We start from the raw sequence: 72089 nt of genomic DNA on the forward strand, positions 1-72089 counted from the left end.
CAGGTCACACTGAATACATGCAAGTAGAATGTAAATAGCACGAGTCTAGCAGGTGAGACACAAGTGCGAAATTTGCAGACATTCTTTTTGACGCGGAAAGTTCTCCTCCGTGCTTGAAACCCTCCTTGCAACAAGCCCGTGCCGGAAAGGTGTGACATGGCCTTTAATAGCGGCAGTACCTCCCAGGTAACTTCCACGTAGGTACTTCGAAGTCCCCGTATACGGCCAAGATAATGACATTCTGTAGTACTTCTATCATTCGTTCTTTGGAATTCCATTACTGACTTGTAACCCCCCAAGCGCCTGGCACAAAATATCAATGTCACACAGTATACCCGTAATTAGGCCATAACTAGAACGCGTCCAGCAAGTAGAACACATGCACTGATTTGCCCAAATCCTTGTACGCCCTCAGTCATTAATATCCGGTATAATGAAAAATTCCTACACGCAACAAGCCCGAGTAGCTTGCCCGGGAAGTTGTGACAGGGATTAAACACGGTTGTTGGTAAAAAGATTTTCGTGCGCACCTCCAGGAGACCACGGGTAATTACGTGCTAGGTACTGTCATGTTCGGGTCATCTGCGGGGACCCGCGCATGGCTAGTAAAAACTAGTCTTTGGAAGTCGCACGCAAAGCTTGCCCGGAAAGGTGTGATGCAGCGTTCACGGTATAACATGCGGTATTTTCTTCATTAAATGCAAGTATTGAAATTCATAATTGCAACCGCCTCCGGTTTATAGCGGCCACTTTTGTTGTTTCCTTGGATAGCCGCTTAATTAACACAGGTTTAACCGTATATGAATTGTGTATCCGTTCTACGCACAAACACCTGGTACCTAAAATGGTGCACGCTATATGCACAACCGGAAACCGCTAAAAGAAAGCTTTGGCAGCTCGGAAATATACATACGACTTAAACGGTACTGTGTATGATGCCCTAGAAAACTTTTAGATAAACGCATTAGATAGGACTAAATGGAAATCCTTAGCATTAACGCACATACAGGAACCAGATGAATAAGATTTCCCCATCTTAAAAACAAAACAAACGAAAAAGTAAAAGAGCGAAATATGTGCAGTCTAATCCTTATTCTACGTTTATTTCTTAATATCAGACCAAAGAAATAAATCATTTTTCCTAAAAGACTAGGGTTTGTTTTGCCTTATTTTAGGTTTATTTTTGTGTTTGTGTTTGTTTTTTTGTTGTTCTTCTTTTCTATAGCAACATGTGGATGCATTTTTGTCCAACTGTAGTGTGCTAGTTTGCATTAAAACTCTTATGCAAGCGTACAAAGCAAGCGAGGCTGAGTTAACTAGATGTCGACTTTTTCTAACCTTATGGGGTATACCCATAGGCGTATAATAGGCCCAGTCCACACTTCTCATTCTCTCGTGTTCGATCGATATTTTCCTTGTTCGCAGCCATCATTGCAACTGACCGTGAAAATGGCATACCTAACTAGTACATAATTATATCTGATTTCTATGCAGGCGGATCCTAAATACAATTCCATTTCCAATATCTTCTCAGATATCGTAGTATTTATGATTTGGTCAGAATGATGCCTTGCTTCTGCCCAACTCTGAAATGAAATATCTTGCAATCTACAGTACCACACTTCTGCCAAACATAATATATAAACAGTTACTCATATATTTTACAACCGTAACTTATTAAGTGTGTCCATTTCATTTTAACAGAAGTATATTAGTTACTGTGTGATATTTATATCACAACAAGGAAAACACCACATATTCCTAGGTGTGCGCCTTCCTAGGTAGCCCCTGAACTTTTGAGCTCTGTATATGTTTGGGATTGTGTTTGATTTTGTGCAGTGATTTTTGTATTTTGACTGTAAGTGATGATTAATGGTGTCTTTGTGCCTCGATTGGACACATTCCAAGGGAAGATATCAAGCCGCTCCCTTGTATTTTTACGTTTTGGAAATCACTTGGCTAATATTGAAAGGACCCTATCATTACCTGCACTCTTGCATCCCATGTATAGGCCTACAGTGACAATGTTTACAGCATTACAGACTGCAATCTTTTGTGAGAGGTTTAGCGTCTTCCTCTGCAAGAATGAGGGGATCAAACTGTGGTCTTTGTGCTTTTTAGTGACTATAGTCAATGTATCTTTGACCTGTGGACTTGAATGCAAGTATCCTACTGATGCCGATGCATGGAGAAGAGCAACATGCATTGAGAGTATTATCCAAACGCTACCGTGTAAAACTCTATTGACAGCCATTACCATACTATAGCAACTCTACAGCATGTTTTCAACTAGCCATCCAGATGGCTGGAGACGTCCAACTAAATCCAGGCCCATAAAGCGACGAGCGCCACAACGATCTTCAGAACCGCCGTGACATGAAATTGCCCTCCCACAGTCAGGCGAGCATAAGGTATGATGTTCCCACACTTCATCGTCTAAACATCAAACGCCAGCAGTCGATGCTATCACAGGATTTATTGCACAGGATCTGTGAGCTGGGTATCGGACGTAGAAGACGTACTCATTGTGGTCGAAGAGCCACCAAGACTCACTCTGAGATGACTACTACCATCAGGGGCCACCACTCTTCAGACCAGAATGAAGAGACAACCGTTTGTAATTTTCTTCAAGGCGATGACGACAATGAACTCACTGAGCGTTTGACGGAATTTTACAGTTTCTCTGTTAATACATTCTAGAGGATTTAAACTAACACACGTAAACATTTGCAGTCTGTTTCCAAAATGTGATCAAATAAGGAAGAAATTTGTGATTAATCCCGTTGATGTTTCGGGTTACAGCTCGTTATTCCGAAGGTTCTTGGTCCGAAGGTTCGTTATTCCGAAGATTCGTTATTCCGAAGGTATGTTAATCCAAAAATGTGATGAGGTATGTTATTCAGAAGGTTCGTTACAGTAATCCGAAAGTGAAATAAGATTCGTTATTATTAAGGCTCGTTAATCCGAAAAGGAAACAAAAACTCATTATTCCGAAGGTTCGTTACGGACCCTGTATCATTTCGGATCAATGACCCTTCGGAATAGCGAACCCTATTTCATTTTCAGATAAACCAACCTTCGGAATAACGAACACTTTTTCATTTTCGGATAAACGAGCCTTCAGAATTGCGAACCCTGTATCATTTTCGGATTAACGAACCTTCAGTATAACGCACCTTTGGAATAACGCCACAAACGTTCGGATTAACGCACCCTTTATTATCATTTTCGGATTAACGAACCTCTATGTATAGGAAATTTGTTTGTTTCGGAATGACAAACCTTCGGAATAACGAACAGCATCCAATGTTTTGTCTTTCTCTGAAACCTATCGGGATAGCACTATCAAAGACGCAGAAATACAACTTGAATGATTTTTAATCGAACAGATGGACCGGACCTGTTGCATGATTATCTGGCTGACCTTAACCTGTTAACACCACAACAATCAGGTTTAATGAAATGAAAAACTAATACAGTTTTAACGTTTCGTCAGCGATTATGTATTCAGGAATGTGGACAGCGAGAAAATGACAGGGTTTGTATTCTTAGACAAACGGAAGGCTTTCGACTCCTTGGATACATAAACTACGTACAATGTACATATGGTATATGTGATAACGCGCTATTATGGTTTAAATCATATTTGATAGGTCCGGAGCACACTTGCTCTCAAATCAGGAGTACCGCAGGGTTCTACTTTAGGATCCCTGTTCTTCATTCTTTTTATTAATGACCTGTCCTCTATTGTCAAGAACAGTTGAATCATTCTGTATGCAGATGACACTATTGTTATTTATAGTGCTTCGAGTCCAAAATAATTACACACTGTATTGAATGATGATATGGTTGAATTCAAATTGTTTAACACTCAACACAGAAAAAAAAATTGTTAGTCGCCATCCTACAGAAAGTAAACGGTATCAGGGGAGACATTAATATTCAAGTTGAAAATGTGTTGATAGAACATGTGAAGATGGTAAAATATCTTGGTGTTTGGTTGAATCAACACCTTACATGGATTGAACATATTGCCAAGGTATCTGCCAAAATTGCTTCCACGCAGGCTAGCGATGCTCCGGAGAGTAAGAAAGTACTTGACTGTTGAAAAAGCTAAGCTTTAAGCAAATGCTCTGATATTACCTTATTTTTATTTTTGTTCAAGTGTTCGGCAAAATTTGAGCCAAGGAGTAAAGGATATTCTCATCAAGCAACAAAAACAAATAACAAGAATAGTATCACAGACAAACACTCGCACATCAACAAATGGAATGTTCACACGTCTAAACTGGGTAGATAATATATGGAGAAGAGATGGCAGTTTCAGAAAGGCAAACTTAAGTATGACATTCTGAATGGTTCTGTTCCTGTATATCTGCAGAGTAGGTTTACATCTGCCATGGGTGTACATCGATACAGTACAAGAAATGCTCAAAGTAGAGGTTTAATTGTGCCCAGAGTAAAACCTGAAAGTGGTAGAAAGGCACTTTATTTTGATCCTGCAATACTTTGGAAGAGTTTTCCTAGTGAAGTGAGAAAATGTTAATGCTCAAATGAAGCAAACATTTTGTAATCGGTTTCAAAACAGTCGGCAATATTAAAATGCTGTAATGGTGATTATATATATTTAGTATTTTGGTATATGTTTTTCTTTTTAAAAGCTACAGTTGATTTGGTACTGATTATTCTTTTAAAGATTATTCCCAAAAAAATGTATTTTTCTTTTCCAGGCTCCCCGCTGTTTTGAGCGTTTGACTTAACCCTAACTAGGCAGGGGGGGGGGGGGGGGGGGGGGGGGGCTCTGAGGCCCCCCCCCCCCCTCGACGTTTCGCGCGATGTATCGCTATCGCGAGAAGCTATCGCCGCGACGTTTCATGACTTTTTTCTTTCGAGTCTCCCGCATCTTTTGACACAAAAATTTGCGATGCCCGGGCACGCGGTTCCGAAGTTGCGCATAAATATGCACGTGCATGTCAGACCAAAAATTGTTCAAAAACGTGAATTAGTGTACAATTTCAATGCAAACTCTGTTTACAGGCAAATTTCATAAAAGCATGATTATTTTGGGGTTTTATTGATTAAACTCAATTAATAACGTGTTTTCTTGTTCGGAACAATGTCGTGGACAAATTTAATCGAAAAAAACAATGAAAAACATAAAGTCGAAAAAACAAAGAAATACATAAAAAATTCAAAAAACAAAAAAATACTCAATAATTTTTTTCTGATTGCGCAATCTTTTTCTCTTACATTTGCTAAGGACACTAAAAAGAATATTTACACAAAAATGTGCCTGTTTTGAGTTTATTTTAGGGATTTATAGCAAATTGTCTGATTTCATGCATCATTATGCATAAATTAGCATAATTTAGTGTAAATTATGATTTTGAAATAAATAACTTCATGGTACTTTAGATTACGTCATAGGCAATGTGCCAATTTTCGTCGCAATCGTGCTGTCGACGGCCGAGATCTGGAAGGGGGCCGGGGGGGGGGGGGGGGGGGGGGGGGGGCTGGGAGCCCCCCCCCCCCCCCCCCCCCTCCGGCTCTATCATCTACCTAAATAGCCTGGCATAGTTAGGGTTAAAGTTTACACACATGTGATTACTATGACATGTAGGAGTGCAGACCAACTTTTTGTAGGAGTCGGATGGTACGAGTTGTAGTGACAGGTTTTTTTTTTCTTGTTTTTTTTTTTTTTTGAAGGTCATTTAAAGTGCCAGTGGATGTGGTAGGCCTTTAAGTTAATTGTGCTGACATGGTAACAGTATATAATTTTGAATGAAAAATTATATTAAAAACATTATGGAATAAGTTAACTCATTGTATGAATATTGAGTTTTTGGTTTTGAATTTGGCAAATGTAATCATTTTATGATGTGGATGCATAAAATTTATTTTTGCATCTTTTATTATTAGTATGCGGCCATGGTAATGATATAGTTTGAATGAAAATTGTATAATAATATCGTGAATAACTTTTTTTTTAGTATTTGATTTGAAATCTGGGATTTATGATGTTTATGATATCATAGTTTATATTAGATATTGTGTTGTTATATTAAAAGAATTTTCTATTGACAATAACAAAGCGCATCTGACGCTGCATATAATTGATAATAACAGTGATGATAGTCTTTTACTATCCTCAATTCTTAATAAGGTCTTAGGAACGTCCTTGTCCGTAAATTTTATCGTCATCAAATTTGAATAGCCTTTTAAGTGCGAGAGTAACACATGGTTATTGTTATCATTATTATTATTTGTTATTACTACTATTAGAGATTTGCCTGATATGAAGAAGAACTTTGTGTACCACATACAATATGAAATTTACGATATCACAGCTATAATGCATCCAAAACCACTGAAAGCAAGAAATGCACAAACCAGCATTTTAATGTACCTGAGACAGTACGCTCCATAATCATTACTCGTTTCAGAAGGCACTGGTAGTTATTGCACAAGACGAATTTCGCTAGTGTAACAAAAATAACTTAGTATAGTAGCCGTCAACATAAGAAATATTTAAATGGATGCGCTTATCATGTAAATGGGTCACATTGTTATACACTTTACAGGCTTTCATCTTCTTTATATCTTCCTAACTAGATATTGTGGTGTCTTTCAAAATTGAAAATATAGACAAATTCTAATTCAATATTTTACAATAATATCATTTCCCCTTTAGCAATGGCATCTAAACATTCAATCGAGGAATGCGTCGATATAACTCAGTCCCGTCAGAGTCGGTGTACATACCAAACTCCTAACACTCCCACTTTTGACCTGACTTGTGTTGTGAGTGGATTCAAGCCTAACATTTCCATGCTATGGACTGAAGAATCTGGAAAGAGACTGAATTCAGTGGTTTCTAGACAGAAAATGTTATCTGACAGCACATACGAGAGGAGTGAAACGATAACTGTTTCAGCTGAACATGGGAGAGAGCAAACCTTCATATGCATGGCTACCGGAGACTCGCTGAATGGAACGTCCGTCGAGGAAATCACTCTTCTACCCATATCAGGTTGTTTACAAAGTTGTCATATGTTTATCTATTTGTTTGCTCGTTTGTTTTTGTTTTTCGTAACAATATAAGATAAGAACATTATGGCTTTCGTCCGCACTAGCAAAACGTTCACGGAAAAGAGATAAAATACTGACAAAAACTGGATTTTGATTTGTCATATGATTATATCCGAGTCGATAATTTAGAGCTGTGAAATGATTTCAGGAAAGAGCTTAAACATATTTCCTTCAATAAAGATATTGTTCCTTAATCATTAACATTACGCCTATCAAATCAGTTTTTCTCAACGATGTATTACTTAGATTATGATTGTATAATGACCCTAACCTAGTATTGAAATGCTTCGGCACTACCCATAAACTTAACCCGTTCCGTACGGGAACCTGGTGGTTTGTGTATAAAGTCTATGGGGATTTCAGAATTCAGTATGGAACGGGTTAATATAATGCGTTGCAGTGTCATTTATCATGATGTTAATTACTATTATTTTTCATTTTTAATATTTCTGATGAAACAAAGTAAATGAAAATATGACGTTCTTTATTCTTTTAAAAAATATCATTCTCCAGGAAAACGTAAAAATGTCGGTTTCATCATCGGACTAGTCATTGGTGTATCAGTTGCTGTACTTGTCCTTTTTGTCCTTGTTGGAAAGTTTCTGCAGAAGTATCATCCGCACTTCCTACCAAGAAAAGGTGGCGATATTTTCTTTTTGCGTTAATCATTTCATTCGTCTTTTTGTTTTTTGTTTTACTTTGTCTTCAATACCTTCAGATAGCTTTGTGTATATATATCTTATATACATCAGGAATTATCATTTCGTACTTTCGCGTAAATCTATGTTTTATTACAAACTCGGAATTCTAGTACCATTGTATGATAACAAATTCTAGCAATGTCAGATGACACCGATAAAAAGAGATCGCGGAATTCATGTATGTGCTTATCATCGCTGGGGCGACAAGACCTCGTATCTACAAAATGTTGAATGTTCAGGAGAGCCAAAAAAAAAAAAAAAAGATGGCGGCCAAAGCACTGTGGCGAATGGGATAGCCTTTAATTTGACGTGCAGTGGTGGCTTCATTTTTTGAGAAAGACCGTTAGAATTCGGACAGGACATCAGTTAACCCATTATTTGACCATTAATCAAAAAAAAACCAAATCATCTTCCCCCAAATTGCAGATACCAGGTCTTGTCACCCCAGCGACGTTATGCATTTTAGTATATTACTAAATGTGAACTTGCATCACAAACCAACAGAAAGTCGCACCACCCAATTTCATGTAGGACTTAAGATATTGTCCTCTTCCGTCTTTGGGATCCTTTTGTTTGAACAGGTCACACACACACGCACACACACACAGACACAAACACAAAATGTATGTATATATATATATATATGAAGGGTTTGTTTGCAAAAACCGATAAGTCGATTTTTGAAGATTTTGAAGTATGATCTCTATCATAAAGTACAAAATCATACCTTTAAATGATATATTGGTCACTAAATATAAAGATATGTTTTTGAAGTTATGGTCAAAAGAAGCAAATTTTGTCTTACTCTTCTCTTTATTTTTCTTGACCTTTAATCGCAAATATTTCTATTTGGCAAATATGGACTTATCGTTTTTGCAAACAAACTCTTCATATATATATATATATATATATATATATACATACACATGTATAATGTATATATGTGACAGTGCACCTCAAAACGAACATAAAGTCGCACACACTGATTTTGCGTCAGGACTGAAAATAAGTGAAATTGCTCAGCCTAGCCGAACTTGACTTTTTCATATTTTCTGAAAGAGCGGGTCTTCTTTTACATTATGCTAAAATTTGGTATCATAAAACAGGCAGGAAAGTGTGTTTTTTAGCAGTTTATCTCGAACATTTTTGGTAGAACAGTGTGAATAGGTGTGTCTTTAGAATCCCTTTGTCATTTCTGAAAAACCTTTTCGACACTCTTCACTTTCAACTCTAATAACTTTTGAAAGAATAATGCTACTGCTTTGAGGGTTGGCATTAATTATAAACAGAGTGTGTTAATGAGGCATGCTTAATTTCAGTTTAATCTGATAATCCCTTCATTGTTGTTACTCTGGTGGTTTACTTCCTGTTTTTTGTCCCATTCATCGCACAGCCAGCACGGTTTGGTACAGATTAAGCGCTTGAATAGACACTGTACTTCAGAGCCTCTTTTCTCAGTTTACACTTTTACTGAGTTTGTGCTTTCTTTCCAATATTTAGATAGATTAGGAGAGTCCATTTGATTTGAGTTATACATCATTTTAAAGCTTAAAGTCTGCTCTTTCAGAATATGGTATTAACTAAAAATTCATGTCTGGCGACTTTTTGTTTGTTTTGAGGTGCAGGGTCACATATATGTGACCGTGCACCTCAAAACGAACATAAAGTCGCACACACTGATTTTGCGTGAGGACTGAAAATAAGTGAAATGGGTCAACCTAGCCGAACTTGACTTTTTCATATTTTCTGAAAGAGCGGGTCTTCTTTTACATTATGCTAAAATTTGGGATCATAAAACGGGCAGGAAAGTGTGTTTTTTTAGCAGTTTATCTCCAACATTTTTTGTAGAGTAGTGTGATTAGGTGTGTCTTTAGAATCCCTTTTTCATTTCTGAGAAAACCTTGTCCACACTCTTCACCTTCGACTGTAATAACATTTAAAAGGATAGTGCTACTGCTTTGAAAGTTGGCATTAATTATGGACAGAATGTGTTAATGAGGCATGCCTAATTTCAGTTTAATCTGATAATCCCTTCATTGTTGTTACTCTGGTGGTTTATTTCCTGTTTTTTGTCCCATTCATTGCACAGCCAGCACGGTTTGGTAAAGATTAAGCGCTTGAATAGACACTGTACTTCAGAGCCTCTTTTCTCGGTTCACACTTTTCCTGAGTTTGTGCATTCTTTCCAATATTTAGATAGGTTAGGAGAGCCCATTTGATTTGAGTTATACATCATTTTAAAGCTTAAAGTCTGCTCTTTCAGAATATGGTCTTAACTAAAAATTCATGTCTGGCGACTTTTTGTTTGTTTTGAGGTGCAGTGTCACATATAGGTTTTCATGTATTTTATATATATATATATATATATATATATATATATATATATATGTACTCTTAAAAAATATTCCCTCTTAAAAGAGCCAATAAAAACAGTGAATTTCAAGTGAAAATGCTCATTTTCACTCGCTTTAGAGTGACCTCAGGGATCACTCCATAATCTTCGAGTGATCCCTGACGTTACTCCAAAATGAGTGAAAATGAACATTTTTCACTGAAAATTCACTCCAATTTCACATTAAATTCACTCTTTTAATAGTAAATATTTTCACTCGATTTTTTAGAGAGTATATATATGTATATACATGGAAACTTGAATATAAGAACGACGCAAGTCCCTTTTTGGCCCAATTTAGTTTGACATGGGAAATTGTAACTTATGCATGGACTCATCTTGTGTATAAATGATAACTCCTAATTACTCCCTGGAGTGCCTGAAATAATGAATGAATTCTTATATATATGTAAAAATGAAGGACTCGGGCCATTCTTACATTCATATTATAGCGCCCTCTCTCATCCTTCTCTCATCTCTATGGCAGAATATCTTGTAAATAATTCAAAGAACGACCCAAGTCCATCACACAAAATGGCCTCTCCACAATTAATACAAATATTAATTGTCATAATAATATATGTTCTAGTTTGTATATACAATTTTACCTTCCCATCACAGTTAAATAAAATATTATTGGACAAATAAAAAAGATTGGAAGGTTTCTTTTGAAGTTTACTCGAAATGTGACCCTGCACCTCAAAACAAACAAAAAGTCGCCAGACATGAATTTTTAGTTAAGACCATATTCTGAAAGAGCAAACTTTAAGCTTTAAAATGATGTATAACTCAAATCAAATGGACTCTCCTAGCCTATCTAAATATTGGAAAGAAAGCACAAACTTAGGAAAAGTTTGAACTGAGAAAAGAGGCTCTGAAGTACAGTGTCTATTCAAGCGCTTAATCTTTACCAAACCGTGCTGGCTGTGTGATGAATGGGACAAAAAACAGGAAGTAAACCACTAGAGTAACAACAATGAAATTAAGCATGCCTCATTAACACATTCTGTCCATAATTAATGCCAACTTTCAAAGCAGTAGCGCTATCCCTTCAAAAGTTATTAGAGTTGAAAGTGAAGAATGTGAACAAGGTTTCTCAGAAATGAAAAAGGGATTCTAAAGACACACCTAATCACACTATTCTACCAAAAATGTTCGAGATAAACTGCTTAAAAACACACTTTCCTGTCCGTTTTATGACACCAAATTTTAGCATAATTCAAAAGAAGACCCACTCTTTTAGAAACTATGAAAAAGTCAAGTTCGGCTAGGTTGACCCATTTCACTTATTTTCAGTCCTCACGCAAATTCAGTATGTGCGACTTTATGTTCGTTTTGAGGTGCACGGTCACAAGTGGTCTTCCATGGACTTGGGTCGTTCTTATATTCAGACACTCATATAATTATACACACACACATCTCCTTGGATATCATTGTTTTAGCTTTTCCTTGATGTCATATTTCACAGGATGCGGCTGGAATCCCTGCTGGCGGAGACCAAAACGAGTTGATGAAGAAGAAACAGTAATGCTTGGTATGGGGAAGCTTGAAATGATTACCTTGTATTCCTTGTTGCGTATTTCTTCATTTCTTATATACCAGTATAACGTATTCCAACGTTTCACGTTGTAATTCATTGTTAATTGTGATTTGAATACACTTAGGTTCCAAAGTTAGAGAACATATTCATAAACTGACAGTTAATTGTCCCCCTTTACCAAGAGAACTGGCATGTATCCGCATATAGTCGAGCTATTCAGAATGATGAAGGCAACAATATGTAAATGAATTACTAACATGTTCAAAAGAGCAGCAATATGCTCACAGGCAATTATAAATTATGACTTATTTTTCCTATTTGAATTTGACGATTTGCAGAATCCATACTGTCAAAAAGAAATATCACTGAAATAAAAGAGTTAACGACGTGCACATTTTCATAAAGGAAAACTAGGGTTAAAAGGTATGGGCTACTAAGGGCTGTGGAATTGTAGCAATGAAGACGTGTTGTATCACAGTAAGAGCAGTACCTATTCAAATATATATCACCAAGAAGAAAACAAATAGCATATCTTGAATTTAGAGGTAGCTTTGAGGCCTGAAAAATTAGAAATAAGGTAGAGAAAAACTGACTCGTCTGGAAAAAATAATACCTGGTCTTCTTGGTTTATGCTTAGCAAGAAACGTAATCTTGAAATCTATACATGATAATGCTAACATGAATAGTATTCAACGCACAGATGCAAGTACCACTAAAGTACATACGTGATTATAATGTGTTTAAAAGAAATGGAGAGTGATGAAAAGGAAATGGTTAGAAATGTAAACATGGTAAACATGGGAGGAATAATCAGAGCTGTTACCAGGGCGTCGTTGATTCTGTTTGGTGTTTGTTCTGCTGTGGCATTCAGCAGCGTCATGGGATGTACAGATCGTGATATCATTTCAGTACGTCTTAAATTTATCTAAATCATATCTGTAATCGTTTTGCTTTCAAACAGCACCTCTTTCACGATCGCTTACAAAGGAACAAGTAGAGCAATGTAAAAAAGACCTGAAGGCGTACTACCGGTTGTCACGACGCAAGGTCGCTTTGGATCCACTCAACTTTATGGATCGTGTTAACTTGGATGACATTTATACCAATTTGAGTCTGATAGACCAAAATGACATGAGCAAAACTACACCTATAACGTACCAAGACCTCTTAACCAATGATGGAAGTTTAAACCTTTCAAAACGCCTTTTGATCCAGGGTGAAGGTGGTGTAGGTAAAACAACGCTGTGCTCTAAGATTGCTTGGGATTGGTGCCAGGGACGGATTCTCCAGGATCTTGACATGGTGCTCGTAATTCCTCTTCGAGATGTGACCGACGGGAAAAGTATCGGTGAAATTGTGCAGAAATATTTACCTGATATGAATCCAGCAACACGAGATCAAATAGACGGATATATCATTAACAATTTAGACAAAATTTTAATTGTTTTTGATGGACTCGACGAGTTTAACTGGAAAATCGAAGAAAGAAGCAGCAGTGAGGTTATTCGAATAATAGGTTTAGAGAACTATAAGTCATGCAAGGTAATTGTGACCACAAGACCATGGAGAAGACATGAATTCACCGTTGTCAAAAGCCTTGCCGAAGCCTACACATTTATCAGGGTCGACGGATTTAACGAGGACAATTTGACAGTTTATATCAAGAAATACTTTCGGATAAGAGAAAAGGAATATCTGGCAGAAAGTTTAATTACTTTCATGGAGGAAAATGATGTAATTCAGTCGAACATGGCTCCGTTTCCTATCTACTCTGCCATGCTTTGCCTAATGTGGGAAGAATTCAGTGAAGAGAAACGAGAGGAACTGACAAAAATGCAAACTTTCTCTGAGATTTTTCGAGAAATGATCACTTTCCTTGAAGAACACTACGCGTCAAAAGCATGTCAAACTTTGGGGAATCAGAACGTTGTTGAATATTTGAAGGAGGCGGATAGGGCAATTCAAGATATTAGTCAGATAGCATTGAACGGTTTGTTAGAAAACAATATGACATTTCCTGAAGAAATATTCACAGAGTGTAATGATGCCATGGAAATATGCTGCAGAGTCGGGGTTTTAACAATAGAAAGAGATGTTATCAACAGGAAGCGTCTGCGCCATGTCAATATTCAATCCCTGGTTTTATCAATTGTTTCGTTTCCCCACAAATTATTCCAAGAATACATTGCAAGACTATACATTGAAAATGTGTACGCCAATAATCCCACCGACTACAGCCAACTGAAAAACAAACTTCTTGCCGATTATGAGCAATTTCGCTACCTGCTGTACTTCATCTCAACCTTACGTAATGAGATTCGCCTTGATATCATCGATGGATTGACAAAGTGTGCTGACCAGTACTTTTGCGTTGATGTTGCGTTTGAATGTCACACTGAGGAGGCCGCTAAAGCAGTGGGAGAACGATGGGATAAATACAGACTGTCACCTGATATGTCAGAGCATACAAAGTCAGGTGTCGTCTTCATGGTGCACTGTAACCAAGCGGTGAGTTGCTCATTGGCTTTCAAATCGGAAAAAAAAATACATAGAGAGCGTAAAAGATGTATGTGTATGCCTTTGTGTGCGTGTGCACGTGTCAGTGTGTGCTGTCAGAGACCTTGAAATCTTCATGCTCTTTTTCTGTGATCAATTTCCTTTGTTCTGAAAACTAAGGTCGACATCAGTTAATGAAATTCAAATTTGGGTAGAAGTTGAAACACTAGTCAGAGAAGACTTTTATGATAAAAAGAACTCATGTTCTCCCTCTCAGGTAGTTCCAAGATGTAATGATCCTATAGATGACTCAAAATTGTCATAAGACATTATAATGATGATCATTATAATTGAGGGGGTCGGTGCAATATGGTGCTAACCCACACAATGGCCATTTTGAGATAGGCCTAATCGCTGTTGAATATTTGGAAATAAATACTATTATATACATTGTACATGAATAAAATATGAATGCGTACATTCTTACGGAGATAAGAGTGAAGGATAAGAATTATGAAAATGTATGTAACTCAATTTTAACAAAAGTGTGTGTTATCACTATATTGCACCGACCCCTTCACTTGTATTCGATGTAAACCGTCGTTTTACTAGTCTTGTTGTGGAAAATATGACTGGGGCAAACCAAAGCTCTGCCTTGCACAATAAGTTAATTTCATGGGGAGAGAAATCAAACTGTTTCAGGAAATTGTCAAACCAGTCGAGCGTGCTCGCTAAATTCCCATTGTGTCTTGGGTCGGGACGCCATAATGCACGTTCTGCATCGTACCTGCATGTATAATGGCTCATGACAGTACCCTGATTATCGTTGTTCAAACTATCAATGTTCCTTCTCATTAGCGATCGTTACATATTGACCGTTTAAACTGCGGAAGAACTCTATTACTTGACTTGGCGGAGGGAATGTGCTCCAGCCGTGTGCTGCGCGAAGTCGAAATGGACTTGTTCAAGTCAAGATTTCAAACAGATTTCTACAGGATCATAGCAGACAAGGCTTCGACCTGTCAGGTAAGATCTTCAACAACAGCTACAAAACATGCATAATATGTGTGTTTGCTATGAATTTGTTATGCGAACGTGCATCATAAAACCAACAAGAATAAGAAAAAAAGGGGTGGGGAAGGGAGTCAGTCAAGACAATTTGGAGTTTTGATAATGCTAAGCATAAGAATATATCAAATAAATAATGTCAAGGATCTAATGACATATTCTGCTCTGCAAAAGCGGCTGATGTACTTGATTATAGACAGTAAATGAAAAGATGTGTTTTGCGCCGTGATTTAAAGACCGCTTCAGTTGGGGATTCCCTGACTTCTAATGGTTTGTCATGCGATATTTGGGAGCTGCACAGACAGATGGTTGGTCTCTTTATGATACTTTTGTTTTACGTCTTGGAATTTGTGAGAGAAGAGTGTCCTTAAAACTGTGCAGGTTATGGATGTTTGTATGATATTTGCACTAAAGATTGAGATTTTGTTACTCGGAGCGTGACCAACAAGTGACTTATATAATATACAATCAACGAAATCTTTAAAAAAATATTCGTTGACGAATCGAAAACCATGCAGTGTCAGTCTTTCAGAAGACAAGTGATCCTTAAGAACCTGAATTTGCTTCAGATAACCTTGCGCAGAAATGTTGGACTCACCGCAAGGATAATACTACTGCTTTAAAAGTTGGTATTATTCTTTCATAGAATCAAGAGTTCGTTTAGTGTGATTATCCTTTCGTTGTTGATTTGTTTCTTCTTTTTTTTCCCTTTTTTTTGGTATTGGTTTCGGTCAAATTCATCGCACAGAAGGCATGGTTTGACAAAGAATAAGTGCTTAGAATATAATATAAATTGTACTTCAGAACCTATTCTCACAGTTTAAACCTTTCCAGAGTAGATTAGGTTAAAATAGTCAATATCGCATTGAGTTATATGCAGCTGCTATATCATTTTAACACATACAGTCTACTCTTTTACAATTTGCCCTTTACTCAAAATCCTTGTCTGGAGACGTTTTGTTGTTTTTGTGATGCACGGTAACATTTTGCAAACATTTTTCATTAATGTAGGAGTTTAACATTCCCTACCTTGAATAACATCTCTTGGGAATTTCGGGGTCGTTGAATCAAGGGTCAAGGTCAAAGGCCTGGCTAAAGGTTCTGAAACTATGCTAATTAATGCTGATTTTGCACTATTTTCTCGATACCTTATTAGATGCATACATTTGGTTACCGTCTGTAACTCTGTGTGCAAGACGGTATAAAACCCCGTTTGCCCCATTATTCTAAAACTATACGAGGGCATACAATGGGGAAAACGTTTTTTTTTTTTTTTTTTTTTTTTCAGAGACATGCAAAGTTTTACAAATTTTTGTTACAAATGCCATACACCCTGTAAAGCTGTAAAGAAAATGTTGAGATCGATATGATGTAAATTCAATGACAAATCTTTGATTATTTTTTAACCATATGACAATGGCTACTATTATTACCCAGCCATGATTTTCGCACACGCAAAAATCAAGCTCAAGTGATCATTCTTAGTATTGCCGTACACAGAGGATACGGTACCTGATACTAGATATTCATAAAAGGTTGTAGTTTAAGGGGACACAGAACACGGTTCAACGGTCAAACGAAAACGCCATTTTTTGGATACGTTCATTTCTTATAATAATTAGCCATATAAATGAAATTTCAGGTGAAGGAATGTTTTCAAAAAACACCACATTTTTGTAACTCTGTAAATCTTTCGAACGCCTCACTTTCCTTCTTTTTTTTTTCTAGTTGTTTCTTGTGCCAGCCATGTGAAACTCAACTGTCGTCTCACATTGTGATAGTGTATTGTAGACCTATAGAGGAATCATGCAAACTGACAGAAAGACATACAAGTCGCCATTGCGACATTAATTTAAAGTTTTCTCATACGCTTAATTTGTCAGATAATTTTGTTGGTGCTTTTTTTTGTACAGATACAAAATCTGGCACTGACCATTAGCTACTGGAATGACAACCTTCAAAATCAGTCCCCAATGGGAAAAGACTTGGCACGTTGGGTTTCTACTTTGCCGCATCTTTTAAACCTCAATGTAAAATGCCACACCGTTCCCGATGGTTTCTTCTTAATCGCAGCTGATTCGGCGCAATCCTGCCAGGTATGTCACAATTACTATGCTCATATATTTCTAAGAAAATGCATATATTTTTTTTTTCATAAAGATTCATTTCTCTCATTGATAAACACCACCACACTATACAACGAATCCTCACTTGTTACAAAGTGTCCAAGCAGTGTTTTTCCTTTTATAGCACAACAAAGTCGATATGTAGATATGTATTAATTGATTTGGTTTCAGCACTGGTTTCATCAAATAATTAGTATGTGTGCTTTTGAATTTGTGTGCGCGCGGACGTTTTAAGGGAATAATGGTCAAGGGTATTAAGTGGTCATCGTAATGTCCGGAAAAATATAGAAGGGTTTCGAGATGACGACTACATAACTGCTATGAGATTAAACACAAGCACTAAATGCATATACAGATTTGCATGCGAATACGCTGCTTTGCCAACTCACAACAAAAGAAAAACTGTATAATGATTTTGTTTTGATAAAGTACCATTAAAAAAAGATCCATAGAAGAGGGTGTTTCACCAGATGTCACATGTAAAGGCCTACACAGGTTGTCAAAAAAAAACTATGCTCTTTAGATATGGCTGACAAATACACAAGAAATATAATGATACTGGGTAAAATGTTTATATGTATGGATAGCTTATTGACTTAGCATTTATATGACACCAAAAAACTAAAAATAGATAATGTTTGAATGAGTACTAGTCATTTTTGTTAAGGGAATGAAAATGAGGCTGCGCAGGAATTAGTCTTTTAGATTTGCACCTTTTTGCAACTGTGACTTGAATAAAAAAAAAAAAAACTTCGAACCACATTTCAGTAATTTTCAGCTACTGGCTAATAATTATTCAGGTTAACCATTGACCTAAAGAATACATAGCTGACGTCTTTGACATCCTCTTTTTTTTTTGACAATCCATAATTGAATATCCAATGTTACATAACCCAACCTGGGTATTGAGTAAATCAATGAGATATTCAATTTTGGATGGAGGTTTTTATTCAAAGTCAGTGATGTTTAAAAAACAATCTATAACAGTGTGTAAAAATGTGTCACTTTATCATGATACATTAAGACTAAATAAAGAGCTGCAGGCTGTTACTCAGCCCTCATTCATCTTGGAGTCTTGGACTGACAACCAAAGATAAAGAGGCCTCATTTCACACCCCGGCAGCGTTCTTTTTTGGTAACAGAAATTTTGGTGTCATATGAAAGATGAAACATGCATATTGTAACTATTCTTACAATGAAATCTTTTCCCACAGATTTCAATTGACCTTTCCGTCAGAATAGCATATTCTTTTTTTATATTCAGTAGGCATTTTAAAAGTGTATAGTTGGTGGGAAAAAAGTGTGATATCATGAAATGAAAGAAGGACAAAAGAGGTGAAGTAATGCTGAAGCTTTTTGAAGCATACACTATTCTTCAGATAAAGGGGAGCAGCGCTCATGTTCGAATTTGTTTTAAACTGCGTTGCCATATTAAAAGCATATTTCATCTTTGTGCGTTCCCGTTTTCGTCGTTGATGGGACCAAAGCTGCTATGCCTCATGTTGTCATGAGCACTCAGCCGCTATACTAGCATTAGTGCTACAATCCACACGCCTTGGGTTTACAGTTAAGACAAGATTTAGACGCATACTGTACAACATGCAAAAACGCAGCGGCGCACGGAGAAAAATATCCTGAAATCACAATACTTGCCAATGACGTGACTATTTTATAGTGGACCTGGGTTTTACCCGAAAACACACATACACACACACACACACACACACACACGCACACAAACAAAAACACACACACACACACACAATAATAAATTGGATTGAAGTGCACGTTTCATAAAGATTATATTGGTCGAACAGTAACATGCATTCCCGGCTAATCCTACAATTTTGTCATTTAAGTTCTTATTCCAAGCATTCAGTATCGGGCATTCCAATCCGTTTTTTTTTTCTGAAACAGCAATGATAAAGAAGACGAAAAAAAAAACCCCACACACACACACAATTAGGGAAAAAATCTTTTGCAAACATTTCTCATTAATGTTTTAATTTCGTGTTTCTTTTTTGTTTGTTTGAAGGGTTATTGTTTTCACTTATTTTCTTCAGGTCTGCGATTTTTCGATCGTGGTTGAGTCGGGTCGGATTTCACAGTCAGAGGCTACAGCAGCAGCCAAGTTTCTGTGCCTTATGCCACATCTCAGACGTGCCCGTATCACATGCGAAGACCTACCCAAGACATTCTTCACCACAATTGCTCTACAAACCACAACATGTAAAGAACAGGTGAGATGTTTCGATTGGTTCACCAGTATGGAAAGATGGGGACATTCTGCATTTGTTCTGAATAACATCAATCTGTGTGATGTAAATAAGAGTTTGTACAGAAGCAGACCCAATCAGTGAGGCACACTCCTGTTTTTCAGGGTATATCCAGAATCTTGCTTTCCCTGGATTTCATGAGGAGGCGGGGCTTAAGACCGTGTCACACCTTTCTGGGCATGTTACGTTGGCTTGTCGCGAGGAGGGATTTTCTAGCGCCCAGGTGTTTTCTTCAGGCGGACAAGAATGTTTGCGAGTTCGAACGTGTTTTTTACCTGCTATACCAGCTCTATTTACCTTCCACTTAGGTGTATTCCGTGTGACCCGTATAAGAGCTTTGTAACCGATCCGTTTTCTGTTATACGAGGTACTTACAGGTAGTGAGAATTAACTGTGTTGGAGTTGCCTGCGAGGTGCTGTTGTGAAAGGTATCCTGCAGGTGTTCTGTACATCTACGAGCGAACCGCCACTACTCATTCGGAACAAGTTTCCAGCTTCCTCAAGAGTTTTTAATATCTTACCTGGGAAAGTTTAGCGGTTGAATTGCGGGGAAACCAATTGAGTATATGAATATAAGAACGACTCAAGTCAATGGAAGACCATTTCGAGTAAACTAAAAAAAAAAAACTTCATATCTTTTTTGTTTGTCCAATAATATTCTATTTAACTGTGATGGGATGGCAACATTGTATATACAAATTAGAACATTTATACTATTATGACAATTAACATTATCATTAATTGTGGAGAGGCCATTTTGTGTGATGGACTTGGGTCGTTCTTTGATTCATATACATGATATTCTGCTATAGAGATGAGAGAAGGACGAGAGAGGGCGCTATAATATGAATGTAAGAATGACCCAAGTCCTTCATTCTTACATTCATTTAAGATTTAACTCATTTATTTCAGGCACTTCTGGGCGTAATTAGGATTTATCATTTATACACAAGATGAGTCCGTGCATAAGCTACAATTTCCCATGTCAAACTGAATTTGGCCAAAAATTGGACTTGGGTCGTTCTTATATTCATATACTCAATTTGCTACCCGGAGCTATCCGCAGTTGGTCCGCACTTGACAATACCTATTGCGCATCTCGGCTGTAGTTGCCCGGAGATGCACATGCAAGTCCGATATAACCGCAGCCAAGTTTTGAGCATGACTATTTTTTTTTCCGGGTTAGTCGCGGGGATGACCAGAGATATCAACGTAAAACGCCAAAAGGCAGTACCTCGCAGGCAACTCCCACGCAGACCTGGACTTCACTATCCCCGTAGGCAGCCAGGATAATAACACTCTGTGAGACTTCTGCCATTTCTCCAGAGGAATTCCTTTACTGAGTTGTCTGCCCCACGCGGCTGGCTCGCAGGTCACACAGAATGCCCGCGGGTGGAACTTAAGTAGAACTCGTCTAGCAAGTAAAGCACATGCAAAACCAAATCCTTTTCCGCCCTCAGAAAGTGTAAAAAATGCTGGAAAATCCGAAGAAATACGGCAGAAAGGTGTATCTAAAGATAAACTATGCAAAAGGACGCTTTGTCCCCTACCCTGTACAACACACTACACGTAGCTCATGTGGCTTATGCCCAATATTCTTTGTGCAACCAAAGATTCATAAACTGGACATTCCACTTCGACCTATCGTCTCGATCAGGGAGTTCTCCCACATACACCATAACTCAACACTTGGCTTCTGTCTTGCAGCCTCTTGTTGGCCAAACTGTACACCATATGAAGAAATCCAAACAATTCATCGACCAAGTCCGTCAGGATACAGTCTCTAATAGTGATGTCCTCCTCATCTTTGATGTTGAGTCACTATTCATGAGTGTGCCTGTTGAAGAAGCGTGCGCTACCATCCTCAAGAGGCTTGACTCTGATCGAAACCTACCAGATAGGACCAAACTGTCTCCAACAGAGAACTATGACTTGCTTGGGATGTGTCTCAATTTCACCTCTTTCAGATAGAGAGAAACATTCTACCAGCAGACAGAAAGAGCAGAAATGGGGTCCCCACTGTCCCCTAGTTTGCAGGCACAAACCCTTGTTGGTCGTTTAGGAGTCTGCATGCGCCAAGACTAATACACGCACCACTACACTGCAGCCTCTCCTTGGGAGAAGCTTCAACACAGGGCCTATGGGACAGTGCCAAAGTGGTGCATGTAGTAGTCTTGGCGCAGACTCCTTTACGACCAACAAGGGTTTGTGCCTGCAAACTAACTGTCCCCTATTGTTGGATATCTGTTCATGGAAAACTTTGAAGAGACAACACTAAAGACAGCGACACTCTGACCGAAAGTGTGGATTAGATATGCGGATGTCACCTTTGTGGTCTGGCAACATGGTGCCGAGGAAATCATCAACTTCCTTCAGCACCTAAACTGCAACGCCCATCCATCAGGTTCACCATGGAAATGGAGAACCAAGGGCCTATCTCCTTTCTGGACACCAAGATCACGAGGATGGCACAGGGATCCCTTTCCCATCATGTTTATCGCAAACCTACTCACACGGACTGATATCTGAACTACCGTTCATATCACCATCCTTCCGTGTTGAGATCCCTCAACAAGACCTTGGTTAACCGAGCCTACCAGGTCAGCAACCAAGCCCACCTACCCGGGGAACTCAAGCACATCAAGCAGGTATCGAAACATAACAGCAACCACCAACACAATATTTCCACAGAGCTGCCACTTATGAGGAACGTTAGTGTTACTCAAAAGAAATCGAGAGTGATCCTACCATACATGGGAGCAGCCTCTCACAAGATCCAGGTGATTCTGAGAGAAGTCGACGTTGAAGTTCGTCACAGTTCTTCAACTAAACTTCAATCTCTCTTCACCACACACAAGGACAGACGACACTTCAAGAACCTTCCTGGAGTCTACCGCATTCCTTGTGAATGTGGTAAGGCTACATCGGAGAGACAAGCCGATTCTTTGCCACCCGGAACATCAGGCCCATGGCCGTCGGGACGAACGGGACAAGTCTGCTATAATCCACCATGCCCACACCTGTGAACTAAGGATCCTGTGGGATGAAACCAGCACGCAAATTCCCAACTGGTATCAACGACGAGTCAGAGAAGCTCTGAAAAATCAGGGTGCATAATACTGTCCCCCAGGATAATGGCCTCCACCTGAGCAAGTGGCTAACTGTACTTGACAATCAGGCTAATTACCCATTAGTCCCCAAACACAGTAGTGGCCCTAAGACCAGGCGTCCACTAGGGCGCGGACAAGACGCGGACAAGCCCCGGAATGCAAATTTGGTATTCCGCACTCCTTCGGGAACCTGTCCTCGCGTTCCTGAACGTGTCCGCTCACTGTCCTAAACATGTCCGGGCGTTTCCGCACCTTTGGGAGAGAGAAAAATTTCCGCGTCCAAATTTTGATCGAGACCAAAATTTGGACGCGGAAATGAACTTCCTGACACCTTCGGCGACTTGTCCTGACGATGTCATGAGGATGTCCCGCTTGTCCGGAACCATTCCGCTCCTTCCGCACACGCTCCGGAAAGAATCCCGCGGTGTGGGGAAGCTTCCCGAATGAAAGCGGAAGACACCAGGAATGTTTTAGGACAGCGCGGAGCCGATGCGGATCTATATATGCAAGTGTCCGGAACCGATGCGGACATTTTGTGATCCAGACATGAAAATGTCGACACTTTCCGCGAGCGTCATGCCAATGAAACGCAAAATGAGCAAGAAGGGAGGCGAGGCCTCATGCAAATATCCCCATCACAGGCACACCTTTCGTCTAGCGATGAAGAACAGGTAAATCTAAGGAATTTCCGGTCCAAGAAGGCAAAGAAGAAGGTAGTAGAGACTGTGCCAAAAGCAACCAGAAAAAGTGAAATCAGCCCCCTAACTTCCTAATAAGTTTGTTTTGATTTGATCTTTTCAGAAATTATTTTTCATCTGAGTGACTTTCCTGGTTCCTATTACTTACTATAGTACATTTTCCTTTATGTTGTTTTCGTATTTTATTTGCAAACAAACTAGGTTGTCCCATGTGACAGCCCAGCTGAAAAATCACAAAAGTAGGTGGAAGTACACTCAGAAAAAAAAGCATATAATTTTTGGCTAAATGTTAATGCATTATATAAACATGAACAAGTTTTTATTCATGCGTAAATGCTTTCTAATGATGCAACATATTAGAACAAAAGACAAATTCATCACAATAAAAAGCATGAATTCAATTGCAAAGATATACCTGCAGTGGTCTCATGACAATGTAATGTCTTTGAAGTCCAAAATAACAATGAAAGCTAAAGATGATGGAGGAAAATGAAGAATTTTCTGTCACTTCAAAATTCAAGTGAAATGAGAGAAAAAGCAATAAATCATGAACTCGAAAAAGTGTTAAATTTCTGTCTTTCTTTTGTTTTGTTTTTTGCTGAGTGTATATATTTAAGTACACATTAAGCATCACAAATCATTTCAGAAATATTCTTTACCTGAATGATTTTCGTAGTTGTTATTACCTAATAATTTTTTCTTGTCTTCTTGTCTTAGTTGCAAATAAACTCGATTGTCCAATTTGACAGCCCAGCTGAACCCCCCCCCCCCAAAAAAAAAGTAAATTAAAGTAGGTTAGAAATATTTCCCCATGTTTACACTTCATTGACAATAGGCTAGTAAGCTCTAAGCATGAAAAAAAAAATTCTCAGACTTGAAAATGTTCAAAAGTGATCAAAATAAGAGAGGGTTAGAGATGCACAAGGGTAAAAATGAGAGAAAGAAAAACAAATTTAATGATTAGGATCATTTTAGCATGCTCTACAGAAGTATCAGACAAAACATGTATATACTTCGCGATGGATAAAGCACAGGTCTAAAAAAAGGGAATATATATATATATATATATACATATATTATATATTATATATATATATATATATATATATATATATATATATATATAAGTAACAAACTGCAACAAAGTTCATGCTGTATTCACCAACGGTTTATTTCTTGTGAAGAAATAAATCGTTGGTGAATACAGCATGAACTTTGTTGCAGTTTTGTTACTTATCTTTTTATCTTGCCCACACGTGGACTACCTTATCAACATGATTATATAATATATATATATATATGTATATACATTTACATTTTATGTATATTATATATATATATATTATATATATATATTATATATATATATATATATATATATTATATATATATATATATATTATATATATATATATATATATATATATATATGGTTCAAAAAGTTTGCGAATATCATCCATGTGACTGTAGGCAGAGAAAAAAAATTGTTCTCCCAGATGAGACCAAAAAAAAAAAAAAAAATGAGTCGTCAGCCAACATGCAGACAATCCTATTCTTCGACTTTTGGTGGTCACATTTATCAAATAATATTGACAAATCATATCAATATAATATCAGCCGCTACTGCGGAAGCACAACAAGGAGCATCAATGACGGCTAGCAGTCAAATGAGGAAAAGTCAAAGTCAGCGCCAAATTTATACCTTTCCATTTTCCTGGTATTGTCCGCAGTTTGTCCGCATGCCTAACTTGTGTTGTCCGGAAGGCATCCTGATTGTCCGCGTTCATTCCTGGTGTGATCCTAGATGTTTCCGCGCTGCCCGGCTACGATTAGCATATTTCGAGGTATTTCGCGCTCTTCCGGAGTGATTCCTGGGAATGTCCGCAGTCAGTCCGCGGACAGTCCTAGGAATGTCCCAGGACAAGCCGATTCACAAAGTTATTCCGCGTCTGTCGCGGACAGGATGCCGAAATAACAAAATTTGCTTCCGCAACCCTTCCGGAGCTTGTCCGCCCTAATTGATACTTACAACTAAGACCAGGCGTCCACTAGGGCGCGGACAAGACGCGGACAAGTCCCGGAATGCAAATTTGGTATTCCGCACTCCTTCGGGAACCTGTCCGCACGTTCCTGAACGTGTCCGCTCACTGTCCTAAACATGTCCGGGCGTTTCCGCACCTTCGGGAGAGAGAAAAATTTCCGCGCCCAAATTTTGATCGAGACCAAAATTTGGACGCGGAAATGAACTTCCTGACACCTTCGGCGACTTGTCCTGACGATGTCCTGACGATGTCCCGCTTGTCCGGAACCCTTCCGCTCCTTCCGCACACGCTCCGGAAAGAATCCCGCGGTGTGGGGAAGCTTCGCGAATGAAAGCGGAAGACACCAGGAATGGTTTAGGACAGCGCGGAGCCGATGCGGATCTATATATGCAAGTGTCCGGAACCGATGCGGAAATGTTGTGATGCAGACACGAAAATGTCGACACTTTCCGCGAGCGTCATGCCAATGAAACGCAAAATGAGCAAGAAGGGAGGCGAGGCCCCCATGCAAATATCCCCATCACAGTCACACCTTTCGTCTAGCGATGAAGAACAGGTAAATCTAAGGAATTTCCGGTCCCAGAAGGCGAAGAAGAAGGTAGTATAGACTGTGCCAAAAGTAACCAGGAAGAAGTGAAATCAGCCCCTAACTTCCTAGTAAGTTTGTATTGATTTGATCTAAACAGAAATTATTTTTCATCTGAGTGACTTTCCTGGTTCCTATTACTTACTATGGTACATTTTCCTTTATATTGTTTTCGTATTTTATTTGCAAACAAACTAGGTTGTCCCATGTGACAGCCCAACTGAAAAATCACAAAAGTAGGTGGAAGTACACTCAGAAAAAAAAAAACATAGAATTGTTGGCTAAATGTTAATGTATTATATAAACATGAACAAGTTGTTGTTCATACGTAAATGCTTTCTAATGATACAACATATTAGAACAAAAGACAAATTCATCACACTAAAAAGCATGAATTCAATTGCAAAGATATACCTGTGGTCTCATTACAATGTAATATCTTTGAAGCCCCAAATAACAATGAAAGCTAAAGATGATGGAGAACAATGAAGAATTTTCTGTCACTTCAAAATTCAAGTGAAATGAGAGAAAAAGCAATAAATCATGAACTCGAAAAAGCGTTAAATTTCTGTCTTTCTTTTTTTTCTTTTTCTTTTTTTTTGCTGAGTGTATATATTTAAGTACACATTAAGCATCACAAATCATTTCAGAAGTATTCTTTACCTGAATGATTTTCGTAGTTGTTATTACCTAATATTTTTTTCTTCTCTTTTTGTTTTAGTTGCAAATAAACTCGATTGTCCAATTTGACAGCCTAGCTGAACCATCCCCCATGAAAAAAGGAAATCAAAGTATAGGTTAAAGATATTTCCCCATTTTTACACTTCATTGACAATAGGCTAGTAAGCTCTAAGCATGAAAAAAAAATCTCGGACTTGAAAATGTTCAAAAGTGATCAAAATAAGAGAGGGTTAGAGATGCACAAGGGTAAAAATGAGAGAAAGAAAAGCAAATTTAATGATTAGGATCATTTTGGCATGTTCTACAGAAGTATCAGACAAAACATGTATATACTTCACGATGGATAAAGCACAGGTCTAAAAAAGGGGAATAAAGAATATATATATATATATATATATATATATATATATATAAGTAACAAAACTGCAACAAAGTTCATGCTATATTCACCAACGGTTTATTTCTTGTGAAGAAAATCAACCGTTGGTGATTACAGCATGAACTTTGTTGCAGTTTTGTTACTTATCTTTTTATCTTGCCAACACGTGGACTGCCTTATCAACATGATCCATATATATATATATATGTATACATTTACATTTATATGTATATTATATATATATATACTGTATATATATATATATATATATATATATATATATGGTTCAAAAAGTTTGCGAATATCATCCATGTGACTGTAGGCAGAGAAAAAAATTGTTCTCCCAGATGAGGCAAATTAAAAAGAAAAAAGAATGAGTCGTCAGCCGACATGCAGACAATCCTCTTCTTCGACTTTTGGTGGTCACATTTATCAAATAATATTGACCAATCATCTCAATATAATATCAGCAGCTACTGCGGAAGCACAACAAGGAGCATCAATGACGGCTAGCAGTCAAATGAGGAAAAGTCAAAGTCAGCGCCAAATTTATACCTTTCCATTTTCCTGGTATTGTCCGCAGTTTGTCCGCATGCCTAACTTGTGTTGTCCTGGTGTAATCCTAGATGTTTCCGCGCTGCCCGGCTACGATTAGCATATTCCGAGGTATTTCGCGCTCTTCTGGAGTGATTCCTACGAATGTCCGCAGTCAGTCCGCGGACAGTCCGCGGACAGTCCGCGGACAGTCCTAGGAATGTCCCAGGACAAGCCGATTCACAAAGTTATTCCGCGTATGTCGCGGACAGGATGCCGAAATAACAAAATTTGCTTCCGCAACCCTTCCGGGGCTTGTCCGCGCCCAAGTGGACGTCCGCCTTAAAAGACAGCCATCACAATGTGTGCAGCCAACCGTGACTACCTCCCCCCCCCCCCCCCACATACACACACACGAAGTGAGTGTGCACTCAACCTTGATCTGCCTACCTACAGTGACCCATTCAGCCAATCAAAGACTTTCCCACCAGGAATCCTTTTATCCTTCCTGAGGATATTCAATCCGGATTTTCCTCTCACTTTCTCATCCCCTTCAAAAAGGCAAGAACATGCTTGCCGAAACGTCAGGATTGGGTAGACCCTTTTCAGGGCCCCTCACTGACATTAGAAAGTACACGTTGTGCGTCGTGAAACCTTCTACCATCCATTTTTTTTTTTTTTTTACGGAATTATAACTCAGTTTTTTGGCCCACTTGAGAGAGCATGAGAAAAGTACACAAGACACCCAAAAGTAATTCTGTCAGATTACAGCCGATTTCATTGTGTTTATTCAGTAATTGACGTAACAAAAAAAGAACACACTTTTCCTTTGCTTGCAGTATAAATCATTGTCTAGAGATAGGCCTACCACTAGTTTTTTTTCTTGTTTTTTATAGAAAATTTACTAAAAAATAGATTTTGATTTGAGCACATTGCAAAAATCAAAAACAATTAAGCACAACATAGGTACCACTGAGCTTGTCGAGAGTCATAGCATGCAATGCATCATCTCATGATATAAGTAAAAGGAACAGAAAACCAAACATGGACGAAATAGGTCCTAAATTCTGAAGATTGCTGTAATGTTCTTGTAGAACATACTGCCTTTAGACAATGTAAAAGAGCAATACGGAACAGGCACCGTGCTATTTTGCCATGAATGACGTAGGATCTCTTACGTGTTTTAGTTGTGACTCTCTTTCACACGTTACCTACATTTTGCGCCCTATTCAACTCTTGAGCGTTTTTTTTTTAATGTTTACTAACATATCTTAGTATCTACCTGTTTCTCAACTGCTGGTGGAGGCAGATGTCTTGGAGTCATCCCACGAGACCGACACCCACGAGTCATACGGTCCACGAGACCGACATCAAATTAATATAGGTCCATGATTCATACGGCCCATGAGTTATACGGCTCACGAGTCATACAGCCGAGCCCATAAATTCGACACTACGCACAAAAGGCTCACGAGAACGACACCAATTAAATAAAAAAAAAAAAAAACACCTTGAGAAAGACAGTGCACAATAAAGGCTCACAAGACCGGCAGTACTCAAAAGTGGCCTGCGAAACAGAAACTATGATAGGCCCACGAGACCGACACTAGTCAAAGAAGGCTCATGAGCCCAACATTAGGCAAATAAAGCCCACGACACCCACACAAGGCAAAGAAGCATCATGAGACCGACAGGATAAACAGGTCCATCTACACGCCAATTACAAATTTCATGTACAGGGTGTTCCATGAAGAGGAAAATTACATACTGACGAGTGCAATTTCTTCACGGTATCGAGTGGCAGACTGTAACTTATTGAATAGCAACATCCGCGACATCAAGAACGATTTCTACACATGTGGCTTTAAGGGGACAGTTCTGTCATGCTGGGAGGATCGACATTGTTACCATTTTTTAAATAAAATTGTTCTCTTCATTGGACCCCCCCCCCCAAAAAAAAAAAGATGCCATTTTGTTATTTTTAATTAGCTTTCTCAATTCGTAGCTAGACGGTGGACAGCTATTTCCGCCCTTTTCTTTTTCACTTATTTTCTCTGTAAAATTTACAGATAAAATTACAAATTGAACTCTAATGAGTTGAATGATACATTATATTCAATGTAATGCATATCTTTCAACTGGTGAAAACATTCTGTATCGTAGCGATTCACCTCGATTTGTGGCGTTTGTCAAATCATTCTCGAAAAAACATGTAATACTTCATGAAATAGAATAGCTGTTTTCATAAATGCATGTTCTTTTTCAATATCCAGAACGCTAAATCAATGGAACGTTCTGGATATCATGGACGATTACATTTTTTTTAATGTATGTTTATACGAAATCAACAACTTTGCAGATGACTACTCCCCCTCCATATGATGTTAAGCAGGTGTATACATTGACTATTTTATAAAATATATTCTTGTAAGTTTCACTTCACAGCTGGGTACTTTTCTAGTTGATTCGGCATGTGTTTTGAGGAAAGGGAATCCAGGGTGTTTTGGCAATTTCTAAACCAATAAATGAAAGGTCTTTGGACACTTTTAATGAATTTTGATTATGTTTTCACAAACGCTCACACAAACACAATAGTTCTTGAACGTTTTAGGGGGTAAGGGGGGGGGGGGCAACTGACGGGGTAATACCCTTGAAAATCTCCTTTTCCATCTCTCGTATCGTATTATTCTATATGCCATCATCCGGACACCCTATACAATTAATTGGTCTTAAGGTGGTGCTGTTCATCCTGTCGATCTAGGGGGCCTTCTTTTCCTAGTGTCGGTCTAGTGAGGCACTTTTGCCGAATGCCGCTATTGTGAGCTTTGTTTGCGTAGTGTCGGTCTTGTGAGCCTTTTGTTCATAGAGTCGTACTCATGCACTGTATAACTCATGGGCTTATTTCATTTGATGTCGAACTCGTTTGGTTTATTTAGTTAGTGTCGAACTCGTGGCTGTATGGGTTGTATGACTTGCAGGCTGTATGACTTTTGAGCTCTCTGACACGTGGGAGTTGATCATTATCGTGACGTGCACCCGCGCATATCCCCTAGACCTTCGAGCGTCTGCCCGATAGCCTGTGACATTTGTAATGCCTATAACATCATTGTGCAGCGGGTAGTGCATAATTATTCAAATTGATGAAATTTTTACTCGAGTTGTTTTAATTGCAGTTGATTTGTTGCAAGAAAATCACCCGACATAGGAATTTAATACATCTCATAAGTTTGAGTAATTACGCAGAACAAAAAATTTTAACGATACTTCTTTTAATTATTTTCTGCACTCTTTTGTATACATTCTGATTCTACCTGTCATGCAACGGATTAGCTTTTGGAAAACCAAAGACTTATATTTTAATAATCTATAATGCAATTTTTTCTTGATTACGAAATTTACTGACTAAAGATCTTGGACGTTATGGTTATATCATAGTGTATGTGATAAATATATTGATATGATTGCCGGAATTTTATTGCGATTAGATCCAGCACGGGATATGGTCCGTGACAACCAAATCCACGCCTACCGCATTATCCATGTGAGAGATATTTGTTATGATTCTCAATATTCATCAAACCCACCTGCAATTAAAGTTTTCTTTTTTGTTGTTGTTGTTGATAAATACCCTTATGATATAATGATAGTAAGTTAAATCCTTTTGTTGAGATATAGTTTTTTTTTTCTGATTAATTGACATCAGCCGAATGCTATATTTTTCTCCACTCACGCAGTGGACAGGCTGCACAGTGTATTATAATACAATTGGCGTGACAATAGGCCCTACATAATTCTGTTAACCTGCATTTCCTTCGAATTTGGCGTGTGCCTTGCGCTTTAGAGTTGCCCTTGGCAACCGTGTACCTGCCCTATGTAGTAACTGTTGGCGGTCCCAGCGTGTGGATCTTGTTGTTGTTGTTGATATATACCCTTTACGATAACGACAATAAGTTAATAAAATGTGTTTGGGTGTTTTTCTTTTTCTCTCTCACTCTCTCCTGGTCGAAATATTTTTCTGATTAATTGGCATACCAATTCAGAACTCAATCAGCTGATGTTTTAAATATCTAGGTATGCTCCCAAATTACTCAACCTTTTAGCAGTCAACGTACACAAGCTAAATTTCATTATCATTATTGAAACACGCTTAAGCATCTTATACAGGTTGTATAGTTATCCAGGGTGAATTGTTCAGTTTGTTCTTCTTGTTCAGGGTGGCATCTGCCAACGGGTGCCGACAGTATCAGCCGAGTATTGTATTCTTCTCCACTCACGCAGTGGACCGGCTGCACAGTTTGATACAATTTATTACAACATACTATGTCAATTTGTAACTTGTTCGAATTTGGTGTGTGCTTTGTTCGCTATAGAGTTGCTCTTGGCAACCGTGTATTTGCCCTACATGTTCTTTTTGTCCAGGATGGCATCTGCCAACGGGTGCCATCAGAACTGACAGTATCAGCCGAGTATTGTATTCTTCTCCACTCACGCAGTGGACCGGCTGCACAGTTTAATACAGTTTATTACAATATATTATGTCAACTTGTAACTTGCTCGAATTTGGTGTGTGCCTTGTTCGCTACAGAGTTGCCCTTGGCAACCATGTATTTGCCCTATATAATATACTGGCCGTCGGCGGTCCCAGCGTGTTTGTCCTTTTGGGGCATAGGGACGGGTGATCTTTTGCGCTGCAGTTATGGGAGAGGAGGAATCCGTATAGAATTAATGATAAAAACGGTTATTTTTTTTTCATTTCTTGTAAAATTGATTCTTCGGGTAAGGATTTCCTTCCTAGAGTTGCCCTTGGGAACCTAGTATTTGCTCGATATACTGGCGGTTGGCGGTCCCTATAAGACTTGAGATGTCTTCTCTTCTGTCATAACACAATACGTATTACATACATGTGTTCCCTCTATTGATCGGATATAGAACAATTACCGGAGTTTTATTATAACTTATTTTGAATATTAGTATTCATGCTTATGACAAACTGTTCTCTTTATGTTTGTGCCTACTTAGATCGTATTAATGTTATGTATAGGACGATCCTATTTTCCTTTGTAGACAACGTTATATTAAGAGACAACGATAAAATGTGTAACTGCAATATTGCAACAATCTCCACAGTCAAATTGTTCTATACTGCCCTCTACAGGTGCCCTCGTGGACTCAAGCAACGGACAACACGCTCACCCTTTAATACGCAATTCTATAGACACAGCATTCAATTCAATTAATGATGATGACTTTTTTGATTTGGCAGGACCTTCTTTTGAACAAAACGAATCAAATATCAATCAAAATGACAATTTTTTTGATAATTATGTTTCTGACAGTTTTAATTCATCGCCGCAAGAATTAGACTATGATTTTGACACAGAGAACCAATTGCAAAGTCCGTCTTCTGAATATCTTACTCAATCCCAATTTACCAATGTTGTCAAGGAATATGATAGTACTACTTTTTCTCTTTTACATTTTAATATCAGAAGTATTAATAAGCATTTTGAAGAATTGAGGTTATTTTTAAATAGTCCCATCATGCATAATATCTCGGCGGTAGGTTTAACCGAAACCTGGCTCTCTCATGACTCCAGTCTTCCCTTCGCTCTCGACGGGTACGATTTAGTGGTTAATAACAGACAAAATAGGGTAGGTGGAGGCGTTGCCATATATGTTAAACAAAATTATGATTATGTAGTCCGCGATGAGTTCACCAGTATGACTGATTTTTTTGAGTCTTTATTTATTGAAATCACAGTTCCAGGCAGCAAAAATATAATCATAGGTGTAGTATATAGATTACCAAATGCGAATACTAAATCATTTTTAGATTATTTTTCGGATCTGGTTAAAAACCCACTTTTTATCAACAAAAATTGTTTTATAATGGGTGATTTTAATATAGATTTGCTAAAACAGAATAATATGTCGCAAGATTTTTTGGAAATATTTTTGTCTGCCTCTTTTTTACCTTTAATATCTAAACCCACACGTATAGTTAATGAATCTGTTTCTTTAATTGATAACATTTTTTGTAACATTCTTCCTCCTCCTGATTCTTTTGTAGTACTCTCAGATATCACCGATCATTTCCCCATCTCGACTGGTTTTTCTTTAAATGGAGCAGTTAATAATAAAAACAACAATATATTTAAACGAAGAATTACTCATGAAAGTATAGCCAGGCTAGGTGCTAGCTTAGACACCGCAGACTGGTCCTGTATCTTTGATACAGATGATGTTAATTTGTCTTATGAATATTTTATGAAGATTTTTATCCAACATTTGGACATTTGTATTCCAAAACGTAGAGAAAAATCAGCTAATTACAAAAAAATACCCAGGCTCCCATGGATTTCAAAATCGCTCCTGCGTTCAATAAATAGAAAGAATAATTTATATTACAGATTTAAAATGAAACGTACTGAGCAATCAAAGTTGAAATACACTAGTTACAAAAATACTTTGACGAAAATTATACGAATAGAAAAGAAAAAATATTATACTAATCAGTTACAATTTTACAGGCATGATATGCAAAATACATGGAAAGTTTTAAAGCAAGCCATGAATATATCAAATGTTAAGTCAAATATTACAAAAATTAGATTTGATGGTGAAATTCTTGAAGATTCTCAACAAATTTGTGATGTTTTGAATAACCATTTTTCTTCAATTGGGGAAAGCCTGGCAAGTAATATTCCTCCCTCCACAAAACATTTTTCCGAATTTTTGGGTCCCCCAAATTCTAGTTCAATATTTTTTAATCCAACATACACTCAGGAGATAATTAATATTGTCTCTGATTTCAGTTCCAAAAAAAGTGCTGGACACGATGACATCAGCAATTTTCTTTTAAAGGGGGTAATATCGTCAATTGTGGATCCCTTAGCTCATATATTTAATCTATCCCTTTTTAATGGCACCTTCCCCGAAAGTATGAAAATAGCAAAAGTCATCCCCTTGTTTAAAAAAGGTGACAAATTAGATGTAAATAATTACCGACCAATTTCTTTGTTAAGTGCATTGTCAAAAATTCTTGAAAAAATTATTTATAAAAGAACTATTAATTTCTTTAAATTTAATCATATATTTACGAATTCTCAATTTGGATTTAGGGAGAAACATAGCACCACACATGCATTATTGAGTTTTATAGAAAAAGTGGCACATGCTATCGATAAATCTTCTCATTTGATAGGTTTGTTCCTGGACTTCTCCAAGGCCTTCGACACCATCAATCATGATATTTTACTTAACAAATTACACCATTATGGAGTGCGTGGGAAGGCCTTGGAGTGGTTCAGGAGCTACCTCATGAACAGGAAACAATATGTTTCTTTAAATGGTTGTAATTCACAAATATTAAATATCAAATGTGGGGTGCCACAGGGAAGTTTATTAGGTCCACTGTTGTTTACTGTTTACATAAATGATTTTTGTAGATCATCAGATGTTCTTTCTTTTATTCTTTTTGCAGACGACTCAAATCTATTTTTTTCACACAATAATCTTTTTACCCTTGTTAATACAATAAATTTAGAATTAGAAAATGTTGCCCAGTGGATAAAAGCAAATAAGCTATCTCTTAACCTTCAAAAAACAAAATATATGCTCTTTAGTAATTCTACTGAGGCATTACCTGTTGATATTGTTTTAGATGGTACTCCACTCGAAAATGTCTCCCATATAAAATTTCTTGGAGTAACAGTTGACAATAAGCTGTCCTGGAAATTTCATATTGACAGTATATGTAAAATTATTTCACGTAATATTGGTATAATTAATAAGCTTAAGTTTTGTTTTCCTTTGTCGTCCCTGCTCGTATTATATTCATCCTTAATATTGCCACATTTAAGTTACTGTATTCTCGCGTGGGGAAATACATATAAAACATTCTTAGATAAATTACTTTTATTGCAAAAGAAATCACTCCGTGTTATATGTCATACTGCATTTTTGTCCCATACTGACCCACTATTTTATGAGCATAAAATATTGAAAATTAATGATTTGTATTTGTTTAATCTAGGACAATTTATGTATAATTATAATAAAAATAATCTCCCAAATATATTTGAAACAATGTTTCAAAGAAATCAATCCATTCATAATTATCCAACACGGCGATCAAATGATTTCCATTTGCCATTTCTGAGAACTTTGTTGGCTCAAAACACATTTATTTACGACGGGCCAAAGTACTGGAATTCACTTCCCAGTAACATTACTACTGCTCAATCTCTGAATTCCTTTAAGAATAAATTAAAACCATTTTTATTGAAACTTTACAACATCCAACAGAGTTAGTTTCCCTTTATCATCTCAGTCAAGTCATCATTTTTTTTTTTACATAAGTCCTCCTATTAAACTATGTCCCTCTCTGTGTTCTAAATATAACGATGTGGTTTTTTTTCTCCTGCATTCTTACCAACATAACTACGTATAAAAAAATGTTTTGCATTACATTCAATCCAGCTTGTATTTTATCACTTATTTTACATTATGAAATCCAGATTGCTTGCGTCCACGATGGCACATGCTGTAGTTCCCTCTTTTTTCTCCCTTTTTTTCCTCTCTTTTTTTCCTCTTCTTTTTCCTTTCCTTTTCTCTCTTTTTCCTCTTCCCAATCATTTTGATGTCAGTTGACATCGGTTCGTTTATTGTGTTTTATATTGATGTTTTGTGTATTTTTCTGAGGGTCCCATATCGTACAAGCTTTGCTTCTTAGTGGGACCCTCCACTTCCATCCTCATCCTTAGTTGACTTGTATTATACGCTTTACGTATTTAACAAAGATGTAATCACATCTACTTTTCACTTTCATAATTTTCTTATGTACCTTTTCAAGTTTTGTTCTGTATCACAAATATCCCGTGTATACGCAATGTACATAAAGTTCTTTGTTCATTTTGATGGAGGTGAAAATAAAGTTGAAAGTTGAAAAAGTTGAAAGTTGACGTAATTTTTCCTCTGCAATATCTAAAATAATTCACCGAAATAACAATGTTTTTAAGTGTCACTCGAATTAAAGACTCTTCTAAATGCTCCATTTCACCAAACTCCACCATAACTTTTGGTTAACTTTACACTTTTCATTATAATATAATACAGTTCGCCAGGTTTGTTTTCTCCTTAATATCTCCAAACTATAAATACAATTACTTTCTTTTCTCCCTTTTCATTTCTTACTTCCCTCCCCATCCCCCAATTTTTAAATCCCTGGTCGTGTTTTGTTGTTTTTTTTTCTGTCTTTAGCTCACGTTTTTAATATATGTGTGTGTATGTGTAATGTGTGCTCCTTCAGTTAAACATAAAAGAGGTTTGTAATAAATCATAAAGCCCAAATGCCGTTATCCGTTTCAAGCAAACTTCTTATCGAAAACGTTTTGGTCCACTTGTATTCCGTTATAGATAAATCATAATTATGTACGTATACTTTATGCGTCTTTATCTATTTCTTATGAATACCATTGCTTATCATGTTGCATTTTTGTTTTGTCACACTGATTTTCGTCCTACGAGTGCAGAAATAAAAGAAACTGAAACTGAAACTTTCAAGCTGTGTTTTGCATTTCGGTCTTCACATACAACGGTGTGTGAATCTTTGCAAGAATTAAGGCCCTGTCACATTGTTCCGGGCAAGCTACGCGGACTTGTGGCGAGGAGGTAATTTCCAGCACGTAGACGATTTTCAGCGGGCGAACAAGAATGTTTGCAATTTTCATCCATGCCTTGTCATACCGTATGTGGGGGAGTTTTGCGGCTAGACTTGCGGGGAAACAAATTTACTCCCCGAGGCTCTTCGCAGTTGGTCCGCACCTGACAGTATCTACTCTCTAAAAAAAATCGAGTGAAAATTTTCACTCTGAAAAGAGTGAATACAAAAAAGAGTGAATTTCGAGTGAAATTGGAGTGAATTTTGAGTGAAAATGCTCATTTTCACTCATTTTGGAGTGACGTCAGGGATCACTCCAAAATCTTCGAGTGATCCCTGACGTCACTCCAAAATGAGTGAAAATGAGCATTTTCACTCAAACTTCACTCCAATTTCACTCGAAATTCACTCTTTTTTGTATTCACTCTTTCTAGAGTGAAAATTTTCACTCGATTTTTTTTAGAGAGTAGCGCGTATCTCGCCTGTAGTTGCCCGGAGGTGCTCACGCAAGTCCGATTTAACCGCAGCCAAGTTTTGAGCATGACCAAAACTTTTTTCCTTGTGAGCCGCGGGAATGCCCGGAGAGGTCCACGCGAAACGCCAGTAGGAGGCCCTTAGCGGCAGCACTTCCCAGGCAACTCCCTCGCAGGTACTTGGCAGTCCTGTATGCAGCCAAGATAATGCAATTCTGTGGGATTTCAGCCATTCAATCGGAGGAATTCCTTCACTGAGTTGTCAGCCCCCACACGACTGGTACAAAGGTCACACAGTATACTCGCAAGTATAATTTAAGTAGAACGCGTCCAGCAAGTAAGACACATGCGCTGACTCGCTCAAATCCTTTTCCGCCCTCAGGAATATCCGGTATGCTAGAAAATCCCTACACGTAACAAGCCCGAGTAGCTTTCCCGGAAAGGTGTGACAGCGCGTAAACATGGTTGTGGGTGAAAAAAAAAAATATGCATGCGCACCTCCGGGCGACTACGGTTGAGATACGTGCTAGGTACTGTCATGTGCGGATCATCTACGGGGACCTCCGGGTAGTCAAAATTGTTCTTTGCAAGTCGCACACAAGGCTTGCCCGGAAAGGTGTGACACGGCCTTTAAGGAGCAATATTGTTTTATAGTTGAAGATGCACAAAATGTACGTACCGATATCTATCAACAATAAAAGCATGATTTTCGGGTCTGACAAAGACTTATTTTGTATTTTGTATTTTCTTTGTTTTTCAGGATGACTTCAAAAACAACGCTGATGGTACACTCATCCCACAATTCGACCTTACTACAACGCACAATCACTCAACTGTAACTGTCACCAAGGCTGTTGTAGATCACAATACTGACTTCAAAATTCCCTCGGAAAGCCGTCGCGCATATCTTTACAAAGCTGTTAGACTGGATGACGATGAATAAAGATGCGTTGAATGCTCACCAGCTAAAAATGCCAGAAAAACAGGAAAAATATCCCTTGGCTTTTTAAAAGCATGATTATATAAAAAATATGATGCGTCTGGATAAAGCAAACTGTAAGAAAAAATAAACAAACAAAAAAACATGATGTAATATGATGTTGTTTCACTGAAAATGTATTGTGTCTTGCACAATTTTATGTATTATACTGGACATAATGTACATTTTTTTTTTTTAGATTGATTGATATCCGCGATATAGATTAAAGGGTGTGTACAGTTCTGGTCGAGGTGAAGATTTAGCTTTTAACGTTTTGTGAGATATTCAGAAACCGCTCTATGAGATTTCAAAGAGCACGCAGTTATATGGGGTATCAAAAGCTTATTCGATGAAAATCGGTTTTGAAATGGCTGAGATATCCAAAAACAAGGTGAAACAAAGAGATACTAATAAAGTTGGGGCATGTCGCTTTTTATTATTAGCTCTTTTTTGGATATCTCAGCCATTTGAAAACCAATTTTCATCAAATAAACGTCGAATCCTTCTTAAAATTACATGTTCTTTCATATTTCATAAAAGGCATTTCATTATCTCACTTAGGAATGTTCAAAACATGAATCCCTACCTCAACCAGTACTGTACAGTCCCTTTAATGCATAACCACAAAGGCAAATGTGACAGTGCACATCAAAACGAACATAAAGTCGCACACACTGATTTTGCGTGAGGACTGAAAATAAGTGAAATGGGTCAACCTTGCCGAACTTGACTTTTTCATATTTTCTAAAAGAGCGGGTCTTCTTTTACATTATGCTAAAATTTGGGATCATAAAACGGGCAGGAAAGTATGTTTTTTAGCAGTTTATCTCGAACATTTTTGATAGAATAGTGTGATTAGGTGTGTCTTTAGAATCCCTTTTTCATTTTTGAAAAACCTTGTCCACACTCTCTTCACTTTCAACTCTAATAACTTTTGAAAGGATTGTGCTACTGCTTTGAAAGTTGGCATTAATTATGGACAGAATGTGTTAATGAGGCATGCTTAATTTCAGTTTAATCTCGTAATCCCTTCATTGTTGTTACTCTGGTGGTTTACTTCCTGTTTTTTGTCCTATTCATCGCACAGCCAGCATGGTTTGGTAAAGATTAAGCGCTTGAATAGACACTGTACTTCAGAGCCTCTTTTCTCAGTTCACACTTTTCCCGAGTTTGTGCTTTCTTTCCAATGATTTGATTTGAGTTATACATCATTTTAAAGCTTGAAGTCTGCTCTTTCAGAATATGGTCTTAACTAAAAATTCATGTCTGGCGACTTTTTGTTTGTTTTGAGGTGCAGGGTCACAAATGTTAATGAAGTTTTGCTGTGTTGTATTATAAATTCTAGCGATCAACTGATGTGTGTCACTTGACATTAAGGAGAGACCAAGGGATATCTCCGTCACCTGAGTATTGCAAGTTGTTTGTTAATGTTATTTTTCTGCTTTTGTTAGAAAAGTGGTGAAGGAAGCTTTAAATTCCTCCAGAGAGCATGTGTTCATTTGCAAATTGTTACATACTGGCAAAAATATCTGTCAAAAGGATACATTTCCTTTACAACAAAACATGGAAAATTATCCCGAGCCTCAATAGCAGAGTAGCTATAATTATCTACTATAAGTATTAGAAAAAACATTTCACTGATGTATTTACTTAGAGTACCTCTGGTTTCACAACTGATTTTCTTTCATTTTTTTTCCAGATAATCTGAGAAACGGCGGGGGGGGGGGGCGTCTTTGGAATGCCCAAGGATGTGGCATTTTGGACAATATAAAAAAAAAATATCAACAATATCTCTTGATTTTTTGGTTGAAGAATTTCACCAAGTGTTTTCGAGAAGAAGAGAAAGGTTAAAAGAACTAATGTAAGACCTAATTCGGTCACCGCCCCTCCCTACACTGCGGTTCGGTGTAAAAATGGCAGAGGTAAAAATGGCAGAGGTAAAAATGGCAGAGGTAAAAATGGCAGGGGTAAAAATGGCAGAGGTAAAAATGGCAGGGGTAAAAATGGCAGAGGTAAGAATGGCAGAGGTAAAAATGGCAGAGGTAGAAATGGCAGGGGTAAAAATGGCAGGGGTAAAAATGGCAGAGGTAAAAATGACAGAGGTAAAAATGGCAGAGGTAAAAATGGCAGGGGTAAAAATGGCAGGGGTAAAAATGGCAGAGGTAAAAATGGCAGAGGTAAAAACGGCAGAGGTGAAAATGGCAGAGGTAAAAATGGCAGAGGTAAAAATGGCAGCGGTAAAAACGGCAGAGGTAAATAATTATGTGGTAAAAATGTCTGAGGTAAAGTTGTCAGTGGTCGAAATGTCAGTTGTCAAAATGCTAGAGACAAAAATGCCAGTGATAAAAATTTAGTCGTTGAAATGCAAGAGGACGAGGTAAAAGTGACAGTTTTTTTTTTCTTCATGTTTCTGACACCTTTCTCGCAATACGCGCTTTTTGTGCCTTCTCCTGAAATAAAGCACGGGTGAGACCGGGGAGAAATGGGATACGGGGAGAAATATGGGACACCCATGTAACTTGAAAAATGCTCGGCCAGTCAACAATCCAATTATATCAGTAAAAAGATGAGCCTCGGTACACCTGAAATGGACATATTAACCACTATACAGCTCTACAGGTATCTTGTCAGTAAAATATCAAACTTACTTTAGATCTGGAAGGTCCTATACTAAGTAATAAGTATTTTTAAAAGTGTGCAAACTTCTGAAAATAAAATTGCTTGATAACAGACACGCAGGTACGAAAACTTGGCAGGGATCTTTTACTGTTTCTGTTACCACTGGGAGAAATTTAATAGGGCAGTGTTACATTTCTCCCCGCGGCACATGTAAAGAGAGTCTTGCAGAGCTTCAGCGATCCCTGTGTAAATTGAATCGCGATCATATGGTAGTCATAGGCGGTGATTTCAATCTACCTGGATGGGATTGGATTGGATTTTCTTTATACTGTTGTTGTATAACGAGGGAACAACGTCATTTTCGGTGGCTGAATCTACCAATCTTTAGCAACACACCATGTTGATAACATAATGGAATCTGACTTTGGAGCAACAGCGAAGTTTGAAAGGCATCAAACATTTACATTTTTTCGTCTGCGGATTCGTTCAACAATGATTGAAAAAAATCCCATGGCAAACTATCAGTTTTTAATCTCACTAGAACAGTTTATTGCTAAAGTTCGTCTCCAGTTTTAATAGGCATAAGTTTGTAAAGTGACCACAAAGTGTTCATTAAACTTCGAGATATTTGTTTTTGCGCCATGTGATACTTGAACAATGCAATAAAATATTTTGCAAGAGCTTATTTGTTTTTGCGCCATGTGATACTTGAACAATGTAATAAAATATTTTGCAAGAGCTTACTTATGTCTGCCGATACATCTACTGTAGTTTGTTTTTTGCGTTTTGTATTTTTACTTCTACATTATGTCGTGATCAGGCCTTGTGAGATAAATAGGCTCCTACGAAACCTGAATGTGAAAAAATGATATTGAAAAGGTGAAAAAGTAGCGGTTTGCTTCGACTATGTTTACTTCACTTCTTCACACTAAACAGTTCAAAAACTGAAAAATAATGACAATATACTAGCCTGGACGTGAGCGGAATTCGTTTGTGTAAGAGTGTGTATGTGAGAGTATGTATATCTGCTTATATGTTTATACCAAAAGTGGGTTCGTTTGTGTGTGTGTGTGTGTGTGTGTGTGTGTGTGTGTGTGTGTGTGTGTGTGTGATAACTTCATTGGGCGAAACAACGTAGGATTACACTGTTTTTGTAAGGGCTTTGCAGCATTGTTGGAAACCCCTTATAATGATAGATAATAATGATAATAATAATAATAATGATAATAATACTGAATAATAAAAATAATCCCATAGGCCTACTAGGCTCTTAGCTGGTTTATTATTTCTCTGCACAAAGACAGATTACGCCACTGCACTTGAATCAAACTCAGAATAATGAGAGTGCTCTAATCTTTTTAAAACATAATTCAATCAATATCCCACAAATCTGCAATTTGGATTTGATAATTCGATATTGCTCTGGCAAGGTTATCATTCAAAACCTCTTCATACGTTTATATCTCACGAAATCGCTCTCATTACTTTTGACATTTTACTTCTGCCATTTTTACCTCTGCCATTTTTACCTCTGCCATTTCTACCCCTGCCAATTCTACCCCTGCCATTTTTACCTCTGCCATTTTTACCCCTGCCATTTTTACCCCTGCCATTTTTACCTCTGCCATTTTTACCTCTGCCATTTTTACCCCTGCCATTTTTACCCCTGCCATTTTTACCCCTGCCATTTTTACCTCTGCCATTTTTACCTCTGCCATTTTTACCCCTGCCATTTTTACCCCTGCCATTTTTACCCCTGCCATTTTTACCTCTGCCATTTTTACCTCTGCCATTTTTACCCCTGCCATTTTTACCTCTGCCATTTTTACCTCTGCCATTTTTACCTGGCACCCTACACTGCACAGTAAATGCACAAATCTACAAAACCGTAGCACGAAACTTTGTAATTATTCTTTTTTTCTGGTTTTAAGACGCAGACAGAGAGAGAGAAAAAAAATTATTTGGAGGTCCCCCCCCCCCCTTGCCCTTCGGAACCTCAAGTGGGAAACGGCGTCCAGCTGTATAAATGTGACCCTGCATCACAAAATAGACAGAAAGTCGCCGCCAGACATGACATTTTTGTTAAGAGCATATTCTGAAAGAGCATACTTTAGAGTTTAAAATGATGTATAACTCAAATCAAGTGGACTTCCCTAACCTATCCAAATATTGGAAAGAAAGTACCAAGAAAAGAGGCTATGAAGTGCAGTGTCTATTCAAGCACTAAATCTTTACCAAGCCGTGCTGGCTGTGCGATGAATGGGACAAAAAAAACACCCCAAAACAGAACGTTAGACAATGGAGTAACGACAATGACGAGATTATCAGATTAAAATGAAATTGAGCATGCCGTATTAGCACATTCTGTCCAAAAAGTAATGCAAACTTTCAAAGCAGTAGCATGATCCCTTCAAAATTTATTAGAGTTGAAAGTGAAGAGTGTGTACATTTTTTTTTTCACACAATGAAAAGGAGATTCTAAAGACACACCTAATCACACTATTTACAAAAAAAAATATTCGAGATAAACTGCTAAAAAGCACATTTCCCTGCCCTTTATGATCCCAAATTTTAGCATAATGTAGAAAAAAAATATGGCGAGTCAAGATCGGCTAGGTTGACCCATTTCACCTATTTTCAGTCCTCACACAAAATCAATGTGAGCGACTTTTTGTTCGTTTTGTAATGCACGCTCACAAATGGTACTAGTAAAAACGTAGTTGGGTAAAAATCAAGCTTGGTGAAAATATAGCCATGCGTTTGACGATGACGATGTGAAAATTGAGCCCGACCCTCCCCCATCCCATCTTACATAAATATACTTGAAATGTCACCAAGCAATTTTCTTACCCATAGCTCTACCTAACCTAACCGTAATTTTTTTTAAACGATAGCCAAAAACACTGGAAACATCAAAATTCAACACTTTTTAATTGATTTTCTCTTTTGCTAATTAGTCATGTGCGACTGAACATGAAAGACTTTCATGCCAACTGAAAGAAAATTTATCATCCTGTCATTTCCTGCTATTGAACAATTTGGCTTGCCTCGACAATGGTGCATGCATTCATTATACACACGCAAAGTAAACAACGGAAGATGTAGTGGGAAACTATGCTGGGAGGGGAGCACAACAAACTTTTTGCTAATAATCAGTGAAAACCGTGATAATTGGTTGGCTTAAATAACTTTCGTATATTTATGTAATTCCTATTTCTTTTTCTGTACTACTTTACTCTTTGTCTTCTACATTTTCTTCGTTGTCTTTTCTCTTTGCATCATTAGGTTTCCTTTATTACCGTTTTTCTTTGTTCGGGTTTTCAAGACTTCAGGTAACGAATTGTCAGCGACTTTAGGATCCTTTTATTGTAGCGGGTCACATTAATGTAAAAGTTGTTGTTCCGTCTCAAACTGAACGTCATCGGAGCGTTTGCTACTATACATTGTCAAGTATATCATCAGATTACAATGCATCTGCGCAGAGGTTCACCGAACGAGGTAACCACGCCCCTCTGTCATTTTCATCTCAGTTCACACATCATCATGTTAACGTAGTCTCATTACGTACACACACTATACAGAATGTGGGATACTTGTCCATTTTTTTTTTATTTCTGAGGTCAATGCCTGTACCAGAGTAGCAATGATATATTCAAGTGGCGGATCTAGAAATTCCGTAAGAGGGACCCCTTTGCAATATTAAAGGGGGGTCACGCACCCCTCCCCGGTTTTCTTTTTATGTCTTTTGTTTTAACAAAAATCATTAAGGGAAGATCCCCTCACTGTAATCCAGTAGAGAATCTTTGGGATATCATTCACAAAGCGGAAAGCGAGCAAGAAGGTGAAAGATGACACTTCACTGCAAGAATTTCAGCGCATCTTGCAGAAAACACGAGCCAACATTGAGCCGCGCCAAGTATGAATTTAGTTAACAGTATGAGGAAGTGATGCCGGCTGGTCATTGAAGCGGATGGTGGACATACCAATTATAAAATACTTCACTGTATAATCATGTGAAGAAAGAGATAGAGAAATATGCAATAAACCATGCTTAAATGTTCAGAATCACGAGTGATTGTTTATTTGTGTAAAAGTCATTGCAAATCACTAAAGTGCAACTTTTGTTTCCATGCATTTTGACATAAAATGCATATTTTCACACCAATAATGATATCTGGTGGCAAATTTTTTTTATTAAACGTTTATCTTTTAATCGTAGAATATGATTATGTATGTTACCATAAAATGAAATATTACACTGTACAAAATTCTGCAATTCAGCCATCTTCATGGTTGCAAATGATTTTTTTTTAAAATAAACCATTACCATTCCATTCCATTCCAATAATTCATTTCCGTTTGAATTAAGAAAATCGGTAAAATACTTTTTGAGATATCGCCAAAAATGCTAGGGGGGAACTTACTTTTTTTGTTCAGTGTATATATATATATATATATATATATAAGGATCGCTTATCATCACAAATTGTTTAACTTGCTACATGTGTGAATGGAAACAAAGATTAATTTCATGAGATATGAAGTACAGGTTCCTCACTCGAGCACTAATGTGACGAAGAGTTAAGGGAAAAGGAAACACAAAACACCCCCCCCCCCCACACACACACACGCACATACATTCACACACTTATATACACAAGCACAACAGAATGCCAAGTAAGCAAACTCAAATCATAGTGCAAACAACTCATAGTCCAACATTTCTGATATATAAGGAAATGATTGGAGCCGAGTGACACACGGGTCGCGGAACAAAACGACTGGGGAACAGTGTTAATGTTTGAAATATATTTGGCACGTAGGCCAATCTTGTTCACATTTGAAGCATTGCCTCTTTAGAAGGATCTTACAACCATGCGTGTCACAACTATGTTCTTCGCGTGAAGACAAACATTTCAAGTAAACTGGTCTAAAAGGATCTTCAGTTCATACTCTCCCGGTAAGTATCTTATACCTGTGTGATGTTTCTATTCATTCGTTTTGCTCTGTCGGTAATAGAGGTTTAAGACTAGTTCGCTAAACACTTGTATTCCGAGGTTGACGAGATTGGTACGGAGACCTTGGCAACATGAAGACCCTTTAACAACATTGTCATCGCAGTAAATACTGTTTCTCCTTAAACTGATATGCCCCATACACATGATAGTTTAATGCCGAATATCGTGTTATGTGCAATTCACTGTTGCAACAAAATTAATGTAAATCTTAAAATAGAAATTCAAAGATACCCGGTAGCAATAACATTTGCAATATGGGGATTCCATTGAATTTTTGTTACTTCATATATGATTTTCAGAAGTCGATCCTCGCAGCGTTCGGAAAGTCCCTGCTAAAAAGTCCACCAGAAACGTCGTCTCACACTAGGTGAGTAATCTCCGAGTATCTACATGTTCCATAGGTATGATGTAGAGTAGACAGTAAGTATGTCTTCACAGCCTGACAAATTCCATATTTCAATCTCTTGGTACATTTCTTCAACATCTATAAATAGTTCATTCTATTAGATTACAGGTGAACTTATTTTTTTTAATCCTAGCATTTACTACTGCTACCGTTACATAAAGGTGAATAATCTCACCATCGATTGTTGCTTTTGGTGCTCATTTTGGTTCCGTGCCTTTAAAGGACTAGTTTACCTTCATAGGCATTCAGAACTTTTGAACGAATTGTCCAATTTTCCTTGAACTGTCAATGATGTGTTCTAATAGTACTGCTGCACCCATTCAAGACACATGTATATGAAGGTGGATTTGTCCTTTAAGAAATGTATGTCTAGTCAGGGGGGTGAGACCACACCTCCCTGGTCTAGTATAACCGCGCACCCCAATCGCTCTTACCCGCTCTCAGTAGCAGTGTGCTGACTGGTGTGTGTGTGTTTGTGTGTGTGTGTGTGTGTGTGTGTGTGTACTTTGTAACGGAAATATGCTTTATAGAAAAAACACTTAATAAAATAAAATAAAATGATTTATGCTTTGAATATGTGAAGAGTTTGTTCGCAAAAAAGAAACGATAAGTCCATATTTGCCAAATGGAGATATTTGCGGTGAAAGGTCAAGAAAAATATAGAGAATAATAAGAAAATGTCTGTTTCTTTTGACCATAACTTCAATAATGCACCTTTATATGTGTGACCAATATATCATTTAAAGGGTATTATATTGTACTTTATGACAGAGACTATACTTCAAAATCTTCAAAAATGGACTAATCGTACAAACACACACACACACACACACACACACACATTGAATTTATCCAGCTGATAAGAGTCACGGCTAAATTCTTTTGCAATGGAAGTAGTACCCATCAGAGATATCCAAAACACCAAAGCCAGCTATTTTATCCTGTACGGGGCCCCAGAGAGTAGCCCCAAAGTGCCCCCCCCCCCCCCCACACACACACACACAATAGTTTCATTCAGCTGAAAAGGGTCACAGCTAATTTCTTTTGCAATGGAAGTAGTACCCATCAGAGAAATCTAAAATACCAAAGCCAGTTATTTTATCCTGTACGGGGCCCCAGAGAGTAGCCCCAAAGTGCCCACTACACACACACACACACACACACACACACACACACACACACACACGCACACACTCACACACACACACACACATACACACACATTGGTTTCATTCAGCCGAAAAGGGTCACGGCTAATTTCTTTTGCAATGGAAGTAGTACCCATCTGGTATCCAAAATACCAAAGTCAGATATTTTATCCTGCACGGGGCCCCAGACAGTAGCTCCAATTTGCTTTGCTTTCTTCTCTTCTTTGTCTTCATTTCTTCTTCTTCTTAAATATGCCCTCCTTCGTCTTCATTTTCGTGACAACGACAACGTCCTCCTCATCATCATCAGTTTTGTTGTTCTAGCTGGCAAACATTTTCCAGCGTATCGGCTACGTTCGATTTTAGAGCGGCGCGAGCGGAAGACATTGAGTCTGGGAAAGCGTAGGAACAGCGTAGCTAAAGCGGCCAACAGCGTTATCGAAGCAGGAATGAAGTGTCGTAGGAACAGGCCTTGATTTTGTACGAGAGTAGAGAACTTAGTGAGAGCGTCGTTAAAGCGGGAAGGTCGAGCTTTGATCAAGAAAGCGGCGCAGCAGCGGGACCACGTCGGTGTCTAGTTTAAACTACTTCCCGTTCTTGTGCCGCTGTTACTACGGTCAGAAAAACCTGGAATTGTTTCGCTAAGCCCGCGGTATTTACACTGTCACTGCTCTCTCCCCGTTTGAGCTACGATTCAAAATAGGTCAATCTTGATGGGGAGATGGGGGAGAAATTTTGAACCAGTTCAAAATTTCTTCCCGATCTGTAAAATTGCCAGATCCAACCCCATCACCCAAACGCTGCTGCTACGATGCTCCCGGTCCCCGTATACACTTTTGCCGCTCTCTCTCGATCTGACAGATTGAATAGATCGGGATGCAGATCTTGATAGTGGAATTACATGTGGGGACACTTTAGGAACACTCCGTGGGGCCCCGTACAGCTATAACTAGTTTCGGTGTTTTTGATACCTCGTTGAGTACTACTTCCATTGCAAAAGAAATTATAGCAATGATTCTTTTCAGTCAGAATAAAATAATACGGGAGTACTTTCCAGCTACTGGCTGGGGCCCCTTGAATAATAAAAATAACTAGATAGGTTTGTGTTTTAGGTATCTCAGCTGTTAATTCCACTGCCAAGAAAAATAGGCATACATGACTCTTTTCACCTAAAAACGCTTGATTCATATGGGTGGGAATACCTTGGGGCTATACCTGTCAAGGGCCCTGCATCCGGGCCAATTTTGCACCTCTTTTAATCCTATTCTTTAATGCTGAATTAAATTTAGCAAAAATTTCGCCTAGATGACATGCTAGTTAAATGTCGTCATCTCTTCATTCAAATTCATTTTGAAACATTCACATTACCTCTAACCTTATTCTAAATAACACTTTTTCAACTGAAATCCATATTACAAGCACCATTCCACTATCCGTTCATTCATAAATTCATAATGATATAGTCACGTGATCACATGCTGCGCTCGTTCATTCAAATTGATTTCTGGGCATCTAATTTAGCATGTTCTGCAGTCAATTAAACAGATATGTTCATGCTTGACCTCTTTCCTTATTTTCTTTCATCGTAGTTATTGTTTTGTAAGCATCATAACATTTCATGTTTTTGTATTCGTTTAACCCTAACTAGGCTATTTAGGTAGATCATAGAGACGGGGGGGGGGGGGGGGGGCTCCCAGCCCCCCCCCCCCCCCCCCCCCCATCCAGATCTCGGCCGTCGACCGCGCGATCGCGACGAAAATTGGCACACACATTGCCTATGAAGTAATCTTAAGTACTAGAAAGTTAAATTAAAAAATATATATATCATATTGTTATGCTAAATTATGCTAATTTATGCATATATAATGATGCATGAAATCAGACAATTTGGTATAAATCAGTAAATAAAGCTCAAAATGGGCCCATGTTTTGTTTAGATATTTTTTTTAGTGTCCTGAGCAAATATAAGACAAAAAAATTGTGCCATCAGAAAAAAATTCTAATGTATTTTATTGTTTTTTTTTGAATTTCTTATGTGTTTCCTTGTTTTTTCGACTTTAAGTTTTTCATTGTTTTTTCGTCGAAACTTGTCCGCGACATTGTTCCGAACAAGAAAATATGTTTTTAATTGATTTTGATCAATAAAACCCCAAAATAAACATACTTTTATGAAATTTGCCTGTAAGCACAGTTTGCATTGAAATTGTACATGAATTCACGTTTTTGAACAATTTTTGGTCTGGCATGCACGTACATATCTATGCACAACTTCGGAACCGCGCGCCCGGGCATCGCAAATTTGGTGTCAAAAGATGCGGGGACTCGAAAGAAGAAAAGTCATGAAACGTCGCGGCGATAGCTTTTCACGTTAGCGATACATCGCGCGGAACGTCTAGGGGGGGGGGGGGGCCTCGGAGCCCCCTCCTCCCCCCCCCCCCCGTGCTTATTGAATCCGGAGAAGTAAGAAGTCACAGATTAGCTGGCCGTTACGAGAGCTTTATTACGAGCGGTCGGCCAGTTCCAAGAAGTCAAGGTTATGATCTCAAATTATTATTTTTTATAATTCTTTCTATGTCTTCTAGAGATATACGGCTGTATCTATTGTGCTGTCATGACTATCAAAAATGAAATTAATCTGCATTACTGGTACACGTATAGGCCTATAATGACATGTATGAAAGAGAAGGAGCGTTACAGAACAACCAAATCCAGTTATACTAGATAAAAAAAAATATGATACTTTTACTGCTTTATAACAGTAATTTATAGATGAAACAAAAACACATATAGAAAGACACGTTAAAATGTTCTCACCTTTAAAAAAAAAAGAAATAGCATGATGTAAATTTGAATGAACACGTTTGGAATTTTATTGTCTTTTGCGACATTTAATGACTGAAATACCCTTTTCGACAAGTCAAGGCGAATTTCAATGAACGTAGGGTACCAGCCAATTTGAATACCCATTTTACGAATTCGAATCTTCTATCCTATGAACCGACAAAAGTGCGAAATTGGCTGGGAAAACCTAACTGGCTTTGATGTTTTGGGTATCTATGATGTAAACTAAGGCCTACTTCGATTGTAAAAGAAAAACATCTACATGTATGACTCTTTTCAGCTAAATGATGTCATAATAATTATGTGGGGAGGGGCACTTTATGGCTACTGTACCGGGCCCAGTACAGGATGAAATGACTGGTTTGCGTATGGTCATCTCGGTTATGCACTATACAGAAGTATGCTTCCTTTGCAAATTTCTTGGGTGTTTTGCTACTGTAACCTATATAAAGGACCCCGTATACAGGATAAGATGACTTGCTTTGGTGTTTGTGATATCTCTGTTCAGTAGGCCCTGATATTTACATTACAAAAGAATTTGTAAGACCATTTTCAGCTGATTCACAGTACATGTATAATGGATGGGACACTGTGGAGCTACTGTCTGGGGCTCCGTAGAGGATAAAATAACTGGCCTTGGTGTGTTGAATTTCTCTGATAGGTACTTCTTCCAGTGCGAAAGAATTTAGCCGTGACTCTTATCAGCTGGATAAATTCAATGTGTGTGTGTGTGTGTGTGTGTGTGTGTTTGTACGATTAGTCCATTTTTGAAGATTTTGAAGTTTAGTCCGTGTTGCCCGTGTTTGGGGCTTTATTGTCTACAATTGGTCTAGGGCCCCGTACAGGATAAAATAACTGGATTTGTTATTTTGGATGTCTCTGATGGGTACTACAGTGTACTTCCATTGCAAAAGAAATTAGCCGTGACCCTTTTTAGCTGAATGAAACTAATGGGTGTGTGTGTGTGTGTGTGTGTGTGTGTATGTGTGTATATGTGTGTATGTGTAGGGGGGCACTTTGGGGCAACTGTCTGGGGCCCCGTACAGGATAAATAACTGGCTTTGGTGCTTTGGATATCTCTGATGGGTACTACATCCATTGCAAAAGAAATTAGCCATAACCCTTTTCGGCTGAATGAAACTAATGTGTGTGTGTGTGTGTGTGTGTGTGTGTGTGTGTGTGTGTGTGTGTGTGTGTGTGTGTGTAGGGGGCACTTTGGGGCTACTGTCTGGGGCCCCGTACAGGATAAAATAACTAGCTTCAGTGTTTTGGATATCTCTGATGAGTACTACTTCCGATTGCAAAAGAAAGCAGCCTTGACCCTTTTCAGCTGAATAAAATCAATGTGTGTGGGTGGCGGGGGGGGGGGGGGAGGGGGGAAGGGAGCAATTTGGGGCTACTGACAGGATAAAAAAAAAAACCTGGCATTGGTGTTTTGGATATCTCTGATGGGTACCACTTCCATTCCAAAAGAAATTAGCCGTGACCCTTTTCAGCTGAATGGAACTAATGTGTGTGTGAAGGGGGGGGGGGGGGGGGGGGGGGGGGGGGGGAGGTGGGGGGGGGGGGGGAGGGGGGGGGCACTTTGGTGCAACTGTCTGGGGCCCCGTGCAGGATAAAATAGCTGGCTTTGGTGTTTTGGATATCTCTGATGGGGACTACTTAAATTGCAAAAGAAATTAGCCGTGACCCCTTTCAGCTGAATAAAATCAATGTGTGTGTGTATGGGGGGGGGGGGGGAATTTGGGGCTACTGTCTGGGACCCCGTGCAGGATAAAATAACTGGCTTTGATGTTTTGGATATCTCTGATTGGTACTCCTTCCATTGCAAAAGAAATTAGCCTTGACTCTTTTCAGCTGAAGAAAATCAATGTTTGTGTGTGTTTGTACTAGTCAAGGCGCTAATTCCTGTAGGAGGCTTAATTAAGGAGTTCGTTCAACCCACCCGGCAGAAAAGGTTTGACCAGACAGGGTGGTAGATGGGACCTCCATGAACATCCCTAGGTAGTATGTGGTTCCAAATTGTGGTGTCAGTAGAATTTTACTGGCCATTTTTCATCATTATTTGTTGGAACAAACGCAAAGGGGTCTACGCATGCCAAGACTATTACACTCACCACTAGCACTGCTACATGCGCCAGTGCATTGGGGCGTGTGGTAGTCTTAGCGCATGCATACTTTTTCTTCGACAAACAAGGGTTTTGCCTGCAAACTAACTTTTCACACCAAGTTGGGGGTCGGTATAGTGTAGTTTCTAGAGGTTTTTATTTCGTCTTTATTTCTCCGAGTTGAAGTAAGCAGAGTGAGAGCGCATACCCAGTGATTGCGACGCCCGAATCGCAATCACTGGGTATGTGCCCTCACCCGGCTTAGCGCAATACAGCGGGCTTCTGCCCAATACACAAGTTGCAACTCAGAGAAATAAAGACGAAATAAAAACGACTAGAAATTAAGACTAGGGTCAGTAACGCTTGTCGCTATTGGGGCACTGAAAATACCAAACTTATCACAGTTTTTTGCATTTATTTCATGAAGAATTCATCAAACCTGCATTAAAGTTTATATGTACACGTTGCTAGAGATGTCGGCAATACAGTAGGATTCAATGTAAGTTATAATATTGTACATGGTTACCATGGTAACCGGATGTCTACAGGTGATTAGTAACCCCCGAAATGCCCCCTACTGCTGCAAACTTTGATTTTTTTTTTATATATAGATGCATTAAAAAAAAACTTTTTATTGACTATTGTAAAAAAATATAAAAATTCTGCTGCCAAGGCAACTAGTATTATCCAATCATGATTCAGTTGTCAATAACTCAAAAACTAAAGCCCATAATTTCAAAAAGCTCAATGAGCATGTCCCTCCTTTTGCATATCTAATACACAATTTATGTGAGGAATATACTGAAGCATTTCAAGTTACATCAATATTTGCAAACAAACGCATAATAAACGGCCATTGAAAGAAGGATATTATTTTCGAATAAATGAATGCATGAAAAAGTTGCATCCGTCGTACTTTCAACGCAAATTTGACTTCAAAGTACATAGGCAAATGTAGTTTTTAGTAATGTATGGACACAAATTTCCCTTAATAATATAGGTGAATACAGAGAGCAAAGCCAATTACATTCTAATGTTAGCTCTTTTGAGCATTAACAGAGCGATGGTTATGCAAAACAATCCTGGAAGAGAGCAGAGGAAAGCAATAATTGTTCATGTTTGTAAAGGAAGTATATTCAAGAATGCAGATAAATTTCTTTGTAAAGAAGGAATACACACGTGCGCTGGATTATCCACCAAAGAATTAAACGTACTTTTGTGTTCGTTAGCTTTTGTAAATTACTATATATATATATATATATATATATATATATATATATATAGAGAGAGAGAGAGAGAGAGAGAGAGAGAGAGAGAGAGAGAATGAAATGAAGAAATCATGATATGTAAATTTGTATCAAAACGTGCAGTAACGAACTAATGCTAAGGAGACAATGAGGGAAAACTCTTGGGCGTCTTTTACTTTTTATAGGAGGTAGGTCTACGATGGGTGATGTGCACGAAAGGCAAAAGAAACAAATGTGTCTAAATTCCAGATGTTGTTGTTGTTGTTTTAGATTTATTGGAACTCTCTACCGGGTGGGCAATTTGCTCCCAAAAATATAATTATTCAAATATACCTTTAAATTCAATTACAAAACCTATACTACTTTTAATTATTTACAAAAAAAAAACTAATCACATTTATTTTGATATTCACAAGTGATATATTTACAAAGGAAGGAAAAGGGGACAGGGTTCCGGAAATGATGTCATCTGCCTACTCCTGCATCGAGAGAGATGCAGGGTTACGCCGTTCCCGTCGGCAAAGCAGGTATAGGACCCGCCCGTCGACGCCGGTGATGTCTTGGCCTTTCCCGGGGGCAGGCGCCTCTAGTTGTCTTATCGGCCTAGGTGTTAAGTTATTATTAGCCTATATAGTAGGCAGAGGCATCGTGGAAGAGGAGGGGTGATAGAAGAATAGCGGAAAGGGTGAGGACAGAACAGAGAATACAGACAGCTAGGAGGGTGGAGGGTGCTGAGCTCATCTCTCTGACATAGGATCAGCCCGTTACCAAGGCTACAAGCATGGGATGTGAAGATGAATCACAAATAAGAGGCGTTACCATCGGTCACGAGCCAGATATATATAATGTATATCTTATATATATATATATATATATATATATATATATACACTTGGTGATTCTATCCTTCTATGAAGAGTGCTCGATATCCTCAAAGGAAGAGCTTTAGACAGAAGTATTGCAACAAGTTCACTCGGTTGACATCAGGTTCATCCGTATTTTATTGCTACTCGGAGTTTCATGCCACCTTCATTTAGGGGCAATCATGATTGCCCCTAAATGAAGGTGGCATGAAACTCCGAGTAGCAATAAAATACGGATGAACCTGATGTCAACCGAGTGAACTTGTTGCAATACTTATATATATATATATATATATATATATATATATACTCTATATATATATATATAGAAGCGCCAAATCCACTCTGCAGAGTGCTCTCTCTCTCTCTATATATATATATATGTGACCGTGCACCTCAAAACGAACATAAAGTCGCACATACTGATTTTGCGTGAGGATTGAAAATAAGTGGAATTGGTCAACCTAGGCGAACTTGACTCTTTCATATTTTCTGAAAGAGCGGGCCTTCTTTTACATTATGCTAAAATTTGGTATCATAAAACGGGCAGAAAAGTGTGTTTTCTTAGCAGTTTATCTCGAACATTTTTGGTAGAATAGTGTGATTAGGTGTGTCTTTAGAATCCCTTTTTCATTTCTGAAAAACCTTGTCCACACTCTTCACTTTCAGCTCTAATTATTTTTGAAAGGATAGTGCTACTGCTTTGAAAGTTGGCATTAATTATGGACAGAATGAGTTAATGAGGCATGCTAAATTTCAGTTCAATCTGATAATCCCTTCATTGTTGTTACTCTGGTGGTTTACTTCCTGTTTTTTGTCCCATTCATCGCACAGCCAGCACGGTTTGGTAAAGATTAAGCGCTTGAATAGACACTTTACTTCAAAGCCTCTTTCCTTAGTTCGCACTTTTCCTGAGTTTGTGCTTTCTTTCCAATATTAAGATAGGTTAGGAGAGTCCATTTGATTTGAGTTATACATCATTTTAAAGCTTAAAGTCTGCTCTTTCAGAATATGGTCTTAACTAAAAATTCATGTCTGACGACTTTTTGTTTGTTTTGAGGTGCAGGGTCACCTATATATATATATATATATATATATATATATATATATATATATATATATATATATAATGTATATTTGGGGGCGGTTACCAATCACCTGTAGGCATCCCGTTACCATGGTTACCATGCACAATATCATAACTTACAATGAATCCCACTGTTTTGCTGACATCTCTAGCAACGTGTACATATATAGTTTTATGCAGTTTTGATGAATTTTTCATGAAATAAGTGCAAGAATTGTGATAAGTTTGTCATTTTCAGTGCCCCAATAGCGACAAGCATTACTGACCCTAGTCTTAATTTCTAGCCGCTTTTATTTCGTCTTTATTTCTCTGAGTTGCAGCTTGTGTATTGTGCAGAAGCCCGCTGCATTGCGCTAAGCCAAGTGATGGTGCATACCCAGTGACTGCGACAAAAAAAAAAAGGTTGTGGCGTCGCAATCACTGGGTATGCGCTCTCACTCTGCTTACTTCAACTCGGAGAAATAAACACGAAATAAAAACGTCTAGAAACTACACTACACCGACACCAGCTTGGCGTGAAATGCTGGTTTGCAGGCAAAAACCCTCTGTTTGTGACCTAAAAAGTCTGTATGCGCTAAGACTACCGCACGCACCACTGGCATTGGCGCCTGTAGCAGAGCTAGTGGTACGTGTAGTAGTCTTAGCGTGCGCAGACTCTTTCTCGAAGAATAAGGTCTTGTCGCAACTTAAGTGGCCTGTAAAATTTTATTGATGCCACAATTTGGAGTCACATACTACCTAGGGGTGTTCCAGAGGGTCCAACCGACCACCCCATGCAGTGAAACCTTTTCTGCGAGGTGGGTTGAACGAAGTCATTTTTTCTGGGTCCCTGCGCCTTGACTATACGAAGGGCCTATGGGGAGTGGGGCACTTTGGGGCTACTGTCTGGGGCCCCGTACAGGATAAAATAGCTGGCATTGGTGTTTTGGATATCTCTGATGGGAACTACTTCCATTGCAAAAGAAATTAGAAGTGACCCTTTTCAGCTAAATAACACCATATTTGTGGTGCCCTTTGGGGCTACTGTCTGGGGCCCCGTACAGGATAAAATAGCTGGCATTGCTGTTTTCATGATAAGTACACCCAAAGGAACAATATCCACCAACTTTTGTCCGTGAACCCCTTCGGCTGAATACATCCATTTTCGGGGTGTCTTTTTGTGGCCCCTAGGCTTACGGTATAGGATGTGACTTGCCAGCAATTCATTTTATTGACCCTTGGCCACATCCTTATATGATGAGACCATCAAAAAGTGTGACCCTTTTCAGCTGAATAAATCTTCTGGGCCCCCGGTCTAAATATATCAGATGGTTACAGCTCGTTATTCCGAAGGTTCTTCGGTCTGAAGGTTCATTATTCCAAAGGTTCGTTATTTTAAAGATTCGCTTTTCCGAAGGTTCACTAATCTAAAAAGGAAATAAGGTTCATTATTCCGAAGGTTCCTTAATCCGAAATTGAAACAAAGCTCGTTGTTCCAAAGGTTCGTTACGGACCCTACATCACTTCGGATCAACGAACCTTCGGAATAACGAACCCAATATCATTTTCGGATTAACGAACCTTCGGAATAACGAACCTTCGGAATAACGCCACAAATGTTCGGATTAACGAACTCCTTTTCTTTTTCGGATTGACGAACATCTAGGTATAGGGAATTCGTGTGTTTCGGATTAAGGAACCTTCGGAATAACAAACCGCACACCTTATTCCTGGTTGCATAAATTCAGAATAATGATCAGTTGGCATAGGAGGACTGGAGTCTCGGGCAATGCGTTGAATGGAAAAGTGGAAATTCCGCAATTTTATGTAAGAACTATAGTATTATGGTAGGTTGTGTGGGAATGACATGCTCACCTTTCCATTTACATATTCATATTTTATTTACTGTTCAAAAAACGTTTCCCCTCCTCCCCCCCCCCCCAAAAAAAGAGAAAAAAATCATAATGCCATAATTTCCTTATTCTTCATCTAATTTCGATCAAATTTATACCACTGAACCAGAGGCGTTACCATTTTTTTTTCAGGGAGGTGCGTATTGACTCTAAAACAAAAATTAAACCTGCGAGATCCTTTTTTATTTGATTTGTTGGTTCCTGTATCATCATGTGCACATGCATACATATGCATCTTATACTTGCATTGCTAGTCTTATACATATTCATAAAGAAGTTTTAAGGTCGAATACCTTTACCCTTAGATTAAATCATTCTTAAAGAAATCTTACATTTCAGAATGAGATACTTTTTGTAAGCTGACTCTTCTAATTATTTTTTAACCGCATTCGTTTATCGTCTACCACAACTCCAGTTGACACTTCTTTACTTTGAGGAACTTATATCTCATGCCTCACGTGACCTGGTTTTTACCCATCATCTTCCTCTTCCCTCTCGGTTTTCTCTGTCCACTGTGAGGATAGCCACTTCCTCTCATCCATTTCACCCTTACTTCATACCTTTCCTCTTTCCCTCATTACAAGGACGCTGTCTCATAAGCATTGTGTCTGTACGTGTTTACTTCGTCTCTGTCTTACTTCACTTCTTTGCTTCATTTTATCAATTTTGTAACTTACAGTGTGTAGTTGTTGTTGTTTTTGTAGTCTGCTTACTACAATCTCTGTTTATAAGCAGTTCCCTCCATTTCCAACCAGATTTTCTTTACTTGTCTTGAAATTATTCGGAAAAAATAGTAGGCGTTATGGTTCATTGACTGTTGTTATTTCTCGTTGCATTGTTGCATCATTAGTATAGGTGTATTCAAGAAATGTCACTTCGTGTTGGATATAAAATAAAAGAAAATGAACTGACACTAAACAAGGGATATGATTCCCCCGGTACAAATACCCCCAGATAACAACTCTCTTACAGAGAATTATCCTCAAGTCCAATTCCTCGTAGGGCAATTTCCTCCATAGGGCAATTCCAGCTCTATCAGACAACTACTCAGGTGACGTTCTGCTAGGGAAAATAATCACGGAGTATTTCATAAATTATTGAAAAAAATAATGTATCTATTTCGACAAAGCTTATCACTGCCATCATTTGTATTAGGACGTTTCTTCGATGCGATTTTACTGTAATACCGTAAACGCTCATTTCAGAATTGTCCTGCTGCATCATTGGACATTAATAACTAGTATAATCAGGGACAAGGGAAGAGATTCCCACCTCTTTGGTATAATTACCACAGAACATTACCTCCCTTGACAATTACCTCTTGCTAAGATTAGGTCCCAAACAATCACCCCACTTTACAATCACCCTGCCCAGGAAAATTACGTCTCTCATTGTTATTTTCAAACATCGTTTCATATTATTTTGATTTGAAAACACACACACACACACACACACACACACACACACAAATACATTTTTTTTTTCGGATGAAAGAGATCGTATGGAGTGTCACATGCTGCACCTCAGCACTCCCATCTAATAGGTAATACTTTAAGAGCATAATCCAGGTTAAGTACTACTCAAATCAATTGTCATAACACACAGCATAACTAATGTATCATTCTGGAATGAATGTTTGTTTGTGTGTGTGTGTGTGTGTGTGTGTGTGTGTGTGTGTGTGTGTGTGTGTGTGTGTTTTAATTCCAGTTGGTATTGCTGTGTAGTGTAAGGTCTTGTGATAGTCCTGTGGTATAGTATATGAAGAAAAGCAAACGAACACAATAATACCATGGTGTTTTTCTATGGTACTTTTTATTGTATTTCGTGCGGTTTTGCCTCGTGTTATTGATGTGTGGTATAAAGTTTTGCTACTGCTGTGCGATATACTATGTGGTTTTGCTGTAGGGTACTCCTGTGCAGTACTGCTGTTTGGCAATAGTTTGCAGGCATTACCCCTCGTTGGTTGTAATGAGCCTACCAACTGCACCACCCTGGCACTGTCCCATAGCTTCTCGCTGGTTAGGTGATCCGAGTATCCTCTTAGATCACCTTCTGTAGGCCTATCTGTACTGATACTTTGTTCTTCTTCTTCTTCTTCTTTTTCTTCTTTCTGTACTTAAAAGTTGTGCAGAGGTTAAATCACAAAGTCCTCTGCCTATGAATTTTCAAAATTGTACCATGTATCTAATAAAATCATTGTGATCAGTCGACCGTGACGTCACTGTCTTATTCGCATTTATATGTCATTAATGGAATTGAATTTTCGCAATGATATGTACGTGTCATATATTTTAAGTCAATCTCTTTCTTCTCATATTCTTAAAATTCATCTCTAAGCTTAAAACGTACGAGTACGCGCACGTTTAGATGATGGCATGCTCCAATCGACATCAAAATTTATTTGGACACGCTTCAGACCATTTGGAGCATTGCTTTTGTAAAATAAAAATAATCGACGGACGCGTACGTGCGCGCCCTTACATATTCACGCGCAGCTCGTATGCAATAAAAATTTTCCCGTTTTTTTTTTCCACATGGATCGGATGTCTCAAATGTTAAGAAATAATTCTACCAAGTTTCAAGTCTCAATATGACGCCATAAGGGCCCGTCAAAGTTGAAATTCCGTGCGCGCGACAATGGCGATGCACAGTGCAACTATGCCGAAAAACTGTCAATTTTATAGCCATTTTCACTCGCCAAGATGGAACTTGACCCCCATTTTCTTTCCATATTCTAAAAGCTGATGAGTTGTACATGTGATTTCATTGGCTGGCGATGCTGGAAAATAATTTAAAAATATCAAATTTCTCAATGAATTAAAAAAGGCAAATTCTCAAAATGACGTCATCAATTTATAGTTTACTCGAGCGTATCTCACTTTTATCCGTTGCCCAGTTATCCAGATTTCAGTATGTTGTAGCTTTTTGAAGGTTCTTTCAGTAGTATATTTTCTTTTTTTATTTGATGATGTCATCACCTCGTAAAAAATGGATTAAAAGTAACCTTGTCAGATCTGACCAGTTTATGTGTTATCTCTATGGGAGTGCAGTTTTTTTTTTCTTCTGGAAATTAAAATTGACATGACTGTATTTATCGAACACTAGATCACTTACCCTCTTCTCCAAGATTTTAATATGTTGAAGCTGAGACTTTGGGCTTTCGTAGATGTGCCCTCAATTTTTTCATTGCACGTTGAGAACGTCTCGAAAAACTTAGTTGAAATTGGCTCCGATGTAGCGTCATTTTGCTAAATACAGAGATCCTATGGGGATGAAATAGGTGAATGGATAGAACATCGGACATTCTACTCCTCCCCCCCCCCCAAAAAAAAAGGGCTCTAGAAAAACTGCTGAAAAGACACTTTCTCATCCATGTTATGATCCCAAATTAAAGCATAATGTAGAAGAAGGATAGCTCTTTCAGAAAATATGAAAAACTCAAGATTTACACGGTTGACTGATGTCACCTTTTTTGAGCCCTCGCGTAAAATGAAGGGGAGCGACTTTTTTGTTTGTTTTGTGGTGCACGGTCACAATTAATTCATCAGACACCGTCTTTTGTAGGTAAATTAGGGTCAAAATCATAAATGTTCGCCCTGTATTTTGGTAAGTACTTGTCTTATCTTTGCCATATTTTGCACACGTATAGACCATGTCGCATTAATCGTTTAATAGATTAACCACTTTTTGTTCAGATGCCATAATGGTTGTGCAAAGAGGGGTCAAAGGTAAAAATGTATGCCCTTTCTGCTTTAAATCTGTAGTAATGACAAGTTTGATTCCCTTTTCTTCGATGAGAATCTCGGAAAAATCTCAGAAATCATTTATATATCAGATCACCTAATTTGTCAATCTTGACAAATTCTCGAATTTAGTGTTAAACTTCCCGATGTTGTAAAAAAAAATTATTTCTCCTCAAATGTTGTGCAGAGGTTGACTCAAAGAGTCCTTCGACTTTCAATTTCATACCTATACCATACATGTATCATGTCCTCAGACGACAAATCTAATATATCTTTTTGTCCTGTCACTCGTGACGTCACCATGACGTCATTATCTAAAATCACCTTATGAATCATACCTTCGTAACGGAAGATTTTGAACTGAAATTTGAACGTGGTATAGGTCAAGGCAATTCTATCTATTCATTTCTTTCAAATTCATCTGTTGACGGTTAACGTGCGCGTACTCGCGCGTTAAAATATTGGCATGCTCCAATTGAGCTCAAAATTGTTTTTCACACGTTTTATGCCATTTAGTGCATTTCATAAGAATTCGACGGACGCGGACGCGCGCGTGGATGTATGCATATACGCAGCTCATACGCCATGAAATTTTTGTTTGTTTGTTTTGTTTTTTTTTTTGCTTGGATCAGATATCTAAAATGCCAAGGGATGATTCTGCCAAGTTTCACCTAAATCAGACTCAATATGACGTCATACGGGCCCGTCAAAGTTAAAATTCCGCACGTGCATCAATGGTGATACAGTAAAAAACTTATACGGTAAAAACCGCCAATTTTAAATCCAATTTTACTCGTCAATTATGGAAGGTAAACCCCCATTTTCTTTACATATTCTAAAAGCTGATGAGTTGTACATAGCATTTCATTGGTGGTCGATGGTAGTAGAACGATGAAAACGTTTAAAATTCCTCAGTAAATTAAAAAAACACTGATTTTTTAAATGACATCATCACATTTCTAGTTCACTCGAGCGTATCCTACTTATCCTTCGCCGATTTTCACCCAGATATTAGTATGTTATCGCTTGTTAAATGGTCTTTCAGAGACGTATAGCAAAATTTGATTGGATGACATCACCACCTCAAAAATATCAATTGCAAGGTACCTTGTCAAATTTGATCAGTTTACATGTTATCTCTATGGGAGTGCATTTCTCCTGGAAATGAAACTTGACATACTACTGTCTTTATCGACCACTAGCTTTCTTATCCGTTGATGAATTTCTCCCACATTTTAGTATGCTGTAGCTGAGACTTTGGGCTATCATTAATGCGCCCTTGTTTTTTTTTTTCTTTTTCTTTTTCATTGGACGTCGGGATCACGTCAAACGTGGTTGAAACTGACGCTTACCTTCAATGTAAGGAGATATGTCTTTCTTTCTGTCACTTTCTTTGCAATAGTTCAAGAAAAACACGCCATTTAACCCTCATATCCTGCACATGTTTAGCCCATGTCAAGTACATCATTTCATAAGATAACAACTACTTCATCAGACACTATCTTTTCTAGGTAAATTAGGGTCAAAGGTCATAACTGTTTCATCCTGTATCTTGGTGAATACCCGTTCTATCTTTCCACGTTTTGCACACGTATAGACGGTGTTTTCCTCAATGAGAATCTCAGAAATTATTGTACACTAGATCACCTACTTTGTCAGTCTTGACAAATTCTCAAATGCAGTTGGGAGAGGCTTCAGTGCCAGTGGTGGGTATTGTAGTCCTGGCGCAAGCAGACGCCTTAACGACCAACAAGGGTTCGTGCCTGCAAACTAGTTTTGTATTGTCCTGGGGTACTCCAGTGGTATATGTGGCAAAATAGGCCTACCACAGGCACACAGGAATATCCTGATATTTACCTGTGATACTTTGACTTGTATTTTCTCTGGTTTTATTTTTTGATACTTCTGTACCAAAGAAAGTAATACAACGAAAAATTATTATATGCATATGTACAAGGCTTCAATTATGGACATTGGTATGAATATACATTTAATGTTATATAGCAGAGGTTTATGTACAAGGTTTTACAATGTGTATGCCATTAAAATAATGAATGACGTAGAAGATAACCTTCGATGTATACATAATGAAAATACTTCTAGAAAACATTCGTTGAAATAAACAGAATTATAATAAATTACTGTGCAACCGATTATTGGTACATGTACTTATCAATATATTTGGTTTATACTTATTACATTTATAACTATTTATGCTCTGAGCTTGTTTCAGTGAATGATTGAGGGAATTCAAAGAAAAAAATTATTTTGCCAAAACTAGTTCTATCTTAGGAAGATGGCAATCATTTACATACCTTGTTATTAGTACTTATGTATAACTTTATTCTTTAAGAACATTTTCTTAAATGTAGCAGGGTTAACGTTACTTTCTACATTGTACATAAAACAACCCAGCTGAATTCGATATAAATCAGTAATCTTAAGAATACGGATTTCTCTAAACAAACAAAACATCAGTATGTGAGCTATAGGCGATATAGCGAATCAATCGCAGTGCTCTTCTCTGCAACAGAAGAACTCTATTTTTTGTTAGTATTGCATTTCCCCATGCAATTACGCCATAATTGAGATAAGGTAGAATGAGGGTTAAATACAACATTAGAAGTAGGACTTACGACTTGGGGAGAATCCCTTTAACGTGATTGATAATCCGAATACTTCTTGAAACTATAATGCAATTTTTTATAAATATGATGATTCCAAGTTAGCTTATTGTCAATTGTAATACCTAGAAATTTTGAGGTCTTGGGGTCTTTGATGACAGAATTTTCAAATGAGGACTCGGTAAGGAATTTACGTTACCGACTTACTTAATAACATGTATTTATGTATTCTTAATTATTTAAAGATAATTTATTATCTTTCATCCAATTTGAAACATGAGTAAGTTCTACATTTAAAACGTCTACAAACTTATTTGGATGACATGGAGTATGAAAGAAATATGAATCATCAGCAAAGAGGATAAAAGAGAAAACACTCAAAGAACATCGAATGTCATCGAATGGTAGTGGACCAAGAAAGTTTCCTTGGGGACGTCCCCACGTGATTGGAAGGGTACACTGATTATATTCATCAGTGGTTTCGAAAGATAACTTTTGAACCATTCCGGGGTCTAACATCTAATACCATAGTGCGCAAGTTTGTACAATGAAATGTCGTGATTGTAGTATTGACCATTTTAGAGAAATCTAAGAACAAATCAATAGTCAGGATTTTTCGTTTGAACCCTACTGGTGTGGTATTGATATAAATTTACAATGGCATTATTGAATTTTTCTAATGTCAAATTGGGAGTGAGATATAATGATGTTGTTATTCCTTAAGGAGGGTAGCCGCCCTTGATTGAACGGCTTTCTCTGAGATTTTGGATAACGAGGTTTACAAAGATATCGGGCTATAAATGTTGATGCATAATTTGTCCCATTTCTTGAATATTAGGTTCATCTAAAAGTGTCAACTGAATATCAAAGAATTTTCCACCCGCTTCAATCAGGTTTGCATTAAAATCCAATGAGATCATAAGATTTCAAGCGAATCGGGAAAATCAACTTCAAAAAGCTAACTAGTTCATTTTTCAACAGAATACTAACTAATAATTTCCTAACATGGACGTGTGAAAAGCGATTTCAATTGCATGCGAAACGGAATCAAATTTGCATCAGCACCACCGTGGAGATGTTAAGGATTTTTCAAAGTTCAAAAAAAAAAAAAACACACACACACACAATATATACATATACATATATATATATATATATATACATATATATATATATAATGTATATATATATATATATTTCAGCATGTAGACACTGTTTCCGTCATTGTTATTTTTTTCTTCTTCGTAACACATCTGCCTGAAACTGCATACTTAATGTAGCTTGAAATGGGACATTTGGTTTTCCTGACCATCTCTTCTGGCAATACGTTTCATTCTCATGGACGCATGCATATTAGCCTATATACATTCCTTTCTGCACAAATTTGACGGATGTTCGAGGATCAAATGACGTAAATGTCCTAAAATAATCAGGGAACTGTAGTAATTGCAGAATTTCAAAACCGGCATGATTTTATAAAACTGTTGCTTTACTCAGATAGGGGAGGGGGGTTGATGCAACTGGCCCGAGAAACGTTTAACGTACATACGGTTAAAAAAAAAAAAAAACGAAAAAAAAGAGAAAAACAAAGGAATGGACCATTAGGGATGGGTCCAAAACGTAGTAATGGATTTTGATGTGTACAAAAGTAAGAGATATGACGATGCTGTAAGTGTTTCATCTATATTGTTGATAATTAATAAAGTGAAAGTAGAAGAGAGACTAGAAAGAAGAATACATCAAAACTAAAGTGATTGAAATCAACTAATTGAATGGCGATTTGATGATGCAACGATATTACATTATTCAACGATTTAAAATGGAAATGCGACGTGAATTTTTGCGGTGTAAATTGGGTCGTTGACATTCGAAGTTATCTGCATCTAAATGGAATTGAAACAAGTACTTGGAACCTTTTAAAGTACCTTTATCAAGCTGGCTCGAAATTGAATGCCAGCTCAACGTCCTTATATTCAATGATTTTTTTTTCTCTCAATTGAATGAAACAGAACCTAAATGGAATGACATGAAACGGATTTGAATGATTAAAATATTAAAATGAACAAAGAGAATTGAGGCATGTCAAACTCAGCTTTGAATGCCTTTCCACTCATTATAATGCAAATTTGATACAATTGGCCTGGAAAACATTATCAATTTCCAAGAGTACATGTTCTACTCTGTGCATCTTTGACTTCTTTGGTTGATCATTTGTTATGTGTTCATATTTTTTTTCTGCATCATAGGGCTTCAAAGGACGTGATGCTGCATACATTATTGATTCAAGACTACTGATACATGTATGTCACAACGCTGTAACTCTCCTAAATGACGACGAACCTGCTATGTACTCTGTCAATCGAAAAGGTGGAACTGCACTATAATGGATAATAGAGAAACGACAGTTAGGAAAATACACCGGTACTCTGATTCTCTAAATTTGGTGCATGGAGATGATGTACATCAAAAAAACACTAGCAGTAACCATTTACTGTATCAAGCGTGTGAAAATGGAAATCTTTCGGCTGTCAAATCCCTTGTCGAGAAAGGAGCAGACGTGAATGTTGCCAGAAGAGATGGCGCTACACCTCTACAAAGCGCATGTGCGAATGGACATGTAGAAGTTTCACATTACCTTGTTGGACAAGGAGCGGACGTCAATGCAGCTGACGAAAACGGTGTCAATCCCCTCTTCCTTGCATCTAGAGAAGGACATCAGACTGTTGTCTCCTACCTTTTAGACCATGTAGCTGATGTGAACGCAGAAACTATTGACGGTGAAAGTTCTTTGTATATTTCATGTACAAATGGACATTTCGCAGTATCCAAAATCCTTGTAGACAGGGGAGCAGATGTGAATTCTCTAACGAATGATGCTGTTACACCTTTACATAGGGCATGTGAGAATGGACATGAAAAAATTGCAAATTTTCTTCTTCAGCAAAGGGCTAATGTAAATGCAGCTGACAAAAACGGTTTCAATGCCATCATCCTTGCATCTATGAAAGGATATACAAAAATTGTTTCTAATCTTGTAGATCATGGAGCTCACGTAAATGCAGTTGTGGTTAAGTATAACAGTATTACACCATTACAGAATGCAAGTATCAATGGACATCTACAAACAGTGCGCTGTCTTGTTGAACATGGAGCTGATGTTAATATTGCTGATAACAAAGGTTTAACTCCCCTCATCCTTGCATCTACCACAGGACAAAAAAGAGTTGTTTCCTATCTTTTAGATCGTGGAGCTGACGTTAATACAGTTGCCAATGATGGTGATAGTTCGTTACATAATGCATGTAAACATAAACATCTCACAGTTGTCAAAGACCTAATACACCACGGGGCTAATGTAAATGCAGTAACCACTAATGGCCAAAGTTCGTTGCATCTTGCATGCAAAAATGGACATCTTACAGTTGCCAAAATCCTTGTTGACAGGGGAGCAGATGTAAATACTAGATCGAAAAACGGTGATACACCGCTACTTGATGCTAGTTTGAACGGACATCTGAACGTTGCACGATATCTTCTTGAACAAGGAGCTGACGTAAATGCGGCTAATAAAAAGGGTTTTAATCCCCTCATCGTTGCATCTCAGAAAGGATACAAAAATATTGTGTCATACCTGATAGACCGTAGAGCTGATGTAAATGCAGCTAATAAAGAGGGTTCCACTCCCCTCATCGTTGCATCTCAGAAAGGATACGAAAATGTTGTTTTCCACCTAATGAACCATGGAGCTAATGTACACGCAGTTAATCACGGACATGTTAGTTCGTTGCATTTTGCATGCCAGCATGGACATCTCACAGTTGCCAAAATCCTTGTTGACAGGGGAGCAGGTGTGAATAATAGAGCGAAAAGTGGTTGTACACCGCTATATCTAGCTAGTTTGATGGGACGTCTGAAAGTTGCAGAATATCTTCTTGAAAAAGGAGGTGACGTAAATGCGGCTAATAGAAAGGGTTTCAATCCCCTCATCGTTGCGTCTCAGAAAGGACATAAAGATATTGTTTCACACCTAATAGACCATGGAGCTGACGTTAATGCAACTAATGAAAATGGTTCCACTCCCATCATTGTTGCATCTCAGAAAGGATATGAAAATATTGTTTCACACTTGGTAGACCATGGAGCTGATGTACACGCAGTAAACCACGCCGAGGTCAGTTCGTTACATTTTTCGTGCCAACTAGGCTATCTCACAGTAGCCAAAATCCTTGTTGACAGGGGAGCAAATGTGAATGCTAGAGCGAAAAGCGGAAATTCACCGTTATATCTTGCTAGTTTGAAAGGAAATTTGGATGTTGCACAATATCTTCTTAAACAAGGAGCTGACGTAGATGTAGTCACTGAAAAGGGTTTCAAACTTCTCTCCTATGCATCTCAGAAAGGGCATGAAAATATTGTTTCACACCTAATAGATCTTGGAGCTGATGTACATGCAGTTAACAATGACGGTGATAGCTCCTTGCATTTAGCCTGCCTCAACGGACATCTCAAGCTGGCCAAAATCCTAATCGGTCAGGGAGCCGACGTGAATTCAGCAACGAAAGGTGGTGTTACACCATTACAAGACGCAAGTAAAAACGGGAAACTTGAGCTAGCACAATATCTTCTAGAAGAAGGAGCTGACGTAAATGCATCTGATGCACAAGGTTTCAATCCCCTCATCCTTGCATCTATGAAAGGATTCTATCATCTTGTTTCTCACCTTTTAAACCATGGAGCTGATGTGAACTCAGCAACCTTTGACGGTGAAACTTCGTTGAATAAAGCATGTGAAAATGGACATCTTACAACTGCTAAGATTCTTGTAGACAGGGGAGCTGATGTGAATTCTTCGAATAAAAATGGCATTAACCCTTTGCAAAGAGCTTGTGAGAATGGCAACGTAGACATGGCACGCTATCTTGCTGAAAAAGGAGCCGACGTAAATGCTGCAGATCACGAAGGTTTCAGCCCTTTATTTCTTGCATGCATGAAAGGGCATCAGGGTGTGGTTTCGTTCCTAAAATATCATGGAGCTGACGTGAATGCAAAAGCAATTGGCGATCACAGGCCTTTGCATGTTGCATGTGTAAATGGATATCTCACAGTTGTCCGAATTCTTGTTGACATGGGGGCAGATGTGAATACTAAAACAAGAGATGGTGCTACTCCGCTATACTATGCTAGTGCAAAAGGACATCTACAGGTTGCTGACTATCTTGTTGATAAAGGAGCTGAAGTTCTGGCAACGGATAAAGTGGGTTCCACCGCCCTCATCCGTGCATCTGGGAAAGGATACGAAATTATCGTTTCACACCTACTACACCATGGAGCTGATGTGAATGCTGCAACTACTAATGGCACAAATTCTTTGCATGTTGCAAGCGACAATGGTAATCTCAAAATTACCAAAATTCTTGTCAACGGGGGAGCAAATGTAAACTCTGCAACCAAAGCTGGAGTTACACCGTTACAAAACGCATGTAAAAAGGGGGAATGTGAAGTAACACAATATCTTCTTGACAAAGGTGCCGACGTAAATGCATCTGATGCACAAGGCTTCAGTCCCCTCATCCATGCAACTAACAATGGACAGCTGAGTATTATTTCTCCCCTTTTAAACTACGGAGCTGACGTGAATTCTGTAACGATTGATGGGGAAAGTTCTTTGCATAATGCGTGCAAAAATGGCGATGACGCAATTGTCAACATCCTTGTGGACAGGGGAGCAGACGTGAATTCTGCAACGAAAAAAGGTGTTACACCTTTACATAACGCATGTAGGAATGGACATGCAGACGTTGCATGCTACCTCGTTGAAAAGGGAGCTGACATGAATACTGCTGATAAAACAGGTTCAAATCCCCTATTTCTTGCATGTCTGAAAGGGCTCCACGGTGTTGTTTCGTGCCTAACAAAGCAGGGAGCTGATGTGAATGCACCAGCCATTGACGATCACAGGCCTTTGCATGCTGCATGTGTCAATGGACACCTCACAGTTGTGAACGTCCTTGTGGACAAAGGGGCAAATGTGAATACTCAAGCCAAAGACCGTGTTACTCCGCTATATTATGCTAGCGCAAAAGGACATGCACAGGTCGCTGACTATCTTGTCGATAAAGGAGCTGACGTTCGTGCAGCTAATAGAAAACGTTCCACTTTCATCATCCGTGCATATGGGGAAGGATACGAAAACATTGTTTCACAGCTAATACACCACGGAGCTGATGTAAATGCTGCAACCAATAACGGTACAAGTTCGTTGCATGTTGCAAGTGAATATGGACATCTTACAATTGCCAAAATCCTTGTCGACAGTGGAGCATACGTTAACTGTGAAACGGATACTGGTGTTACACCTTTATACAACGCATCTAAAAAAGGAAAATTTCAAGTATCAAACTATCTACTTGAAAAAGGAGCTCACGTCAATGCATCTGATAAACAAGGTTTCAGTCCTCTCACCATCGCATCTATGAAAGGACACATCACAGTGGCCAAAATCCTTGTTGACAGTGGGGCAGATGTAAATACCAAAGCAAAACGCTGTGTTACACCGCTATATCTTGCTAGTTTAAATGGACATCTGGGAGTTGTACGATATCTTGTTCAACATGGAGCTGACTTAAATGAAGCTGATGAAAAGGGTTTAAATCCACTTATCGTAGCATCTGAGCAAGGACACGATAATATTGTTTCACACCTAATAGACCATGGAGCTGATGTACATGCAGTAAACCTTGAGGGCGATAGTTCGTTACATTTTGCATGCCTAGGAGGACATCTCACGGTAGCCAAAATCCTTGTTGGCAGTGGAGCAGATGTGAACACATCAGGGGAAAACAGTGATACACCTCTATATCTTGCTAGTGTACAAGGACATCTGGATGTTGTCCAATATCTTGTTGAACAAGGAACTGACGTAAATACAGCTAATGAAAAGGGTTTCACTCCACTCATCGCAGCATCTGAGAAAGGACACGAAAATGTTGTTTTATTCCTAATAGACCTGGGGGCTGATGTACATGCAGTAAACCATGAGGGTTATAGTTCGTTACATTTTGCATGCCAAGATGGATATCACACAGTAGCCAATATCCTTGTTGACAGGGGAGCAGACGTGAATTCTACAGCGAAAAGCGGTAATACACCACTAATTCTTGCTAGTTTGAAAGGACATCTGAATGTTGTCCAATATCTTGTTGAACAAGGAGCTGACGTGAATACAGCTAATGAAAAGGGTTCAACTCCACTCATCGTTGCATCTGAGAAAGTACACGAAAATGTTGTTTTATACCTAATAGACCTGGGAGCTGATGTACATGCAGTAAACCATGAGGGTTATAGTTCGTTACATTATGCATGCCAAAGTAATGGTCATCTCACAGTAGCCAAAATCCTTGTTGACAGGGGAGCAGACGTGAATTCTACAGCGAAAGACGGTGTTACACCTCTATATCTTGCCAGTTTACAAGGACATCTGAATGTTGTCCAATATCTTGTTGAACAAGGAGCTGACGTAAATACAGCTAATGAAAAGGGTTTCACTCCAATCATCGCAGCATCTGAGAAAGGACATGAAAATGTTGTTTTATACCTAATAGACCTGGGAGCTGATGTACATGCAGTAAACCATGAGGGTTATAGTTCGTTACATTTTGCATG

The 72089-nt window shown here is 38.2% G+C and overlaps 2 protein-coding genes across 2 annotated transcripts in view; both read left to right on the forward strand.

Annotated features, from left to right (window-relative positions):
* Positions 1–15056: 15056 nt before the first annotated feature.
* Positions 15057–38904, forward strand: LOC139742386 (uncharacterized). The gene is made up of 4 exons (XM_071652963.1): positions 15057–15244; positions 17200–17382; positions 19476–19652; positions 38613–38904. The coding sequence occupies exons 1-4, from the start codon at positions 15140–15142 to the stop codon at positions 38793–38795; spliced, it is 648 nt and encodes a 215-aa protein (XP_071509064.1). The 5' UTR covers positions 15057–15139; the 3' UTR covers positions 38796–38904.
* Positions 38905–67932: 29028 nt separating this feature from the next.
* LOC139742352 (uncharacterized) overlaps positions 67933–72089 on the forward strand; it is a 6003-nt gene continuing 1846 nt past the window's right edge. The window contains exon 1 of the mRNA XM_071652930.1: positions 67933–70939. Coding sequence (XP_071509031.1) covers positions 68161–70939 — 2779 coding nt within the window. The 5' untranslated portion in view covers positions 67933–68160. The remainder of the gene's footprint in view (positions 70940–72089) is intronic.

This window comes from Diadema antillarum, unplaced genomic scaffold, assembly GCF_040938485.1.
Source record: "Diadema antillarum isolate AM-2024a unplaced genomic scaffold, OU_Dant_1.0 seq00000998_RagTag, whole genome shotgun sequence".
In the NCBI taxonomy this organism is placed as follows: domain Eukaryota; kingdom Metazoa; phylum Echinodermata; class Echinoidea; order Diadematoida; family Diadematidae; genus Diadema; species Diadema antillarum.

Bases quoted from the DNA above. Each gene is read 5' to 3' on its own strand.
- LOC139742386 (XM_071652963.1), top strand. From the start codon at position 15,140: ATGTGCTCCAGCCGTGTGCTGCGCGAAGTCGAAATGGACTTGTTCAAG. The intron at 15,245-17,199 runs GTAAGATCTTCA...TTTTTTGTACAG, and splicing joins ACAAGGCTTCGACCTGTCAG to ATACAAAATCTGGCACTGAC. The intron at 17,383-19,475 runs GTATGTCACAAT...TATTTTCTTCAG, and splicing joins ATTCGGCGCAATCCTGCCAG to GTCTGCGATTTTTCGATCGT.